Source organism: Dromiciops gliroides, chromosome 3 (assembly GCF_019393635.1).
Source record: "Dromiciops gliroides isolate mDroGli1 chromosome 3, mDroGli1.pri, whole genome shotgun sequence".
In the NCBI taxonomy this organism is placed as follows: domain Eukaryota; kingdom Metazoa; phylum Chordata; class Mammalia; order Microbiotheria; family Microbiotheriidae; genus Dromiciops; species Dromiciops gliroides.
The window spans coordinates 605,000,829-605,072,917 of record NC_057863.1 but is presented as its reverse complement, the minus strand read 5'-3'; the positions used below and the strand labels follow the sequence as shown (position 1 = coordinate 605,072,917).

The window sequence follows — 72,089 nt, the reverse complement described above, 5'->3', positions numbered from 1 at the left end:
TGATCACATTTAGAGTATTATGTTCAACTCCAGGCACCACATTTTAGGAAGGACACACACAAACTAGAATGTGTCCTGAGGAAGGTGACCAGCAGGGGTCACCATAAAGGATTACCACATGAGAAAAGTTTAGTCTAGAGAAGATTCAGAGTAGACATCATAACTGTCTTCAAGCATTTGGAGTGTTGTATGAAAGAGGGATTAGGTCTGTTCTGCTCGTCCCCAGAGGGAGCAACTGTGAGCAATGAATGTAATTTGAGCTTAAGAAGAGTAAAATATCTTCCTAATAATAATCCAGTATAAGAGTGGAGTTCCTGCAGTACTAATGAAAGCTCTATGACCACTCAGGAGGTATGTTGGAGAGGAGATTCTTGTTCAATTATAGGTTGGACTAGAGAGCCTCTGTGGGGTCATTCTTGCTCTGACATTATGTGAATCTGTAGCCAGTGTTAGGGCTCAGATTGTGGTAGGATTGAGGGATCCATGTGTGGCCATGTGAGGATTCCACTTGCAATCTGTTCAGGAGTTATTCTGAGGTTGGGTTTAGGGATCAGTCTGAGGTTGAGGTAAGGGCTGAATTTATGGCTAGATTTAATTTTTAAATTTTTTTTATTTTAGTGAGTCAATTGGGGTTAAGTGACTTGCCCAGGGTCACACAGCTAGTAAGTGTTAAGTGTTTCAGGCCGGATTTGAACTCAGATACTCCTGACTCCAGGGCTAGTGCTTTATGCACTGCGCCACCTAGCTGCCCCTATGGCTAAATTTAGACAGACTCACCCAATTAGAAGAGACCAAAATGACCACTGAGTCTAACCTCTACCTAAATGAGAATCCCCTTCACAATATATCATCCAGTCTTTGCTTGGAGACTTCCAATGAAAGAGAATCCTCTGCCATCTAAGGCAGCCCATCTCACTTTTGGATCATGTTAATTGTTAGGAAGTTATTTCTTAAATCAAGACTAAATTTGCCTCTTTGGAACTTCTACTTGGCAAGCTTTGGAGTCAGGAAGACCTGGCATCTTGCCTCAGACATATCCTGGTGACTGATCCTTCACAAATGACTTCCCTTCTCAGTGCCCCAGGCAACTTTTTAAGACTATAAATGGCAGATGAATTGTTGATCTGCATTGGTGGAGGATGTTTACACACTGGGAGTTTCCCCAGATTCATGAAGTCATAGGTCTGGACCTCCCCCACTAAAACCAGCAACAACCAAAAACCTTCTACTTATTACCCCTTGTTCTACTCTTTAGAGTCAAGAAGAGCAAGTCTGTTTTCTATTCTATGCATGTATGTATGCATGTGCACTGTAATGTATATATAGGCATATGCACATTTGTGTATGCATTGTGTTTGTGTGTATATGTGTTGTGTGTTTATACATACATACTTTCTCTTGATAAAATGTCAGCTCCTTGAGAGTAAGGATTTTCATTTTTTTTTTTGTATGCCTGGCACTAAGTAGGTGCTAAATGAATACTTGTTGATTGATTGACCGAGGATATCCACCTGTTGAATAGTGAAGAATAGAGAGAGGTCAAGTTCAAAGGGGCATGTCTAGTCCATCCTGGATGTCTACATCCTCCTGCTGGAGGTTTTGGTGCTGTCCCTGGTTGTATCCTCTCTTTTGTCTTTTCTGGTCCCATTATTGAAGTGTGATCCACTGCCTCAGTCTAAGAAAAGGTTGCTACTTCAGATGGGGAGAGGTTGGCTACTGTGCCAATTGGGGAGTGAGTGCCATTCTCATATCTTTTTTCTTATTGCTCCTTCTTCACCTACCGTGCTTTTCTTAACCTGTGGCAGTTATGTCTCAGTCTTCCCTTAGATGGCCCAAATAAAGGCTTATTGCTTTCAGCATAGAATGGCTGGTCTCTTCTGTGAATACCTTTTTTAGGCACCAAAGGAAACAGGGAAAGCAAGGTGATATTATTACATCTCTAGCTCTGTACACAATGTCCTCTCTTTATGTAGATTGAGATTGCATTGGCTTGGAGCTGTTCCTTAGGCATGAAACATGTCACCCACATTCTGACAGTGAGGGGAGAGAATCAAGATTTGGAAGCATGGCCACCATGTGGGTTTGTTTTGCTTGACTATGTTTATTTGGTATAAGGGTGTTTTTTTAAATAGAGGGTGTGGGTGGTAAGATGGTGACTCCCCTCCCCCACACCCAAAAAAAGAAAAGAAAAAGAGGACAACCATTAAGATATTTTTTAAAGTGTACAGAATAAAGAAGAGAGTTCAAAAGGAAACACAAATAAACCATACAATTTTGTATTCAATTGGCTGAATTTATTATCTACTCTAAAAAAAAAAACCTAATAGGATGTAATAGAAATCCATTGTTTCATATACAATCCTCTTTTTGTATTTCATTTTATAAATGGAAATGCTCATGGTTTGTGGTTCTTTTTAAATTTGTTTGTTAGTTCATATATCTTTGGTAAGTTCAGAACAGGAAAAGATAACAATAGATTTTTTTGGCTACCATGCCACATTCTTGGATCATATTGAACATGCAGTCTTCTAAAATGTCTGTATCTTTTAGATGAACCTAGTTTTGCTTCACTTATCTTGTCATCATCAACCTCCCCAGGAAGCCCTTTCCACTTTTTGGATGACTGTAATTGCTAGGAAGATTTTCCTTATATCAAGCCAAAATCTGCCTCTTGGCAACCCTGGAATCAGGAAAGAGCTGTAACACTCTGCTAAGGTTCTGTGTCATCATTCCATATTGAAGAGCTGGGGCTTTTTTTTTTTTTTTTAAGTAAATATCACCATCTGCTGGAGGACAGCAATTATAGCAAGAAGGATCCATTACTCCTGACAGGGGTGGGGAACAGGAGTGGTTCAGCACCATCAGGTGTCTGTCAAAGGGTGGGACAAGAAGAAGCCAACCCCAGATTTCCCCCTGGTTGACTGGGGCCCCACTCAGGGTCATACTGTAAGTCACAGACACATCCCTGTATAGAAGTATGGTAACCCCAGAAGGGATAGGTCATTTGACTCACTCGCCATAGGTTCAGATGTGTGTCCTTTATGATCTAATTATGTTTTGAAATCTTAAGAGCCCCAGTGCTTCTAAGGGGTACTTGTGGCTACCCTTAGTAGTTCTGCTGGATACTGAAATCCTTAGGTCTTCCCTGTCTGGGAGATAATGTTACAGATTAGTTAAGAGGTCCTCAAAGGGTAGCTGGCTCCTTCTCACTTTATTACATTCAGTCAAATAGGGACAGATTCCTTTGAACAACCTAACCCGCCCCCACCCCCCCATTATATGGAAGACACTCTCTATTTCCCTGATCATGGGCGACTCTGTGGAAGAAAGACTATTTTCTCATTTCTTCTGCTCAACAAGTTTCGTAGGTGAAAGGTTACCCTCACACTCACCTACTTTATGTCTCTGGGCAGGAGGGAGCTCTCAGCTACAGCAGAGTGCATAGATGATTACTGCCCTCAGCCCTAAGTCAGGGGTAGGGGGAAGGTGTCTACTCTCTACTCCGGGGTGCTGGAGAAATGCCATTTTTTCTGGACTAGCTCATGTCTAAGTAATCCATCGTGCCAGGCTCTCTAACCTACACCCCCCCCACCCCCCGTGTTGTAAGCCAAGCATCCGTACACCAGGAGGAGTCAGGTAAGCCCCAGGTCCCTCTCAGGCTCCTTGAGAAGGTGTGAAATCCTCTGAGCTCTTTGAGGAAGTGTGGACTTGCCTTGCTTGGGCCCTCATTGCCTACACTTAGCCCCTTTATTATTGGAGCAGCTAAGAGAGGCCCCACGGCCCCCCACCAATGGGGAATTAAGTCCATACACCGGGCTGCCTTTAGGCTGGGTCTCTAAAAGGAAATCAGGAGACCTGGCTGGAGAAATGTGCAGAGAAGGCGCATCTAGGGTTAGGATTCAGAGGAGAAAGAGCTGTCTTCAGCTGGAGAAGCAGAGAGCAAGGTGGGAGAGGAGACAGATTCAGCCTCAGTTTGACTGGAAAGGGAACAAGCATTTATTAATCCCTACTATATGCCAGGCACCACGCTAATCTCTTCCACGTAGGATTTCCCTTGATCCTTACAACAACCCTGGCAGATAGGTATTATTTGTCTTCATCATAGACCCAAGGAAACTGAGGCAGACAAAGGTTAAGTGACTTGCACAGGGTCAAAAAGCTAGTAAGTGCCTGAGGTTGAATTTGAACTCGGGTCTTCCTGACTTCCTGAGCTTGGTGGCACAGTAGACAGAGCACTGGGCTTGGAATCAGGAAGACATCTTCATGAGATCAAATCCAACCTCACTTACTAGCTTCGTGACCCTAGGCAAGTCATTTCATCTTGTTTGCCTCAGTTTCCTCATCTGCCAAATGGCAAATCACTCCTGTATCTTTGCTAAGAAAACCCCAAAAGGGTCTCAATGGAAGCAACTCAGTGACAACTTTGTGACCCAGACCCAGCACTCTACACACCGTACCACCTAGCTGCCTAGACAGGCCCTTGGGCATACATCCTTTCTCCCTCCTTCCATCTTCTGGCAATTGGCTCCCTCCTGACAGTTTGCTTCCCCATCCTTTCCAGCATTGGTTCACTTTCCCTCATGCCCCCAAGTCACTAGAAGAGTTTTCCACTTGGGATTCTCTTACTTGGATTCATCAGTATTGAGGACCCACTAGAGAAAAAATGAGCACCATCTTCTGTCTTTTGTTTTAGACCATAATTGTCCGGCAGTCAGTTTTCCAATGCATTTCCTTGTCAGACCAGGTTTGGTTTAGTTTTTAAATAACATTTGTTTGCTCGAATGTTGATTTACTGATATCAGTTGTATCACTGTAGCCAGTCTGAGTATTGCAGCTAATATGAGAAGTAGAGAGTTTGCATCCATCAAATGCTAGTATCTAGAAGTTTGCCTAGAGCATGCTATGATAGCTCATAAATGTTCATATGTTTTTCTATTTATTTTGAAGCATCCTAGACTGACATGAGTCCAGACAGCCTGTCTGAGAGATCCTAATGGGCTGCAGGTCCATAGGATAAAGATTGCCTGTTGGCCTAGAAACCTGGAATAACCAATACTAAGTGTTTCATTCCTTTTGGGGAGCCCTGCACCTCTCTGAGGGTTTTCTGTTTTCTTTACGTTAACCCACCTGTCCTGGTGAGTGGTGAGTTTGAAACTCATTTAGATTGTCCTTACAGTGGTAGGGAATCCATTAGAGGAAATGTTAGGGGTCCATTGATAGAGACCCAGAGGAAATTCACCTGGACCTCCTCGGGGATCACCTATGGTCCAGGGCTTTCTGGACAAATTTGGATTTGCCTTGTGTAGCAAGGGACACCTCGAAATGTTGTCTTCAACATATATATTTATGTTCCTTCAAATACACTAATTTCTCAGTTCAGTTTACATGGCCTACTCATTCACTCCACCTCAGCTACACAGAGATGGTCATATATGCCTTAATCTTGATATCACCCATGAGTGCTCCACTTTCCTGACCATAAACTCCCAAATTCCTTGACCTACACCCACATGGATGGCCTTACATATTGAAGAAATCCTTGGAGAATTTTCACTCAGGACAATTTGGTTTCTTATGTAAAGGCGAGGGAGTCACTTTTAGTCTCTGTAGAGAGAGCCCTACATGCTCTGGAATCTTTTAAGTTTTCCTTCTGCAAGAGAAAGCATGATTTTTCCTTCCCTTTTTAACTTGGTCCAGTGATTAAACCCAGCCTATGTATGTGGGTTCAGAGTCGATGGACTCTTCAATCAAAGGAGAAGATGAGGACTCCAGCCCCCCTTTACCATGGAGTCACTGGGTCAGGGTTGATACAAAAATGCTAACCCAAACTGTCAAGGTTTTCCACCTGAAGAATTGAAGGGATAACTTCTACTCAACCCCACTTCCCTAATCTCTATGGAGAGAACCTCATCTCCTTAGTGGATTCTATTCCCTCCCATAGATGAGATTTGAGTTTCTTCTATTCCTTTTCATTGTTGTTTTGGGGTTGGGAATGACAAACCAAGGCAGGGGATAACCTATTCAAACTTTGTTTAAAATGATGTTTGTTAAATTTGTCAGCACATATTTGGAAGTAGGAAGGAATGTTAATTGTCAGAATTATTATTATTATTTTGGTGAGGCAATTGGGGTTAAGTGATGCCCAGGGCCACACAGCTAATAAGTGCCAAGCGTCTGAGGCTGGATCTGAACTCAGGTCCTCCTGAATCCAGGGCCAGTGCTTTATCCACTGTGCCACCTAGCTGCCCAAATTGCCAGATTTTATTACAATCTGGCCACACAGACTTTTCTTGAAACTCTAGGACAAGGTACTGAAGAAGGCATTTAGAATGGATAATATAGAACCTCCCCAAGTCACCAGAGAGCTATCCAAGTTTAGGGACTACAGATACAAGAGAAACACTCTGGTAGATTTGCTGGGGGGAGCTGTAAGGGGAGAGAGACTCAATTGAGCCAAACACTCCACCCTAGTCTAGATACCCTTATCAGTTGAGATCATCTCTATTGAATCAAATTGGTCAATGACATTAAGCACAGTCACACCCCGTGGGTTTTATGTAAAATGACAACTAGCTTAGAATATTGGCATTTGAGGGTCTGGCAGCTGAGGGAAGAGTAGTTCTAGCCAAGCCCCTGAGAGAAAAATTACCTGTGAACTTTGGAGGGTAAGAAAATGTGGACTTCTCATTGGCACACTAGCAGTACCCCCAAGACAACAGTGGTTCTGTGGCAGTGTCTGCACTGGGAGTCAAGGACAATCTAGGCAAACTGAGGAAAGGCAGCCTCAGGGATTCTACAAGAGCCCAGCAGAAAGCCATACAACACCTATGGGGAATATCATGAGTTCCCCAAGAGAGGGGGAACCTCTTTTTAAGAATCACCTCTCTGCCACAAGTATTCTCTCTAAGCCCGAGTCCACTTTCCCCAGATTTTGTATGACCTTGTAGGACAGTGTGTCATAGACTTTATTTTTTTAATTTTAAGTGAGGCAATTGGGGTTAAGTGACTTGCCCAGGGTCACACAACTAGTAAGTGTCAAGTATCTGAGGCCAGATTTGAACTCAGGTCCTCCTGAATCCAGGGCCAGTGCTCTATCCACTGTGCCACCTAGCTGCCCCATGTCATAGTCTTTTTTTTTAGTGAGGCAATTGGGGTTAAGTGACTTGCCCAGGGTCACACAGCTAGTAAGTGTTAAGTGTCTGAGGCCGGATTTGAACTCAGGTACTCCTGACTCCAGGGCCGGTGCTCTATCCACTGCGCCACCTAGCTGCCCCATGACTTTTGAGGGATATTTTGTACCAACTTTGCACCAGCTTTTTGGGGTTTGATTTATAAAGGTACACAAGACTAGTTGATAAGGATTGTGATTGGCTAATACTATCCACTACTCTAACACTTTAGTCAATACCCTTTTCTAAAAGCTAATTGTATGACTAACTGATCTCAACTGATAATCCAAAGGAAGGAAGGACATTAATAGAGGCTCAGTGAGTTACTGCATTAGGAAACCACATCTTCAAGTTTAACATCTAGAACCCTGAGGGGAGATCTATTAGCTGTCTCTGGGGACTCAACCTTCCAGTTCCAGACCAGAAAAGATTAATGTGGACACAGATGCCCTGTCTAGATGACCACAGGACACCCAAACTGGTATTATTTAAAGAAGGCACGAAAGCTATAGGCAACACAACTGGACCGTAAGCAGGTGGCCTGCAGCCCACATAAATCTTGTTTCATTGACCCAACCTTCTGTGCCTCAGTTTTTCATAGATGACTGACAAAAAGAGCAAACAGAACTGAATGAAGATATGAGTCAAGAAACAAGGGATGGGGGCAGCAGTGGATAGAGCACCGGCCCTGGAGTCAGGAGGACCTGAGTTCAAATCCAGCCTCAGACACTTAACACTTACTAGCTGTGTGTCCCTGGGCAAGTCACTTAACCCCAATTGCCTCACCAAAAAAAAAAAAAAGAAGAAGAAAGAAAAGAAACAAGGGATGGTGGCAAAGGACTCAAGTTCCAGTCTTTTCAAGGCACTTTACTATCGAGGCAATGGCAGACATTGGAGTTGTGCAACCGAGTAATATATTGAATGGTGAGTGATCCCATCAGGAAGCTGTTGGCCCTGCACAGGGCATGCTGTTCCTTGGGCATGAAAGTTCTGCATGACGACTAGATAATATGGATCCAAAAGAAGGCCCTAGAACTAGTAAGTGATTAATAGATTATTATTCTGGCTCAGGATATCACCATTGTGTCACCAAGTCACCAAAACTTAACCACTATGTGCAAAGAAAAGTACTACTGACTCATATTACATATTTGAAGATTAGAAGGACCAACAAACCTTTGGAATTTATTTGCTTTGACTTCTCTCTGGAAGGAGATAAGAACACACATCATGTCTTGGTAGTGATGGACCATTTTACTAGATGGGAACAAGCCCAATCAGGACCCAGAAAGCCTCCTCAGTTGTATTACGGGAAAAGTATTTTTCAGTGCATGGAATTCCTTCCAGGAGATATTGATCTTGGCTGATACCAGGAAGTGTAGAACACCACCTTTCTACCTTCCAGGGGACCAATAACCTAGAATAATAGTTAGCATTTATTTATATAGCATTCTAAGGTTTGTGAAGCACTTTAAAAATATCTCATTTAAGCCTCACAACAACCCTAGGAAGTGGGTACCATTATTATTTCACTTTATAGATGAGGAAACTGAGGCATACAGAGGTTCAACAACTTGCCCAGGGTCATTCAGCTAGTGTCTGAAGCTGGATTTGAACTCAGGTTCAAACTCCTGGGCAGCCAGGTGGTGCAGTGATAGAGCATTGGGATTAGAATCAAGAAGACATCTTCATGAGTTCAAATCCAGTCTCAGACACTGCTATGTGACCCTGGGCAAATCACTTAACCCTGTTTGCCTCAGTTCCTCATCCATAAAATGAGCTGGAGAAGGTAATGGTGAACCGCTCTAGTATTTTTGCCAAGGAAACCCCAAATAGGGTCATGGAGTCTTGACAGGACTGAAACAACTCAACAACAATAACAACTTCCCAAGTCCGGAGCTTTATCCAGCGTGCCACCTCAGCAGCAACTTAAATGTCTCAACTGCCCTTGACTGAATGTGTTAGGGACATGGAAAACAGAACAGAAATCTTGGTGGTGCCAGCATGTGACTTTTCTTGTATATATGTACAATGCTACCAGGAAAGCCATCTGCTTTGCACCCTACCTATTGATGTCTGGGCATGAACCATGCCTGCCCGTGGACTTGTATTTTGGAGATGCTGAAGGAGAGACTGCAGACACTTACAACCAGTAAGTATTGAGGTTGAGAGAAGTTGAAAGAAACTTAGCACCTAACTATGTGTTTAGGCAGGAAATATGCTGAAATAAATGGTGATAGGATATTTGTGCTTGTCAAGACCTGTGACAAAGTGAGTTCTGCTAAGGAATCTTGCTGTTTGTGGGACACACAAGTGAGCAGACCAATGCAGAGCCACCCTGATGTCTTTGTGAATAGATTGGGTAACTTGCCTGTTTATGAGATAGACAGCCTGCAAAAACAATTCAAAGCAATTAGTTATTGCCAATCAGGGACTTGGTCCCCTGATTGAGCAGGTCAAGACTGATAGACCCTGGCTATCTGACCCAAATAATGGATGACATATAGACATTTCAAAGGAAGAAGACTCTGTGTACTGTACTCCAATAACGGATTCAAAGAATAGAAGATTGCATGCCAGGGCAACTTCTGCCTAGTAATTCAACCAGAGAATCCCCTAGGGCACAAACCTATTCCCCAGACTTAGGCTATAGCATCACTGCAAATCAACCTGGGTTCCTTAGAGAAGAGGCATCAAACTTGAGCCAGTGCACCCCAAACCAGATTTAAATGTCACTGGGAAATGTTTAGCAAAATAAAGAAAAATACAATGCAATGCAGATGATGTTCATTTGTGATTTTCTAAGTCAACATGTGCTGGTGGACAGGGATCCATTTCTATAACATTGCCTTAGAGGATAAGATTGAGGTAGACAAGACCATTGCTCTGATGAGGATTAGGGTTGGCTAATGCCATCCACTAGCATAGCTCTAGAGTTGGGTCTCAGGAAGTTTAGGACCATCCAACCAATCACCAGATCAACCTATGGGGAACTGGAGCAATTGTTATACATGTAACCAGATGATGATACCTCCTTGAATGTAAGTATGTCAGTCATTCAATAAACACTCATTAGGTGCCTACTGTATGATGCCAGGCACTGTGTTAAGCACCATGGATACAAAAATAAATAAATAAATAAATGGGCAAAGGATGGTCCCTGCCCTGGAGGAGCTCATGATCTAACTTCATTGATGAACATGTTTAAGTATGCTTCTGCTCATTATGTGACTTGCCCAGGGTCACACAGCTAGTAAGTGTCAAGCGCCTGAGGCCGCATTTGAACTCAGGTCCTCCTGAATCCAGGGCCGGTTCTCTATCCACTGCACCATCTAGCTGTCCCACTATATTTTTCCTGTTGGCATTATGCACGTTGTGCGGCCTGACTTGGCTGCTGTTGGCTGCATTGGGCCTCTCCTGTTGTCCATTAGGCCTGCTGCTGCTGAGCATGCTTGTTTGCTATGGGCATGCCCTCGATGTTGTACAGTGGGCACACGATATATTCTGCACGGACCTCAGACCTGCAGTTATGGAAGGATGCTCATTTGGGATGTGCCATGTCTGCTGTATTCATTGTTGATGTTTGTGTGCTGCTCCTGGCACTGATGATTACCTGGGACTCCGGGTGCATCACCTTTGCTCTGTTATGTGCTGCTAAGTACTCGGTACTGTGTTGCATAATTGCACAATTATAGATGGCCAGGTCTATCACAACTGATTTTGTAAGGGACTAAAAATTCCAAACCCCAGGGAAGAATGTCATAAAGCCTCCTTTACTTGGGGAAGGAATGATCTGGAACCTGCAGAGACTTCTGGGATTTGGAATTTTTTGCTCATCTCCTGAAGCAAGTAAATATCACATGGCTTGGGGCCCCATGGGCAGGATTAAAAGGAGATCCTGCAAAAAGGAGAAAGCACAGGGAGAGGAGGGAGGTAGTGGCTAGCATTCGGCTGGATGACAGCAACCATGACAGGGCGGTTTTGGGAAAGCAGCCTGGCAGCTTCCCTCCTCAAACCCATGCCTGGGGGGGAGGTTGGAAGAGGTGAAATCTAAAGGGGCAAACAGCAAGGTGGCATAAGCTTGCTCTTTTTAGCCTTGGCCTCTAGCTCAGACATCATGGGGAAGGAGAAGCTGTCAGGCCTTTTCTTTTTCCCCTGCCCTACTTCTGTTGACCCTGAGTGGTCCCCATCTCTAAGAATGTTCTGTGCATGTCCTTGTGTCCCTCTGTCCAGGGGCCTGAGTGGGTGGCCAGAGCCAGGACAGACAGCCTTGTTAGTCACCCAGAAGGAAGCTGCTTTTTTCCATGGGGCAGCTGGGGGTAGTTCAGGACCAGTCACCCCTCCCAAGAAGCATAAGGTCCACTGTGTGGCAGTGACCTGGGGGAAACAGTGACATCTGGTGTCACCTGAGCAATAATGCAATATGGGCCCAGGACCATAGAGCTTCTGCCTCAGCTCAAGGAGGGGGGATGATGGGAGCTGCTTGGAACTGGATACAGAGACCCTGCAGTCCCCTCCCCAAAGGCTCAGCTCCAGCCTGGGGCCTGAGGCTGTAGCAGAGCCTGGGGAGCGTGTCTTCTCTTCACTCCCTGCTCTGGATGTGTCATGTCCCCAGGCCAGGGGACCTTAAAGCCACGGGACTCACCCACAATTCCCCCAAACTGGGGCTGAGACTCACCTCCCCCTAATAAAAAAAAAGAGACAGCTTCTCTCCATGGAAGTAAGATGAGTGCCCAGGCTCACAGCGTCTGCAAAAAGAACAGCTCACTGGAGACCGTCAGCTGATGAGAGAGGTGCTTGTCTGTCATATTCTCCTCCGGAGACCAAGACAGCCTCCCCCGCTCTCCTCCTCCTCCTCCCCACATCTACGCCCCCGTGCACACACCTGGGGACGTGTGCAGGCACGTCCTCTGCAGAGACACAAAGACACATGCCTCCATCTCTCTCTCTCTCTCTCTCACACACACACACACACACACATGAATGCTCACCTACTCTTCTGTGAGCACCAAACACACCTACACAGCGATAAGTGCAAACACACGTATGCACATGGACTCACATAGAGACAAGCCATGGTACCCCCTGGTGAGCAGGCTGGAGTTAAAATCATGCAACTTGGGGTTAAATCCCAGCTCTGCCACTTGCTCCCTGGGTGGCAAAGCGGATAGGCCTGAGATCAAATCTGGTCTCAGATACTTCCTAGCTGTGTGACTCTGGAACAAGTCACTTAACCTGTTTACCTCAGTTTCCTCAACTGTAAATAATAGCACTTAGTGTAGTGCCTGGCACTTAATAAATGCTTATTCCCTGTACAACCTTTGAGAAATCACTTCACCTCCCTAGGCCTGTTTCCCCAGGGGTAAAAGTAAGGGGGCTGGACTAGATGTTTTCTGAGGTCCCTTCAGCTCTAAATCCACACCCTGATGACCCTACATGGAGACACAGATCCACATCAGCTCTGCCATCCTGTTGGGCTCAGAGATGTGATCAATCTTTTTTTGTGTGTGTGTGTGTTAGGCAATTGGGGTTAAGTGACTTGCCCAGGGTCACACAGCTAGTAAGTGTCAAGTGTCTGAGGCCAGATTTGAACTCAGGTCCTCCTGACTCCAGGGCTGGTGCTTTATCTACTGGGTCACCTGGCTGACCCGATGTGATCATTCTGACACGAGTACACCCATGTTTACAGGCACACATCTCAGCCATTGCCCAAGACACATGGACATAAGCAATGCATGTACACACAGATGGATCTACATGCAGACACAGACAAGCAAGTCCTGTTCCACAGGACACACATGTGAGACACATGCAGAGACACATATGAGGACATTCACAGAGGCCAGCCAGGCACTCACACTCACACACTCTCCCTCTCTGCTGCTTGCTCCTTCTCTGACATAGATCAATCAGGGATTCACAGGCCAGCCTCGGGGCTGCCAGAGCCCACAAGCCCTTCGCCAGCCCAGAACAGTCTTCTACCACCCCCCTCCCCCAGTCCCATCCCCATCTTCACCCCCACCCCTACCCAGGGTCCCAGTCCCTGATTAACCCCTTTCACTAATTGGCCACCAGCCCCTTGACTTTGCTGGAGGCCTTCTCAGGAGCTGGGAGCAAGAGGCTGCAAATTGGCCAAGCAGCCTGGGCCTGGGGAATAGCATCTGCAGCACAGCAGGAGGGAGGTGGGGCATGCACGGACACAGGAAACCAGGCCTGCATCTGCATACCCATGTACACTCACACAGGCAGGGACTGCGGCATGTGTGCCTCCAGCACATTTCTGCCTGCACACACTCTCACACACATCTGTGCTTAAAGGCAAGTCTGTCTGGCCTACTCAGAACAGGCCCCCCACATGGCTGCGAGCCTGCGTTTAAGGACATATATGTGTTCACATACAGCTTCGGTGTGGGCAGGTGAGAAGGGCTGCTTTGGGGGTCAGAAGACCTGTTTCTCCCACTCACTTGCTGGGTGATGAAGCATGCCACTGTTTCCTCTCAGGGCCTCAGTTTCCTTGTGCACAGAATGAGAGGGTTGCATGAGCTGACCTTCCAACCCAAATATTCTGTGGTCTATGCACGCAACACAAACGTGTAGATGTGACCAGGCACATGCATGCTCATGTGCACACACATGTGTTGAACACAACCCCTACCGTATTACCACCTCTCCTACATGGGCCCATAGGCGTGCACCCCCGAATTCACTATAGGCATGAGGGTCATGTATGTTCATGCATGTGCAGATGTGAACGTGCGAACATGCTGACAAGAAAACGGTTACTTCTCAGGCTCTGCACATTCTCTAGGTTTCATTAATGAAGATCCTAAGAGGCTGAGACTTTGCTCACTCAGTCTTCCCAAGGGCCTCTACTCCAAAATGCCTTGGGCTGAAGCCCAAATTCTCCTGGATTCTCTCTACCAGGGCCTCTCCAGGCCTGTTAGCTCAGGCACCAAAGACCCTACCCTGCCCATCTCCACAGCAGACAACCCCTCCTCCCCCCGGGGGTGCACTGAAGCATGTTGGGAGGAGACAATATTTTATACAAGCACAGAATGGTAGCAAGGAAAGTGACCTTCAAATGATGAAGTCCAATCCCTTAATTTTACACATGGTGATGCTAGAAACAAGAAGAGTTGTTTTTTTAAAAGACTCTGCTAATTTATGCTAATTTAGCATAAATCAGAACCACGAGATGGAAGTCAAAATAGGTAACTTAATCTTAGGCTGTATTTGAATCAATGACTTGGATGAAGGGAGATGTGATACCCCCTCCAAGGCAACTTCCCCTGAAACTCCCATTCTCATTGGCTATACTGTGAGGGTATCTAGGGAGACCCCTGGGGGAATGGGGTTCTAGTACTGCTGCTCACAAGCCACCACAGATGTCATGTCTTTCCCATGAACAATCAGCCAAACAAACTATTAGCTAAGAAGATATAGAAACAGTAGTTATAAAAAATCCTCCCTCTACGGCCCCCCTTCCCACCCCACCCCCCTCCCCTGCCAAAATAAAAAGCCTAGGGCACATTCTCTTAATTCTGACTAGATATATTGTGACCTACTGGTCTTACTCTCTGGATACCCATCTGGATATATGATCTGCCACCGGTACAGTCTCTTTCCGCCAAACTGGAAGCCTCTAAATCAAACACATCCATCCCTAGACTGGCTCATGGTTGGACTAGCTGTTTTTATACATATCCCAGGCATGACATCTCACTGAGCGGGACACCCTGAACAACAACAAAAGCATTTCTAGTGTCTTTCATATGTGGGTCAAAACTCTATAATCCTCTCAAATTGATTAGGAATTTACACCTAATTTGTACTTTTGTCTTTGATAGATGGCTAGGCCTTCTGTGATTACATCAATTGTGGTGAGGGTGGGAATGAGCCCCCCCTTTTACAAAGTTACCCTCATTTAATTTTCATATCTGAAGCTGGGAGGCAGGAGGATCAACAGAGAATAAGAGGAAACACTCCTTGTCCTCAGGGAGCTTATCATTATCGCTTGAACTTTCCTGACAGTGGGCCAGGAGAGGCAATGGGGGAGTGAGCAAAGGGTCAAAGCCTCCATGGCATTCCCAAGGGAGGATTCTTTCATTTGGTTCCTGAAGGGAATCCAGGGGGTGGGGATGGGGATGACAAGAAGCGCAAATTGCAGAGAGAAGCTTGCTACTGGAACTCTCTGACCATGAGAGCAGTCTCAAAGTAGAATGGGTGGCCCTAGTGACAGGGGGAGGGCTCCTCTGCACTGAACCTCCTAGCAGAGGTTCTAGATAGGATTCCTGCTGGGGAGGGTCTGGATTAAATGCCCAAGAGAGGCCCTTGTACAAGGTCACATAGCAAGTCAGTGACTGCAGGGGGAGAGAACTCAGGCCTTCTTCCTCTTTCTACTATTCCAGTACCTTTTGGTTGATGTGGCTAGAGGGGACTGACCCTAAAGGAGGGACATGCTTGTGATGTGACCTAGGGGGAGGTAGACAGGGCTTCTCACCTTGACAAATTCATTCTTCAAGGTCTTGCAGTCCTTTAAACCTTCAGGAGCCCCCTAAGGAACCCGGGAACAGGGAACAGACAACACCTTTCCACACTGGCCCCCACGAATATTTCCTGCCTACAAAAGGTACTCTGGGGATGGACGAGAGTGCATGTGGGGGCAGAACGCAAGGGGCAAGTAGGAAGGCACCTGGGATGTTGAACTTTAGAGCTGGGAGGGGCCTTAGAACACAGGATGTCAGAACTGGGAGAGTCCTTAGAACACAGGATGTCAGAGCTGGGAGGGTCCTTAGAACACAGGATGTCAGAGCTGGGAGGAGCTATAGAACACAGAATATCAGAGCTGGGAGGGGCTATAGAACACAGAATGTGAAACCTGGAAGGGGCCTTACAACACAATGTCAGAGCTAGGAGGGACCTTAGAACACAGGATGTCAGAGCTGGGAGGGTCCTTAGAACACAGGATGTCAGAGCTGGGAGGGACCTTAGAACACAGAATGTCAGAGCTGGGAGGGTCCTTAGAACACAGCATGTCAGAGCTGGGAGGGGCCTTAGAACACAGGATGTCAGAGCTGGGAGGGGCTATAGAACACAGAATATCAGAGCTGGGAGGGGCCTTACAAGACAATGTCAGAGCTAGGAGGGACCTTAGAACACAGAATGTCAGAGCTGGGAGGGTCCTTAGAACACAGGATGTCAGAACTGGGAGGGTCCTTAGAACACAGGATGTCAGAGCTGGGAGGAGCTATAGAACACAGAATATCAGAGCTGGGAGGGGCCTTAGAACACAGGATGTCAGAGCTGGGAGGAGCTATAGAACACAGAATATCAGAGCTGGGAGGGGCTATAGAACACAGAATGTGAAACCTGGAAGGGGCCTTACAACACAATGTCAGAGCTAGGAGGGACCTTAGAACACAGGATGTCAGAGCTGGGAGGGTCCTTAGAACACAGCATGTCAGAGCTGGGAGGGGCCTTAGAACACAGAATGTCAGAGCTGGGAGGGTCCTTAGAACACAGGATGTCAGAACTGGGAGGGTCCTTAGAACACAGGATGTCAGAGCTGGGAGGGTCCTTAGAACACAGGATGTCAGAGCTGGGAGGAGCTATAGAACACAGAATATCAGAGCTGGGAGGGGCCTTAGAACACAGGATGTCAGAGCTGGGAGGAGCTATAGAACACAGAATATCAGAGCTGGGAGGGGCTATAGAACACAGAATGTGAAACCTGGAAGGGGCCTTACAACACAATGTCAGAGCTAGGAGAGACCTTAGAACACAGGATGTCAGAGCTGGGAGGGTCCTTAGAACACAGGATGTCAGAGCTGGGAGGGACCTTAGAACACAGAATGTCAGAGCTGGGAGGGTCCTTAGAACACAGCATGTCAGAGCTGGGAGGGGCCTTAGAACACAGGATGTCAGAGCTGGGAGGGGCTATAGAACACAGAGTATCAGAGCTGGGAGGGGCCTTACAAGACAATGTCAGAGCTAGGAGGGACCTTAGAACACAGAATGTCAGAGCTGGGAGGGTCCTTAGAACACAGGATGTCAGAACTGGGAGGGTCCTTAGAACACAGGATGTCAGAGCTGGGAAGGGCCTTAGAACACAGGATGTCAGAGCTGGGAGGGGCCTTACAAGACAATGTCAGAGCTAGGAGGGACCTTAGAACACAGAATGTCAGAGCTGGGAGGGTCCTTAGAACACAGGATGTCAGAGCTGGGAAGGGCCTTAGGACACAAAGTCAGAGCTGGAATAGACCTTAAATATCATCTGGGCCAATCTTCTCTAACAGAGAAGGAAACCAAAACACAGAGAAAGTTACTCTCTCAAAGTGACACAGCTAGTTAGTGGCCCACATCAGAGAAAGAGAGAGGGAGGGGGAGGGGAGGGAAGAGAGCATAGGCCACATGCACAAAGGAACCCAAGATCCTACCTGACCCCTCCACATTGGTTACAGAGCCAGGCTAGGCTACCAGAGACCAAGGGCAGAGATACTAGAGTTAACCTGAGCTGGAGCAAGGTCCAACGTCTCCACCCCCACCTCCCACCCCCTCAGAAACTGCAGTTTCTGACACCATTTTGTCCTCTTGCTCCCCTGGCGTCTCCCTCCCTGTCAGTCACTGGTGGACACAGGAAGCCAAGTGCTGACTAAACACTAGCATCTCCTTGGCAGGGGTTGGGGCTAGAAGGGGCCCAGGATGGGAGGCGGGGGAAGGGATGGGGGGGCCACTCAGCAGCCCCGGGCCGCTCCGAGCAGTCTGCAAACTCCCCAAATCCCCGCTGCTCGCTCCCTCCTCTTGGTCCCCACCTTCCCCCGATGAGCTCAGAGCGGCTGACGCAGCAGTTGCTGACAATTAGAAACTTCTGGCCCCTCTCTCCTGGGATGCTGGTGGGTGACTCTCTCCCGGCACAGCTGGGCAACAGGGCCTTGTCAGGCATGACTGGAGGAGGCCACCCACCCAGGGAGTGCCCTCCCCGGTCTGCTCCCACCCCCAGCCACCCCAGGCAGCAGCCACAAGCCTCGCATTCAGAACTGGGTGTCTGCTCATAAATTACCTCCCCCCCTTCCCTCCGCCTTCCCCTTCCCCAAGGGTCAGTTACCAGAAGCAGCAGCTGCCTGGAACAGCCATTTCTTTTCTCTTTCTTTTAACAGGTCATTCTCAGGGTCAGAATATAAGAAACTAGCCCCCCTCTCCATCTCTTCCCCCAATTATAGGAGGCTGAGGGTAGAGGGAGGAGGGCAGAGGCCAGAAGCTCTTATCAGATTCCATTGAAAAGGGTGCTTTCTATTTAAGGTAAGTTGCTGTGGCCTGAAAGAATCAGAAAAGATGCTGGCCAGATGTTGAGTGTCTGCATCAGCTTTCATCTTGCATTCCTTTACTTCTGGCCCAATGAGTCACTGTCCCATCCAGGTTTGGAGACTCCCCCCTCCTTGGTAAGCAGAAGCTGAAAGAGGGACACTCCATCGGACCCCCCTCCAACCCCTATCCTCTGAAATTTTGGGCAGACTTAGGAGCTAGAATTCCTGGGGTACAGTCTTGACCTATTTAGCTGCACGACCCCAGGAAGGGCAGTGCATCCCTCCCGGCCTTTTTCCTTTCAAACGAGAGCATCCCTGCCTCATCCACCTCTCCCTCCAGCACCGATGCTGTGACTATAGACCCGTGTGTGATGCCCACACTAACCCCATGCCACCGTTGCCCTCTGTGGGCTTCTTACAGCACCCCAGGAATGTCCACTTTCTCTGTGTTACCCACAAGCCCACCACCTCCCACTCACACAGTAAGCACTCCTGTTTGTTACTCTCTTGGAGAAAAACACCAAATACTGATGGCTGATTGGCTAGAAAGGCTTTATCAAATTCTTTAAAATGTTTACATTGAAAGTATTTATACATGTACATATTGCAATAGGGCTTCTGGGGGCAAGGGGAACATGGGGCTGCAATTAACAAGCGAATGAGACAAGACACATAGCCATGGTCTGCTCTAGAAAATCTGGTGCCCTTCTCGAGGCTTAGGAAGAACAAGGACTGTGAGGCCAACAACGTCAAGGGCTAAATCATTTGCCCCTTGATCCTGTGGATGATGGAGGTCTGACTTGCCCCTACTGATTGGGATCTATCACCAAATACTTGGAATCCAGCTCAATTGCCTGGAGTGGAGGGATTCTCACAGCAACAGTGTCGTTCCCAGCACACACGCATCCACCCACGCCTTCTTCTCCCTAAATCTCAGCATGACAGACTCACCCAAGAAGCCCGAGTTACCACTGGAATATCTGTCCTTATAAATATATTTATATCAGAGAAAATAAGGCACTCTGGGAGCATTACAGCTTGCTCTTCTAGGTCTACATCATTCTAGACAGAAAGTAAAAATTGGTTAGTTTCTCAAGTGAATTAACTGAATAAAGTTAATGCAATAACAAAATTGTTCCCTACCCTGCTTTGAGGCACTGTAAGAATATGAGGCACATGAGAGGCATGTGTCTATAACGCCTGCTCTAAGACTCCCCATGTCTTTGCCCACTCCCCACCCCCAGCCAGGCCATTTATTACTGCCATTATTTCCCCCTCTCCAGATACTAAACGCCCCTATATTCCTGAGTAAAGGTTGCTCCTGGATTTGGGGCAAACCTTAGGGTGATGATAAGGCCCTGAATGGCTGTGACAAGAGGTGCCTTGGGGGCCAGGAGGGGTGATGCAGTGGAAGGTAGGCTAGTGGCCATGGGAGAATGCTTAAAGCAGGGTCACCAAAGGTAGGGGGGACCCTAATTTGTACAAGCTGTCGCTGCAAAGACAAGGGCTCAGGGGTGTGGCGCAGAACCACATGCAATTTCCCATTAGCCCCAACAACCCAGCTTGGGATCCTCAGTGACATTGGACAGGGTCATTCCTGGGAGATAAGGCAGGCTCTAAATTAAGAAAAGAGCTTTCCCTCACCCCCAAGATCCCCCACTGGCTGGAACTTTCAAGTTGGGAAACCCACCTCGGGGACACTCCCTTGGAATGTGTTAATTTCGCAAGTGAACATGAATCACCACTACCTGATGGTGAAGATCAGATGCAATCCAGGCTAAGTGGGATGGATGCAGCTGGGCCACCCTCCCCCTATCTCCTATCCACTACTGACCTCTAAAATCATCACTAAACTTTGCATTTGATAGTTAGAGGATTCACAAAGACACATGGTTAATTGCATAGGGTCCTTTCTTAAAGGAACAGTGAGTTTTAGGAATAAAAAGCATGATTTGGTGGTGGTGGCTGTTGCTATCTTTCCTGGGGCACATTTGCATAAGCAGAGCCCAGAGGACCTTTCTGCTGCCTGGGACTGGGAGCCCCACAAGCCAGGGTGGCTTAAGCTGGGCGGCTGCTGCTACAAAGCACCGAGGTTGGTTGCATAGATTTTAATGAGAGCGTTGGGCAGAGCTGTGCAGTTGCACTCCGGGACTTGCAGATCATTACCAAGCCAGCTGTAGAAGGAGAACACAGCACAGCGAAACCCTAGGAGGTCACTGAGCTAATGATCTAATCCTACCTTCGGCAGCCAGCCCCCTCTGCCCCCTCCCCCCCAAAGCCCTTCCCACTGTGGGCTTGCACATGGATGTGATATGTGGATTCTAGAAACCCAGAGAACACTGCCCCTTCTCAAGGTCAAAACTGTTCGGGGAGGGAGGGCTTGGCTCCCCTTTCTGAAGTGGGGGGTGGGGTGGGGGTGGGGAAGAGCACAACTCAGCCAAAGCAATTGAGTGTAAACACCAGACTGGTCAGCCCCAGGTCTCACTCGGCTGAGGGAGGGGGGCTGGCTCCTTAGACCAGAGAAATGCTGCCACCACCCCCACACCCCCCATCCCAGCCTTGCCTGCTCAGGGCCCTGCTCTGCAGCAGGAATGGCCTTCTTTCCCTGGCAGCTGGGAGGCTGGCTCTGCCGCCTGGACCATTTGAGGTCTGAGACAAATGCCCATTCTTATGCTTCCAAAATGCAGGCTGGGAAAAGGGTTGGGAAGCGGCTGCAGAGCCTGACAAACAGGGCCAGGCCTGAGCTGAAGCCCCCCCCCCCCCCAATCTGGGGGGGGCTCGGCTGCAGAGATGAGCTGGATGGCCATTCCTCAGCTCTGCACCCCCCCCCCCGCCCCGCCCATCCTGGGGTTCAAAGAAAAGGAAATGCAGGAGAAGCAATGGAAGGGAAAGACAGGCACAAGCTCCCAGTGATTACACACAGCCTCATCTAGCCAGAGGGGTTTCTGTGGGCTTTGGCAATCACTGCAACTATTGACTCCACTGGATGGAGAGGCAGCCTGCTTCTCTTTGTTTCAGTGCTCTGAAAACAGGAGAGGCAGGATTCTGTGGACTAGTCAGGGCAGAAGGGGGTGAAGCTCCCATTAGGCCATTCTGCTTACTAGCCCCTCTGGGTTAATCTTGGGGAAGGCTCAGAGTGCGCCACACCACCTACTCCAAACAGGGCTTGGGGACAAGGCTAGAAGAAGTCTCTCCTCTCATGTCCCCCTGAACCCTACCATGACAGACCCCTTAAGGCAGCAGGGCTGTGGCTGGCAGACTCTTCCCTGAACTAGGGGGATACAAACAGGTAAAAGGGGAAAAGAGAGATAAAAGACTTATGAAAAATTAATCTGGGGTGGGGCAAGGCCTAGAATGCATGGAAAGCTGTCTTCTGATCAGGGTGGATGGCTCCACACTGTTTACCACTGTAGACTGGTGCATCAACCTGCTGAGAATGCTTTCTTCTATGTAGCACCAAGCCTCAGAGTGAACAAACCAGGATGAAACTCTTGCCCCTCTCCAGAGGGGGCAACCCCCCACCCCTCTGCAAGCATGTCAGGGACAACTCCCTGGGCATTCAATGAGGAAAGGTCCCTAAGGCAGAACTCTAGACCTGAGTTCTCGTCTCAGCTAGGACCTGTGGGTCCATGGACAAGTCCCTAAGGCCCCGATCTCCTTTTCTACTTTGTAAGGTCAAAGGACTATCGCAGACAAACCTGCCAGAACGCAGGGAGGGAAGGAGAGGCGAGGGGAGGGGAGGGGGCCAAGCCTGGCTCTGCTGCTCTGGAACCTGGGTCAAATCCTCTTCCCCAGCAGAAGGGTCCGACCAGACTTGTTCTCAAGTCCATTCCAGCCTTCTTGGCATCCCACGCAGAGCATCCAGACACCCAGCTCTGCTGGCCTAGCTCTGGGACTAAAGGGGGACTTTTGGAAAAGGCTCTTTCCAAGTTTTGGGTCCAGGATGTCCTTTCCTCCTTCAAGACACAGTAAGAAGGTGATGCTCCAGAGGGAGGAGCCTAGCAAAATCTAGAACAAACTCATGGCATCAGGCTGGGTGCCCACAACTGCTTTGTGAGAACAATGGAAAGGCTAGGCTACCATGGGGCTGCTCACACCCCATTCCTTCTAGGGCCAACATGACAGGCAGGGAACACCTGATTGGTTCCTGAGAGTGTCCCACGGCAGGCCAGCAGACAGTCTGGGGGACTGGGATTGGCGTTCCTTAGCTTCCTGCTCCAGAGCAGGGTCTAAGGTGAGACTGAGCCCCCAGAGGCACAAGACAGCTTTAAGTACCCCTGGGATACCCATTGAAAGGCACTTTCTTCCACTTACAAAAGAAAGCATCATGTAAAGGTGGTGCTAAGAAGCAACTTAGCAGAGAATGGAGAACAGGGTTTTGGTCTCCTTCCGGCCTGGCCGCACCAGACCAGATGAGGAAGACCAGCCTGAATGCTCTTGGTGACTTGCCAGGATTAAAAAAGAATGAGACTGGGAAAGGGCACACTAGAGGTGTGCAGGAAGCACTTTGGTGCATCTTTGGTTACTAGGGGAAGGAAGCGCCTGCTCCTTTGGGCTCTGCTGGGCAGGCTCCGACAGCTCGGGGAGGCACCGCTAATCGAACCACTCGTCCTCATCAAACTCTGAGGAGTCATCCTCAGAGTCGCTGTACTCCACTGCAATTCGTCGGGCCAGGATGGTGGCTACGTCGTTGCCTACAACATCCCGTTTCTCCTGCTCTTGTTGCTCCTCCACCTTACGAAGCTGGAAGCCTAGCCCAAGAGAAAAGAACAGAGCAGGGGAATCATTTGGGAGCTGGGACAGTTCTGGCCCAGGGCACAAAAACCTCATTAGCCCTGAAGGGCCCCAGCAGGCGTGAGCAATGCCAGGGGAGGCCCCTGCAGGCCTGGGTGGGGGGTGGAGAGGAAGAGGAAATAAAGGGAGAAAGAGAAGGACAGGGGAATGGGGGAAATGGGGGGGGGGAGGGAGAGAAGGAGAACTGGGGAAGGGAGGAAATAAAAGAGAAAAGAAGAAGAAAAGGGGAGAGTAAAGGGATGGGGGGTGGGTAGGGTGGAGAATAGGACTGATGTAGAAAAGAAACCCAAGGTAAGCATTATTATATATTTTTTTTCGGTTTGTTTTGTTTTTGCGAGGCAATGGGGGTTAAGTGACTTGCCCAGGGTCACACAGCTAGTAAGTGTCAAGTGTCTGAGGCCAGATTTGAACTCAGGTCCTCCTGAATCCAGGGTCAGTGTTTTATCCACTGCGCCACCTAGCTGCCCCCTAAGGTAAGCATTATAATGAGGGCCCGAGTCCCAGCTATAACTGTTTTAGCACCCTCCTCCCACCTGAGTGGCTCCCAGCGCCATGAGTGATCAACCTCTATCTACCCAGAATTCCTCCTTTTTTAGTTCCTTTGCTTGCCAAGACTGGCCCTCAGCTCCTTAGGGAAAGTGCCACCTTCCCACTATCCCATGGGCAGCCAAATCATGTTAAACAGAATGCCATTTGTGGCCATGTAGAAGACTGTGTCCAGGTCCAGTCAATCTCTGGATAAAGAACTGTGTAGGCCTCACTTCTGTCCTTGGCAAACCATAAGCCCCTTGACAGCAAAGACCATCACCCACCCCACAGGGCTCTCGCACTCTTTGGGGAGGTGAAATAGTGCTTACTGGTGGTAAGGTGACATGGTTAACTAGTACAAGAAGGAGGCTTTGCCATGCATCCTTCTTTAATGCTACAATGGAAAGAAATTCAAGTGGGCAAATCCAGCAATGTCGATTTCTACCCTGTGCAAATCACAGAAGCAATAGGGAACTGTAGAGCTAAAAGAGATCTCCATCTCCCCAACAAGTGGTCATCCACTGTCTGGGCCAGCCTCCAGATTCAGGGAGCTCCCTGCTTACCGAGGCAGCCCATTCTGCTTTGGGCCAGCTCTGAGTGGCACCAAGTTTTCCCTTATATGATGGTGAAATCTGCCTCCCTTTACCTCGTTTCTATCGTTCCTGGTTTTGCCCTCTGGGACCAAGTACCTTTCTACAAAGGCCCCAGCTCCTGAAGAAGGCTGGCTTGCACCTTCTAGGGGGAGGTTAGAAGTACTACAAACAGACACGGCCCAGTGGCCCCAATATGAAAGGGATTTACCTTGACGAATGGCTGAAAGTAAGTCACTCCGGGCATCATTCACAGGAGGCAAGGACGACTTGGGTTTGGATGCAGAGCTATCAGCCGGTGGCGGCGGTGGGGCCAGCTGACCATCGCTGCCACTGAAAGAGAGGGGTGGAGGTCCAGGGGGCGGAGGAGGAGGGGGCGGTGGGGGCGCCCCACCAGCTGGCTGAGCTATAGGAGGAGGTGGAAGACAAGGGTAGTCAGCTGCTGGGGGTGGAGGGGGGGGGAGGAGGGGCAGCAAAATCAGGGTGAGGGGGGAAAGATGGAGGAGAAGGAGGTGGTGGAGTTCCCGGAGATGCAAATCCAACAGGTGGTGGCGGTGGTGGGACTCCTGTCATTGGTGGTGGAGGTGGAGGAGCAGGAGGAGCAAACCCTGGTCTGGGGCCAGGTGGGGAGCCGAGAGGCGGAGCTGGTGGTGGGTGGCTTGGACTGACAAGACTGGATCTTTTAGGTCCGGCTGAACCAGAGCCTCTTTGATTGTCTGCTGGGTAGCTATGGAAGAAAGAAAACAAGGACACTCACCATGAGATGGAATTGGAGAAGACTACCATGACACTATTTCCAATTCGAGTTAATTGAAGATACATAACATAATCTCATTCCCAAGAAAAGGAAATCTTTAGAAATCTTCCTGTGTCCCACTGCTATTCCAAACCTACCAGCTCTTACTGGTTTTCAACTTTGTGGAAACCATCAGTGCCTTGGTTTATGATTAAGGAGGAAGAATGCCTACACAAAGGCTAAAGATAAACATCTATTTGTTTGTTCTTTCATTCAACAACAAAAATTAAATGCCCATCTGCAAGACACTGTTCTATACAAACACAGACATAACAAAGACCCTGTTCTCAAGGAATTTATACCTTATACAGAGAAAAGATATGTCCACAAATGGTCATCATATAAGGAAGTATATGTAGTCTAAAGAACTGGTTCAGGTAAAATGCTATGAGAAATTTGAGGGAGTTATCAATTTCACCTGGCATAGGGCAGGGGAAGGGGGCATATGACAGAAAGGAGAGGTCAAGGAAAGCATGGAGGAATGGAATCTGAGGTGGGCAGTGAAGGAAAGGTGAGATTTCAACAGAGGGAGACAGAAGGGAAATCTCTTTCAGGTATGGGGAAATAGCACAAACAAAGACAGAAGGGAAAGGAACAAGGGGGACAAGATGAAAAAGGGGGACAAGGGGTAATTTAGTTTGGCTAGAAGAGTATATATGAAAGGGGAGTTGTATAAGAAGGCTGAAAAAAAAATGGTGCCAAATTGTGGAGGTCTTTAATGCCAGGATCTGGAATTTTATCCTATAGGCAATGACTAACCACTGAAGTTTTCTGAGTGGAGTAACATTATGAGAAAGGGTTTAGAATGAAAGGAGTCAGATTAGGGAGCTCTCATAATAATCTCAGTGAGAAAAGATAAGGACCTAGACCAGAGAGACTGCGCAGGGGTTTGAGAGAAGGGACTGTTAGAAGACATACTAGAGAGTGGGAAACCTTCAGTTACCAGTCTGGGTGATTGGGAGAGTGGGGCCATCATCAAGATATATAAAAGTGAGGTGGCAGGGCAAATTTGGGGGAGAAAGTAAACTCAACTCTGGCCCTGCTGACTCTGTCATCATTCAGGTGGAAGGATGGGATTGGACCATTGAGGAGAAGCTGAGAATGGCTAAGATGAAATGTCAAGACAGAAGAGGAGATGATCAAGGACAGAACCATAGTGGTTGTTAATATTTAAAGGGCTAAAGGAATATTAAGAGAGCAAATGAGGGGGCAGCTAGGTGGCACAGTGGATAGAGTACCAGCCCTGGAGTCAGGAGGACCTGAGTTCAAATCCGGCCTCACACTTGACACTTACTAGCTGTGTGACCCTGGGCAAGTCACTTTAATCCTCACTGTCCCGCAAAAAAGAAAAAAAGGGGGGGGGGGGAGAGCAAATGAAATAGAAGCACAAGAGTAGGCTATTAAGGAGCTAGAAAGAGGGGATGGTCCACAGGCTCAACGGCCACAAGTAGTTTAAGGAAAATCAAGACAGAGCTAAGACCACGGGCTCCAGGGATAAAGAGGCTGCTGGTGATCTTATGAGCCAAAGGCAGTTTTTATGGGGATAAGGAATGACTAACTGGGAAGTAAGGAAGTGGTGGCAGCAAGAAGAAGGGGCAGGTTGGGAGGAAGGGAGAGGGGGAGGGAGAGAGAGGGAGAAAAAGGAGGGGGGGGCAGGAAAAGAGGTATCTCGGGGGAAACAGGGAAAATGGACGGAAAGGTACACATGACAGGATGAGGAGTGACAAGCAGGGCCAGGTCATCCTGCAAGGAGGGAGTGTAGGTACGAGGCCACCAAGAAAGCAAGAGGATAAATGCACCAGCAAACTGCATTAATTTCCCCAAACTAGTTATGTAAACCCTTCTCAACTTGCAACCCTTAAACAACAGTGTTCTTGGAAAATCTAGCCAGGTGAGAGTGGAAGTAAGGAGAACCTCACCATTTGCTGGTTATCTGGGGAAAGAAGGACATTCACAGTCTCCGGTTGCTATATCGCTTGAAGAGCAAAATGTTCACGCTACTCAAGGAGGTTTTGTGCTGCCCCACTGAACACCTTTCCCTGCTCAGTTAACAACATGGTGGTACATATGGAGAAACTACCAAATAATGAGAAGGAAACTACAAAATAGGACCTCCGATAAGGCCGGTTCTCCCACAAAAATGGGGCAAGAAAGAATTCTAAAGAAAATAACAAATCCTTTCCATGCCATGGACACAGTCTGTCCTTAATTAAAATCACTCACATTCACTACAACACTGATGGAGCCTAAAGGACAGACAAGCCAGGCTGGCCAGATGTGAGTGGGTTAGGAGATTCAGAACACAGTTTTGATTGGGCCTTTCCTAAACCCTGCTCTGAAGAAGAACCCAGATGTTTCATGTAGTACAAACAGGGGCTCCTTGCAAAAATGTCTATGTTGGGGATATTTCCCCCCTCTGAAATATGAAAGAGACCGTTTTATCACAATTCTTGTACAAGGAATTTTGGAAGGGACAAGAATGGGCTTAATTTGTTCTAAATTTTACCTGAGCTCCACAATGCCAGATTTCCAAGACCAATATTGATTATGTCTCAAGTCCCCAAATGTCCCATAGTCACAATCACCTGGGAAGAATTGCTTTACCACATTATGAGACAGTAAACTCCTTGAGGGCAGAGGCATAGGTACAAAGCACGCTGCTCTCTACATTATTAGCCCATAAACGTCCAATTAATACAAACCTTCAAAGCAAACACTGCAAGAACCTGAGCAGCTGACCAATAAAGAGGTGAATGTTTCAACCCAAGAGACAGACCCTGACCCAGGCTTAGAACAACAGCAGAGGTTAGGATTCTCCTGAAATGAGACTCATTCAGGGAGTGCTTCTGGCCCAGCTGCAAAGCTCTGAGCCACACTCATTTAGAGGCACTTTCCTTTCGGCCTCATTTCTGCTCAGATGCTCCTTGGTGAAGCATCCATTTAGGCTCTGTGTTGGCCACATAAATTCTCCGCCATCTTCAGGGCCTGGGCTCCATCAGGAGCTGGCACCAGAGAGGCTGTTTCCATGCAGCAAAGTGATTTGGGATTAGTGAGTCAGAGAGCAGGGGAAGCGGGGTCTGACGAGGGAACCAAAGGATTTAAAAAGCTGTGCTTCTTCCAAACACTAGAGTGGAGCCTTCGATACATGCTAATGTCCAATCAAACAAGATTCAAGGAGAAAATGGCTCTCTCACAGGATCCAGCCAAGTGATGGGCCACTAGTTCTTAGGGAAGAAGAGAGCATGTGGTACACGGGGTAAACCCACAATCTCTCCAAACCCTATGTACACCATTACTTTCAACAGCCTCCTCCACAAATCTTTGCCAGGACACACAATAAATACCCAGTGGGTAGATTTGGAATGTCATCTCCTCTCCCTCTTCCTCCCCAACTTCTGTGAGAGATACTAACAAGCCGTAAGATGGACAAGGCAATAGAAGAGAGAAGGTGAAATAGTGAGGGATCTGGGTCATACCTAAACCACATTCAACCCTTGGGTTAACTGGTTAACTGTTAGCTCAACATTTCTTTGACAGTATTTATTTTAAAGCATTTTATTTTATGTTGAGTTGAAGATAAAAAATTGAGATTGGTTAGCACAAGGCTTAACAAATTTGTTTTGAATCTGGAAGAGTAAACAGCAAATTATAGGAACCAGAGGAAAATGCTAATTTTCGAGGAAAGAAAAGAAAAAAGGCAGGGGGGAGGAGGGGGAAGAGGAGATAGAAGTATGGGGGGGGTGGGGGGGGGGCGGAGAGGGTAGAAGAAAAGCAATGTGTTGCTATAGGGCACTGATTTCTCAACATTATCCTAAGACCAAAATCCATCTTGTGAAAGGGCCCACAAAGACTCAAAGTCACAGCATGGCCTAGGGGACCAAACACAGGTCTGAGACCTTGGAAAAGTTACTTCTCTCTGAGCCTCAGTTTCCTCTGCAGAAAGAATGGGAATAACAACACTTTAACTATCCTTCACAGGGCTGGGGAAGAAAGTGCTCTATAAACCTTAAAGCATTATAAAAATGTGAAACATGATAACTAAGACTTGTATAATACTCCAGAAGGCTTCCAAACTCTTCGCATGCATTTTTTCTTTGGGCCTCATAACAACCGTGAGGTAAGTGCTCCAGCTGCCACACAGATTATCAGCTTGACTTTTCCAGATGAGGACCAAGATTCAGAGAGCCAGTGACTTTCCCTTAGTGAGCTCAGATGTTCCCAGCTCCAAGTTCAGCACTCTCTCCATTACATCCACTGAAGAGGCTCAGAGAAGCAACTAAACATGTGTGGCCAGTGTCCAGATGCCCCTGGCAAGCTGTGTCCCCTTCAAGGCCCAACGTCCTCCCTTCCCTCTCCTGGTCTGGAGCAGGTGAGAAACCCTTGAAGTTTCCCTACTAATGCCAAAGCTATGGAATATGCTACCTTAATAATCACCACCACAGGCTGCCCATCAATTGGGGAATGGCTGAACAAGTTGTGGTATGTGAACTCTAAGAATTCTATTGTGCTATAAGAAATGATGAGCAGGCAGATTTCAGAGAAACCTGGAAGGATTTGCATGAATTGATACTGAGTGAGATGAGCAGAACCAAGAGAACATTGTACACAGCATCAACAACATTGTGTGTTGATCAATAGAACAAGATAGTTCCAAAAGACTCATGATGGAAAAGACTCTCCAAATCCAGAAAAAAAAAAAAGAACTGTGGAATATGGATGCAGATTGAACTATACTATTTCTTCTGGCTTTGGTGCTGTTGTTTTTCTTTTTTGAGGTTTTTCCTTTTTGCTCTGATTCTTCTCTTATAATATGACTAATAGAGAAATATGTTTAATGTTATTGTATATATATAACCTATATCAGATTACTTGCTGTCTTGGGGAGGGGGGAGGAAGGGGAGGGAGGAAGAAAAATTTGAAACTAGAAATCTTATAAAAACAAATGTTGAAAACTATCTCTACATATAACTGGAAAATAATAAAATACTTTTATAATTAAAAAAAAATAATCACCACCACAGCAACGTGAGTAACAATGGAGCTGGCTCTTAGTAGAGCACTTTAAGATTTACAAAGCACTTTAGCTTTTAAACAAGTGGGATAGCAAAGCTTAACAGGGCATGAGGTGTACTCCATCTGGGGTCGACCAAGTCACTGAGCTCTGCTTTGCTTGTCCCTGGAGTAGGTGAGGGATAAGGTGGGGAAACAAAGTGTACCTGAACTCCACAGGTGGTGGGGGCAGGCTGTCATCAGGGAAGGAGGGCGAGGGTGGGGAGTTGGCCTCCAGTTGGGGTGGAGGTGGACATCCACTTGTGTCGACGCTCTCAACAGAGCCAATGCTTCCATTCTGATACACCAGGTTAGATGGATACCTGTGAAGAGACCCAGCACCACAGATATCACTTGCAAGCTTCAAAATGCTCTCCTTACCCCTGTCCAAAAGGAAACTTCTAGACAACCTCTAGGTGGGCAGTATCAGGAAGACATTTTTTTTTTTTTTGGTTTTTTGCAGGCAATGGGGGTTAAGTGACTTGCCCAGGGTCACACAGCTAGTAAGTGTCAAGTGTCTGAGGTCGGATTTGAACTCAGGTACTCCTGAATTCAGGGCCGGTGCTTTAACCACTGCGCCATCTAGCTGCCCCCAGGAAGACATTTTTAAACACTCAATCACTCCCCAGGAAAACTCAAGGACCAAAGCCAATGAAAATGACCTCCAAAGGACCACCTCTATTTTTTCTGTCTCCCAGTGGAATGTAGTTCCATCATGGCACAGGGGAGCCATACATAGATGTTGGGAAACTCTTCTGAGTGCCAATACTGTCTACATTGGAAGTCCAGGTAGGGAATCCTGACAGTGTTCCACTCACCTCCTTTTGGGCCCCAGATCTAGAACTGGACAGGATCACAGTGTCCATCTAACCTAACTCACCTTGATCAGGTGAGGGCCCTGAGGCACAGGGAGATTCAATGTCTTGCCCCAGGGCACACTTTGGTAGGACTTGAACCCAAGTTCCCAGTGACTCCAGAGACAGCGCTCCTTCCACTGTACCTACCCCTGCTGTCCCCCTCAAGTACATACAGAAAGTCCACCTTTATCTGTTGCCATTGGATTTGAAGGGTATTATTAAAAGTATTATCAGAGCACCAGAGGATTGATTTTCGAGCTGGGAAGAACCTTAGGGAGATATACAGCTGAAGAAATGGAAACCTAGGGAAGGCTGGGGATTTGAGCGAGGCCACACACTTAGCAAACCCATTTTTCCCACGCTGTGTCACCCTCTTCCACTTTTGCTCTTACCCCCATGGGTAAGAACTCTTAAGAGAGTGTGACCTAACAAAGAATAGCAGATGGAGAACCAAGGAACCGGTCCAAATGCCTGCTCTGGTATTTACTAGACACATGACCCTGGCCAAGTCCTTTAATATCTCCAAGCCTCAGACTTTCTCATCTGTCAGATGGGACTAATGCCATTTATACAATCTACTTCACATAGTTATTGCAGGAAAGCGCTCTGTAAACCTGAATGCAGAGCACAGATGTAAATTATTTTATCATCCTATTTTGTTAAACCCTCTCCTCAAAGCGCTAAGTGAACCAAATGCCTAAGGCCCAAGGCCTGTCTCATGGTTGAGGGCACAAACGGAGCCATGGAGGACAGTGAACATGCAAAAATATGACAGGCAAACAGCAGCATTCTGTAGTCAGCAAACCTCTGAAATGATCAAAGGCCAAAGGAGGGTTTCCACTGGGAAACAGCAAAGAATGAACCTGAGCTGCTGAGAGCCAGGCAGATCCACATGCTTCCTGCCAGATCGCAAGTTCAATAAAATGAGTTGCCAATTAAAATAAGAATCTATTTGGATTCACTATAGGAAACACTGTTCATGTCCCTTAATGCCAGGCCTCAGGTGAACTGGCTTTTGGGAAGAAAACCAACCAGCCAGAGGCCCTAAATCATCATTCATCTGCCCTGTCCCACCATCACCTCTACCTGCTCAGATGCCCTGGGATTTGCCCAAAACAGAGACTTGAAGGAGACAGAAAGAGGCCAACACCATCACAACAATTTGACTTGGGAAGTCCTGAGAGCACACCAACTCACACCTCTTAGGTGTTACTGCACAAGTATAGCTGGGGTCAGGTGGCCAGCAGTTCGGGGTAGAGAGTAAGGAAGACAAGGTCCAAACTTGACCCTGTCCTTATGTCAATAATCTATGATTTTGTGGGTGTATAGGTTCTTCTTCCACACATGCAGGTAAACATCCCTCATCCACACCTGAGCAGAGATGCATGAGTTGCTGTGGCCAAAAAACCTGCCAACTTGTGGTCAACACTTAGGTAATGAGCCTGAGTTTAACAGATTTGGTTAGGCTGGTCTTTAGACACCTTATACAATTCATCACTGGATCTCTACAATTCGGAAGGCTCTGCAGGTATTTGGAGCTCCTGTGGAATAACCTTAAATAACTAACCAGGGGTCAGGACACTTGGAGCAGCTAGGTGACATGGTGGATAGAATGCTGAGCCTGGAATCAAGAAGACTCATCTTCCTAAGTTCAAATCTGGTCTCAGACACTTACTAGCTGTGTGACCCTGAGCAAGTCACCTTACCTTGTTTGCCTCAGTTTTCTCATTTGTAAAATGAACTAGAGAAAGAAATGGCAAACCATTCCAGTATCTTTGCCAAGAAAACCCCAAATGGAGTCACCAAGAGTTGGACAAGACTGAAACAAGTGAACAGCAACTTGCTACCTTGGGGCATTATAGAAAACTGTAATAATGGCCTCAAAGCTTCTAGATTTAGAGAGGTGCAGAAGAAAACTCCTCTCTCCCTTTTCCCCGCAGGCAATAAACGACCATATCTTGGTTTTGTGTGTTTCTAGCCACTCACCTCACAGGACAGTAGTTAACTGAGCCAGATGAATCCAGAAAATAAAATGGTCAATTTTTACTGGAAGGTAGAGAAGTTAATTGTTGTTCAGTTGTGCCTGACTCTTTTATGACCTCATTTAGGGTTTTGATAGCAAAGACACTGAAGTGGTTTGTCTTTCCTTGTCCTCCTCCATTTTACAGAAAAAAAGACTGAGGCAGGGGCAGCTAGTTGGTGAAGTGGATAAAGCACCAGCCCTGGATTCAGGAGGACCTCAGTTCAAATTTGATCTCAGAAACTTGACACTTATTAGCTGTGTGACCCTGGGCAAAACACTTAACCCTCACTGCCCCACAAAAAAAAAAACAAACAAGAATGAGACTGAGGCAAAGAGGGTTAAGTAACTTGCCCAGAGTCACACAGCTAGTAAGTATCTGAGACCAGATTTGAACTTCCTGACTCCAGGCCCAGTGCACTGTGCTACCTAGCAGCCAATTTCCCCATAGAGAAATTCATTTTCTCCTCTTGCCATGCTTATCACTCTTTAAAACAAATCTCTTAATTCCAGGAAGAAAATATGTCAGAAGTGACACTTTTAAAACTCAAGGTTTTCACAGTAGATTCATCCCTAGTAGCAGGAACATCTCAAGCTTTTCCCTTCTGTCACTCTGAGCCACCTACCTGGCATCAGACCTGACAGCCAGGGTGTGACACACAGAGAGGAAAAAGTACAAGGACAGTGCTGCTGAGCAGGACACAGTACCTGGGCTTTCAAAATTCCCCTGGTCAGAAACCAGACTCTTAACTGACTGCATGTGTACACATGTGCATGCCATGTGTCTGTGCACATGTTTGTGTATATACCTGTGTCTGCGTGCACATCTCACTCACACACACACACACACACACACACACACACACACACACACACACACACACACACACACACCCCAGTCCTGAAGAATGGGTCAAACCACTATCCAACATTTTGCCACTGGGACATGCAGTGTGAATCATGGCAGAGCAACCTTCTGACCTTTCCCCCACTGTCTCAGGGGTCCCTCTCCCCAGCCGGACAGAGCCCAGTTGCTCATGTTATGTGGCGATGTTCTCCACCTGCCCTGCATGCCTGCAGCGCCCCCTACTCCTTCACCAAATACCCAGCTCTGAGGCAAGGCAGGACCAGAGTGAGTCACCCGCAGAATCATGGATCCAGCAGGAGCAAAGGACTACAGAGATCACTTTATGGGGTCTTTAGATGCTCCAACATCACTATGATCAGTGGATTTCTCAAAATTGATCCCGTTACATCACTGATGAAACTGCTTGGCTTCCTTTAGCAGATTTCAATCACCAGATGTATTCATTCTAAAGGACATGATTATGAGTGGTATCAAATTATGCTTCCTGCTAAGGCAGCCACAGCAGTAAAGGTGACACGAAAGTGCTCAGCTGGGCCCCCAAAGTTGGGGCTGAAGTCCCTCCCACTCCCCAGCAACTCCAAGCCAAACTTCACTAACACTCAAGGCTTTGGCACTCACTCACCCGGAAGGCCCCAATTTTTCCTTGGACTCCACAAATTCCTGTCCCATCTTCAGTTTCTCCCATTCCTCCTTACGGGTTTTGATTTTCCGCGGGTTGACATTTCCTCTATTCGGATTCTCCTTCTTCTCTTTCTGGATGACAAAAGCAAAGGAAAAACCCAGGACTTTAGAAGACATTCACTGAGACTCAGACCCATCTCCATCTGTATGGACAGCTAGCTACCCATCCTCCTACAGTCCCCAATACAAAACAGCATATGGACACAGATATGTAGATACAAAGTATATTAAGGTACATTGTTGGTGGAGTTGTCAACTGATCCAGCCATTGTGAAGAGCAGTTTGACTATGCCCAAAGGGCTATGGAACTGTGCATACCCTTTGACCTAGTAATACCACTACTAGGTCTATATCCCAAAGAGATCATAGAAAAGGGAAAAGGACCCACATGTACAAAAATATTTATAGCAGCTCTCTTTGTGGTGGCAGAGAATTAGAAATCAAGGGAATGCCTATCAATTGGGGATGGCTAAACAAGTTGTAGTATATGAATGTCACTGAATACTATTGTGCTGTAAGAAATGATGAGCAGGCAGATTTCAGAAAAATCTGGAAAGACTTAAGAACTGATGCTGAGTGAAGTGAGCAGAACCAGGAGAACATTGTACGAAGTTATCAGTAACACTGTGTGATGATCAACTGTGATAGAAAATACCTTCTCAGCAATACAATGATCCAAGACAATTACAAAGGATTCATGATGGAAAATGTTCTCCACATCCAGAAAAAAGAACTGTGGATTCTGAATGCAGATTGAACCATACTGTTTCTACTTTTGTTTCTGTTTTTTCTTTTTTTGAGGTTTTTTTCCCTGTTGTTCTGATTCTTCTTTCACAACATGACTAATACAGAAATATGTTTAATGTGATTGTACATATATAACCTATATCAGATTGCTTTCTGTCTTGGGGAAGGAAGGGAGGGAGGAAGAAAAATTTGGAACTAAAAATCTTATGAAAACAAATGTTGAAAACTATCTTTACATGTAACTGGAAAGTAATAAAATACTTTTATGATTAAAAAAACAACAAAGAATTAGGATATTTGCCTTAGATGATATGGTAGGAAGGCATTGGACCCAGTCAAGAAACCTGGCTATGCCAACTCTGCCATGTAACTCTGTAAAATGGGACTAATATTTGCACAATCTGCATCACAGGAGGGTTGTGAAGAAGGTCCCAAGTCCTAGAGAAATGTGAGCTGCTATAATAATAAAAATAAAAACAAGTCTCTCATGATTAATTGTGCCAGCACAGCCAATGGGAAGAGACAAGGAACAGGCCTGAAGCAAATCTCTGGAGCTATGTAGCCAGCCAATTCGGCTGCATTTGCTGGGGGGCTTGTGCCCAGGCATCCCAGCAGCCTCAGTAATGGTATCATGAGGACACAGCTCACAAACAATGGACAGTAGGGAGGTAGGGGCAAGAAGCAGCTTTGCGTCAAGGTGGCTCCTTCCTCAGAAGCAAAGGGGTTAAGCTGCTGCCACTGCAGAATAACACTAGGGGCCTTGTGCTGTTCTTGGAGAAAGGTGAATGGGCCAGCCCAGGCCTCTGTGTCCGGCAGAGTCAGGAAAAACAACACGATGAAGAGAAAAGCTCACTTTGAAAGAGTCAGCCTGAATCAACTGATTGTGAATAGTGCTGTGGGAAAACCTTGTTAGAGTGACTCGTACTTTCAAAGGGGCTATGCCTGGTAAAAGTTGCACCTGGCCCCAGTCACTTCCCCATAGGCCCCTGCCCCCAGCCCTGGCCCTCACCCTGTGTTTCCTCTTCTCTTTCATGATGTCCTTGGTGTCCTGTAGCATCTTCTCCTTCCACAGATCAAAGAAGTATGAAGGATCTGTGTAGAACTTGAGGGCTTCTTTGCCATCGTCCCTGGGATAGAAATGAAGACAAGTGACTGTGAGCGGACAGACTCCCAACACTTCCAAGTTAGAGGCAGGCCACCCAACTAAATGAATACTCCCCTTGTGTTCCTCTACCACTGGAGGACAGCCCTCTCCTGTCATTATCCTTGCAGAGCTCACAGCCTAGCATCACTACTAGTGTTTTCTCAAGAGCAACAACTTTGATTTTGACACACAAAGGACAGGGTGACATACTAGATGGCAACAAGGGCGTGTAGACAGCTCCTGTGACCTACCTGGGTGTGAGAGTGACCGAGGGTAGACAGGGGAGATAACTTCTGCCACTGGAATTCCCTAGGCCTGTCCATGTGGTTTCACCACATGTTACCCCCATTCACTTCAATTTCATATGCCAAAACCCAAGAGACAGGAAATATGATTGACAACTACAAGGGAAACTTCCCAGGAGGAGGGACCTGAAGTCATTTAGTCCAACCCATATGTGAACGGGAATCCCCTGTCTAACAATCTCAACAAGTAGTCGATGGTCTCTTCTCAAAAATGTCCAATAAAAGGGAACTCACTACCTTCTGAAGGAGGCCATTCTAGTCTTGGATGGATCTCACCTTTAGGAAGTTTTTCCTTACCCAAAGCTGAAATTGGCTTCTCTATAATTTCCACTAATTGTTCCTAGTTCTGGCCTCCGGGGCCAGGCAGAACAAGTCTGATCCAGCCTTTTCCATGAGAGCCCCTGAAATGCTTAAAAGCAGCTCTCCCATCTTCCTCTAAGAGCTCTCTCCATTATCTCTTGTTCCTTCAATCAATGCTCACTGGGCCTTGCCTCCAGTTTCACTGCCACCGTGGCTACATCCTTCTCTATAACTGACCGGCATCCTTTGAACCACCATAGGACAACAGGAGGAGTCACAACCAACCCTGAAAAGAATTAATTCCCCAGTCTAGTGGCAAGTGTGAGCATCAATCACCCAATGGCCAAGTCTCTATCATGTGTAGAAAAACTTACATCCCAGGCTGTCTTCCCTTCTGCCAGCACACATCTGGGGCCCTCTGCCCTGACAACATGCATTTAAGTAACAGAAACCCAGTCTATCATTAACTTAGATCCAAAAGAATTAGAAAGTACATTCCTAAAACTTAGAGAGGTCCAGAAAAGTGGGCTGAGCCGCCTGGGAAGGTGGTGATTTCCTTGAGGGTGGGGGTGGGGAGGAGGGATTTCAAGAGCAGACAACATGATCACTTGCTACGCTATAGCAAGGACCCCTTTCGGGTATGGGTTCAACTAGATGCCCTCTGAGGTCCCTTCTGACTCCATCATATTGCGGGGGAGGAAAAAAAGTGTGCATACAAAACAAACAGCAAAGTCCAAAAAAATTACTGTTCTATTTTTTGCCATTTGGACTGGTCTGCTCTTAGGCAACTGTAGTGTAATGGAAAAGAGCAGATGTGGCATCTGGAGACCCGAGCAGAATTCTAATCTTGGTTCTGTGACTTACGACTTACTAGCTGCCATAGTCTCTCCTTCAGTTTCCACCTCCCTAAACCATAGGTATAACAACACCTGTCTTGCCAACTTCACAAAGTCGTTGAAAGGATCAAATGAAATCATTTTGGCAAAGGTGCAAATGACAAAGCACTAAATGTAAGTGTGTAGTACTGTGTGTGTAAATAACAAAGAGCTAGCTAGAACTACAGAGAGTTGTGTACATTCAAAATAAACTTCCATTTTCAAAAGCTCTCTCTTTGCCCAAACCCTTCAACAGTTTGCATCAAAAAGCAGGTAGCCCGCCTCCTTCCCAAACCCAACAAACTGGCTAAGGGGAGCTTTGGGACTAACCAGAGAGTAGCACATGATCACCTGGAGTAATCCTTTACTGTTTGAGAAACTATAATGCCCCTAACTCCAGCCTCCCTAAATCAGGCCAGTGTCCTTGAGTTTTACAGGTACATACACACACTGCTGCTTTGCAGTACATCCGTGTCTCACAGAAGACATCTGCCTCCAGCTATCTGTAATTACTTTTTACCTGTTCAAAAGATATTTATGGATGTGGGCAAGATAAATATTCGTATTCTTCCCCCTGCTTTGGTGCCTTCCTGCAAGATACCAACACTATGAGACCAATGGAAGGAAAGGGCTTTATGCTGACTATAGAGCTGTCTTCCACTTCAAGTCCCACCCCTAAGAGCAGACATGCTTAGAGGAGAAACTCTAGACAGGATGCTCAGAAACCAATCTGGCTACACTTCTTCCCAGGTTCTAGCAGGCACCTCTCAGAAAACCCAGAAGTCAGGACCTAATGAGTAGCTAACCATTCTCACAGGGTTGTTATGATAAAAGGGAGTTTCAAACCCCAAAGTATAACCTACATGGGGGGAGGAGGACCCTCTTTGGGTGTAGCCCAAGATAGCTCTGTCTTATTTATACCCAAATCTACTTATCCTGGGGAGTATGTGAGCAAGATTTCAGCACATAAACCCAGAAAAAGGAAGGCAGGGAAAGGTGCAGAGGTAACCTGAGCTCAAATCCTGGATCTGACCTTTATTAGCTGTGTAATCATGGGCAAGTCAGCTCTACCTCTCCAAGTACCACTTCCCTCAGTCATCAGAGGGAATAAACAACCCTATCTCCCAAGGCAGTGGTGAGGAAAATACTTTCTGAACTATAAAGGGGCAGGGACAGGGCCTGTGATCTCACTGACCTGAGGAATTCCCTGGTATGGAAGCTCCTTGAAGGCTAGTAGCGAGGAGGCGGAGCCAAGATGGCGGAGGAGAGGCTGTGACACCCACAAGTTCCAGATAAACCTGTCCACTCACTCCCAAATAATGTGGTTTAAAAAAAAAAACAAACAAACCCAGAGCAGCCTAATGCACATAAGAAGGCTAGCAGCGGCTGTGGAGCTCATACCTCTAAAAACTTACCTGGGACCCTTAAAGGTTAAGTGACTTGCCCAAGGTCACAATGCCAACTTTCCACCCACTATTGCAGGATGATTCAACAAAGCATTAGCTGCTGTAAAGTGCTATATAAACCCAAGTTATTATTATGAGAATATTGTTAAGTGAAACTACAAAAACGAGTAATGCTGCTTAGATAGTCAGTTTTCATTCTAGCTTCCTCGGGCTCCTCTCCAGTGGTGAGTGAACTTTTGTTCTCTATGGCTAACCCAGCCCAGGAGACACTCTCCACAGCTACCTCAGGGAGCTATTACCTGTATGGGGACAGATTGTTGAGGGGTGGAGGAGCATTACAAGTGTTATACGTTTCCAGGACAGGCACTGGGAGCGAGTCCCTATCGAAAAGCTTCTGGTCTTGAGTGGTGGAGCTTTTGAAGGCCTTTCGGGTGTTAATCCCTTGCAGCGACACTGGGAGAAAATGGGAAGAAGGCATTAGAAAATGGTAGAGCTGCACTGAAGCAAGCACTGACTGAGTCACGCCCGTTACTGAAGACCGAGCTGTTCCATTTCTCTGCAGCAGCTGATTAGAGCCAGGTTCTTCTTCCCAGGCCCTCTTGGGAAGCCCCTCAAGGCTGTGTGCAGCCCGGCCATTTCACAACTGAACAAAACGAGACAACACAGAGGCCTGCAACATGGCAGGCTCCGGCAGGCTCTTCCTCAAGAATCACTCCAGCTGAACCTGCAAAGTCCCTTTACAGAAGTGAACCATGGGGAGAGGAGTACAGGGCCAGGGCTGAAATCTGCTGAACTAAAGAGGTCTCAGCACTCCTGCCTGGCCAGTGTCATTTCAAAGTAAAACGCCACAAATTTTTGGAACTTTCTTTTGCCTCCATCTTTCTAGAAATCAGAAAAAGAAAAAAGCTTGGCATGGCATTCCTCAGCTGGGCTTGCAAGTGCTGAGCTCAGCTTCCTTACCTTCTTCCTCCTTAGGATCCAGCTGAGTGACTTTAACTTGTAGGCGGTCGACCCTCTCAGCTAGAGAGCTCATCCGGAAGGCAAAGGTATTTGCCTGAGTAAAGAGCTCTCCAAAAATGTCTTCTGCAAATTTACCTGGAAACAGCAGAGGAATCAGGTTACAGATGAACAAGTCATTCTCCACACGTCTATCTATCACAATGCTGCCTGCTACTGCTTAGGAAGGCTAGCCAGTGTAGACCAAGACCCCTGCCCCTCCCCCACCGTGTGGGCAGCAAGCAGATGTTCTAAGAAGAATGGAGCCTTCTGGGGAATTTCTGGGCAAGTCATGAAACTCAAAGCACACTGAATAAACTCCAGGGAATTAAGGGAATGGAAAGAGTGGACACTGAAAGGCCTGAGAGCCAACTGAACGCCTGCACATTCTACTGGACTCTTACCACCTTGTTGCTGCTACCAAAAGAGAAAAGTTGGGGGGAGACAGTTATTGAAGGGTCCTCTTCTTGGTGCTTACATCCAGCATGCCAGACTGGAGGTCACTAGCTCACTAACCCTTAAAAGCATATCATACAGGGCCAAGCTGTAGTGTCTTGGAAAGAGCTTCTATATACTGACAAAATACAATCCAATGTACAATTTCCTCTAATAGGTGACATTTGGATTTTATAATTTGGCATGTTACAAAGCATTCCTGCAAATGCATCCCAAGGAATAAAAGTTGATATATGCCCTGAAAAACAGACCACTGGAAGTCAGTCTCTCTCTCTCTCTCTCTCTCTCTCACTCACACACACACACACCCCCCCCCTCTCTCTCTCTCTCACACACACACACACACACACACACCCTCTCTCTCTCTCTCTCTCTCTCTCTCTCTCTCTCTCTCTCTCTCTCTCAGTACGGAGAAGTCAAGGAGGCGAAGTGGTGAATGTCTTTTAAGTATATTACTCAAGCAACATCCAAGGGTAAGGCAGAAATAAATGACCTGATACAAATGAATAGTGATAATTACTTTAAGGACTGTCCAAAATGCAAGCTCCAACTCTTAGCTTTTTAAATGATACTCATACATATATACAAGTTCAAAGTCTAGCAGACAAATCTGTTAAAAGGAGCTAAACTGCATTGTTAGGGTGAACTGTAGCTCACTTTGCCTGCATAACCTAAAGGGTGAGAAGACTAATCAACCACAAGTTCAGAATTGCTGGGGAACTCAAAGTCAACAAGGGGTTTCTTCTAATCAAGGAAGGAACAAGTTCTTGCATACTGAATGGCTTGGGGGTCTAAACAACCATGGTAGGCTGCTGGGCTCAAAGATCTTAAATCAGGCTAAGTCTGCATTTCTGCAAAGCCAACCGCAGGGTTAAGGACTATGCCTGATCCCTGTCTATAAAATGGCTAAGTTCCATAAAACCCACATTGTATGAGCTCCTTCAGGTGATGAAAAATTGTAATTAGAAGGGCAAGGCCCAGAAATGAGCAACTGTATGGAAAATAGTTTGTGCCCATCGCTGTTATCCATACAACTGTCCAAACTCTGCCCTCGCCAAAAAATGAAAAAGTAAGACACAAGAACAAAACCCCCAAACCCCTCCAACCTTAACCCTTGGGGTCCCAAAGCCTGGGCAGCCACCAGCTGAGCTCATCACCTCCTCCTGGACTCTTGCAGGAGCCTGCTGGTGGCTCTCCCAGCTTCAAGGCTTTCCCCACTCCATCTAACTAATTCAGTAAGTTTCAGAGCTACCTTATTACCTCCAGGACCAAAAATAAAACCCTTTGGTGTTCAAAGTCCTTCAGAACCACCCCCCTTCTCCTCTGATATACAGTGTCCGCAGTCTCTTTTGCCTGACTCTGGGCATTTTCACAGGCTGTCTTCTGTGCCTGGAATTCTCGCTCTCCTCACCTTCATCTTCTGGCCTTCCTGGCTTCCTTCAAGTCCCAGCTAAAAAATATCACCTTCTATACTCTCCCAATTCCTCTTAAGGCCTGTAACTCCAATGTCTCCTGTCTATAACTTGTTGGTACATTGTTGTTTACACGTTGTCTCCCCCATTAGACTGTGAGCTCCTAGAAACGGGGCCCCCTTTTGGTCTTTACGTGTGTCCCCAGTGCTTAGCACAGTGTACATGGTAGGTGCTTAATAAATGCTTACTGACTTCTTGAGCCAATCTGGACTACCAGGAGGTTAGCTCGGATTTTCCTCCTCTCAAAAAGGAAAAAGTGGTTGGGGTTTGAGAAGATGGTAGAGGAAGAAAAGAATACTACTATATTATTATAGCATTTACATCTAAGACTGGTAAAAAAAAAAATAAAGCCTGGAAGAGAATCAGAATTAGAATCCTTAGATCACATGATATTAGCATGCCTGGGAGGAAAGCAAAATATTAAAGACCTAAAACTTGAGTTTTCAAATGTAACTCCAGCCACCAATTTAAAAAACCCTCTTATCCCTCAATGATCAACCTTCAAAAAAAAAAATGCCGATATTTGGTAAATGAAGAGCAAATCAAAAGCCACATAAATTAGCAATTCATTCATTCATTCATTCATTCATTCATCATGATAGATGGTTCAGTCAGGTCCTATACCAAACAGTGTATCTGAATCTCCTACAATTGATAGTCTCCTAGGATACTTCCTAAAAGGTATTGGGTTTTGCCACAGGTACAGTTTTATCAGAATTTGTCCTGGGTCCTAACTGGCCAACAAGCTAACACAGATATGTTAGCAAAGCAGTCACAGCTACCATAATTATTCAAAATAGTGCAACTAACTATAAAGAAAGCTGATCACACTGAATTATCGGGGCAAACAATGGGTTCTGTGGGTCAGCTAGAGAAGCCAGATTATGGAATCTGGAGTCTTGTTTTTTAACAATTAACCTAATCCAAATTTCTCTCTCAGATGCAGCAGCTCTCATTACAGTACAGTGCTTACTGAGGCTAAACTCATGGATTTGATTCTTGTGTAAGCCATTTAGCTTCACACTAAAGAAAAACACTACTCAGGGCCAAGACTATATCTTTTGCCTGGCCAAGCCTCACAAATGCATACTGTTGGTCACAAGGGGGAGGGGGCGAGCAAGTATGGATGGCTCTGGGTAACCCAGCCATCCCCACACCAATGGGAAAACAAATGCAAAGCACATGTGGTATTTGCTTTCAGTGGAGCAGCCTAGCGCAGTGAAAGGAGCAGGGGGCTAGTATTTGTGGGCCACTTCTGCCTCTTATATACTAGATGACTTGGGACAAGTCACAACCTCTTGGGGGCTCTACGTCCTCCTCTGCAAATGAGGAGACTGGGCCCAATGGTCTCAAAGGTTCCTTCAAGGTATAATAGTCTATTATTCCAAGTGAGAGTCCCACATCCCATTGCTTCCTAAGACAGCCTGCATGGAGCAAGGTCTTCGGCAGAGAGCAGGGCACAAGAACAGAGCCAGGGTGTGGCTGGGACCAAGGCCAGGCTTCTCAATTCCCAGCGTACAGTATTTGTTCAGAAGTCTCAGGGCTATCAAGGCAGACCAGATGCCTTTAAGGCCAGGCAAAGCTCTCTGCTGCTTAGGATCGGGCATCCTTAACAAGCATCTTGTACCTCCTGGCAATGTTCCTTTGTGTAAAGCAAGAAGAGAAGGTTTTGTATCTTTGCTAGGCCCCACCCATGGTTTCCCAAGCCCTCCATCAACTGAAATCACCCCTGGGCTAGATGACAGCTTAGGAATCTCAGAGCCCATAGATCACCTGACCACAGAGCAGGGTCTCTGCAGCCTGCTAGTCTAAAGGCAGGACCTATTACTATCTGGGGGAACATAGGCTTTAGTGATATTCCAGTCCCTTCACCCAAGGCCCTGATGCAGTAGGAGGGGCATCCGCAATGATTCACGAAGATGTGTTTGCTAAGGGAGATCACCAAAATGGCATTTCAGCTGAGGGATTCATGGGAGCAGCAGAGCCACAGACAACTGCAAAGCCTATCAAAACGTGTGCCACTCCCAGATCATGGCATGGAGAATGAAATCTGAACCACATGTATGCACACATGCACCCCACCCAGGGCGAGATGCATTCTATCAATTAAGAAATGAAATAAAAGTGACTATCAAGGTAGTTTTCTCCTAGCCTCAGACCATACAGGGTCAGACCGAGGACTAGCTGTAGTTACAATTTGCATTACCACATCTAGCTTGCAAAACTCTTAACACTCCCCAGAGACTGTAGAAGTAATTTGTACCCTGAACATTCAGACCTTAGGGCCTGTGACACAGGGTGGCTCACGGGCTAAGACAGGCCAAATCTGTGTATGTAAAGGGGGGGGAGGGGGGAGGAGGCAAAGGGGGGGGGGTGAGAGAGACACAGATTGAGAGACAGAGAAGGGAGAGAGGGAGAGGGAGAGAGAGAGAGAGAGAGAGAGAGAATGAGAGACACAGATTGAGAGACAGAAAAAGACAGAAAGAGAGAGCGAGAGCGAGCGAGCACACTCGCACAAGCCAGTGAACAAGCTGACTTTCTACCTCTGTGAAAGGGAGGGGAAGGGAAACAAAGAGATGAGGATGAGGGAACATTTGAGGCTTCACTAGAGCCAGGCTCCATCAAACAGCTCTTGCAATCCCAGGCACACTCTCCGACCCAAGATGCCACTCTGTGAACCTCCCACTTTCTACACAGAATCTGCTCTGTCATTCCATCTGCAATCCTGCTGCAGCCCTTCCTGCCACCCTTCCCACGGATGTCTTCTGAAGCAGGTGGGGTGATGAGGGGTGGGGGGTGGGGGGCGAGGCAGGAAAGAGAAGGAAGGAAGGGGGTGGCAAAGAGGAGAGGACTGAAAGGAAGAAATCTGTACTCAGAAGGAACTCTTTGGGGGGGGGGGCGGGAAATAAATAAATATATTTTCGCATTACCTAGGGAAGGCAGATGGGGGAGAAATCGGAACATGGGAGGAAAAGGGAACTAAATAAAGAGCACCAACGACCCCTGAGGGCAGAGCGCAGGCTCTCTGCGGTACTCACTCAGGCTGCCCAGCTGTCGAATGACATTTGCCAGGGTGATGTTGGTCTTGCATTCCAGCTCGCTTCTAACGCTAGGCAACGTCTGACGGCACAGGTGCCTTGGCTCGATGTTCCTCGTTACTAACGGCATGGTGGACCTGCTTCAGGCAATGTTCTGAATGATGAAAAACAACCTAAAAAAGAAATAACAGGAAAGTATTACTCAACCACAAATTCCAGGCACACTAGGGCTGTGTGATCTTTTTTTTCCTTTGCTCTGATCTGAAACGGCTTATAGAATCCTCCCTTCCCTGACCCATCTTTTAAAAAGCAGAGTCCTTTTCTATATTTAAGGGGGGAGGACGGAGAGAAGAGTAAGATTTAGCTGTAATAAAGCTTGTTGGTATATATAGGCAGCACTGGAAACCTACCCACCTTAGAGAAGCAAGAATCTCCCTGGCCAAATATTGTCTCATCAGCAAGGGGGGTAGGATTAGAGAAAAGCCCATTCAGCAGGCACTGGACATTACAGACACCATCCTTGCAGGGATGGTAACTAGGACAGATCAGATTCCAGGCCACCAAGTGTACAGGATCAAAAAAGGGCTTCTGTCATCCGTATCTCCATGATGAAATCAAGCTGCCAATAGTGATTTTTCCCCTTCCACTGATACACGTCAGGACATAACCTTTCCAGTTCTTCCTTGATGGGTGACTGGTAAATGTGCAACTAAGAACTTGCTGCCAGAATCTACTAACACCACTAAAGTTTAGTCTGTAAATTGACAGAATGAAAGAACGTCAAAGAAAATTCGCCTGTTCAATATGCCAAACACAACGTTGTGCAAAATGTGCTGTGAGATTCCCAGCCCTGCCCCCCCTTCTACCCCAATATCTCTCTTCCTCACTCCAGCGTAGGCACAATACACCTGGGCCCAAAGGCTCTTGAGACAGCAGGAAGCATCTCCTGCCAACACGGAAACCTTCCAGGGACTGTTTCTTATCCTGTTGGATGAGCACCTTTCCCTAGGAAATCCCCTCCTCTCGGCACCCCCTCCTCCTGGAGCCATTGTTTAGACTTCATTTACCAAGTTCTGAACTTGACATGGGTAGGAGGGTGCAAAAAGATCTGACTTCTAGTCAAATTACAACGGCCAGGTCCTGTTTTCACCTTCTATAAGACTGAAGAAATCTAACACTGTCTAATGGCCTTTGTTCCAGAGAAACGGTGCCAAGTCAGGGCACACAGAAGCTTATCCAAGTCCCCACTGCTAGGATGCCTCTAAAAGGCAAAGGCAGAGGCTTACTTACACAAAAAGCCCTAAACCAGAGACGGAACATGAATTCAATCACCAAAAGATTGGCCCCTGCTACAAAACACTTCAACCAAGTTGATCAGCATAGATCTGAAAAGCTAACCAAGATACCAACTCAGACAAAGTCAAACGAAGCCCTTCAGGCTCAAAGGGGGAGCAGCACCCTCTGGAACAGACTGCTCCTTGTTATGGACATTCGGATCTGCTCTGAGTAAAAATAAAACAGGAAGCCAACAGCTTGGGGAACAAGATTTCCTGTCACCAACAGCAACAGCTCAAGAACCAAGAGAATCAGCTGCTTGCTCATAACTTTGAACCTCCCTTTAATAGTCATTTCATGGCAGCTGTGCCTATCTTTGGGGTGCAGAGGTGTTTCCTGAATGCTGTTCTACTATGTAAGTAAATAATTTCCATTCTGCTCTTTGGCTAAGTTCCTCTCCAAACTAGGGCCCTTTCTTATTAGAATCCCAGGCTTCTCCCTTAAGCCAATCTCTTCCATCCCTTCACTTTCTTGAACCACTGTGACCCAGGGAATGTGAAACACGAGCTCTAAGTGAGGGTCACCAGCTTTCTGGGTTTCCATAACTAAATAGTTAGGTGAGAACCGAAAATGGGAGCAGAGCCGAGAGAATCAAGTGAGAACATATATAAATCATAAAGCGCTACCATTACTGGTAGAAGAGAAGGGGAGTACAAAGATGCACCTTCTTGGGTCCCAGATACTGCTACCTGGGGACTTTTCTATGCCTTCAAACTTCTGGTTTTTCTAGTAAAACCAAAAATGCAAGGGTAGGCCAGGGATAACTCAGTCACCACTGCAAGTCACATCAGTGTGTCACTTGAGACACTGTCCTGGCCTCTCCCAATGGCCCAGACAGCCTGGAAATTCTGGGAATGTGGTAAAAATGAGCATTGCCGCTGGTACCACATTCATTCCAGACTTTCCCTCTGGATACCTGATTAGGAACTGTGGATTCCAGACTGTCTGGGCAAATGTCTGATGGGCAGCAACTTCCAAGCAGTAGGCAGTGTGGCACAAACACATTACTTTGGTCTGTTATGCTACCTCCCCAAGGTACTAAATCTCAAATATGGTAAGTTTGCCTGCATGAGCATTCATTCATTTGGGAAGACCTGGGCTTCTAGGTGTGGAATTATAAACTAGACTGCTGGTCTGACCATGACCAATTTTTCACCCACTCCCCCCATTCCAAAATCAGCCTTCCTGACAATCAGTTGGAATGCGGCATGTGCTTGGGGACCTAAAACATCTTAATTTTCACTTAAGCAAAACAATTACTTCTCTAAGGAAAATTCCCTGCTACAGAATTAAAAATCATGCTATGCATTCCCAAAGCCAAACAGTAATGACTACTGTTTTATCTGCTGTTTGCTATTATCCACATGGTAACCCCCCTCCTGAATCAGAACAAGTGGCCCATATATGCAATGAATAGCAACTATAACAACAAAAGTCCAGGCCATGTATTCTAAAGTTCATATGAAGTTTATAAGATCTCGACTATGCCACAGGTAAACATAATGAAACTAGGTGTGGAGCAGCTCTGGGATCTTTGCTGTCTGACAGAACAGCAAGAATACTGTACTGGGAACCAGGAAGCCCAGGTAAAGTCATAAAATGTTGAGAGCTGAAAAGGATGTACTACTTCATCCTTGCTCTGTAAAAACAAGATATGAGAGCTTAGCCAAGTTCCATACCTCTCCTAGACCTTATTCATCTTAACTAATTCACCAACAATCAATCAATAAGCATTAGTTCATCACCTCCTCTGTATGGGCCAAGCACTATCCAAAGTGCGGGGCTCCAAGGACAAAACCAAAGCAGGCTTTGCCCTCAAAGACTCTCTAGGAAGATGCTCTAGGAAGAAATACACACGATTTACAAAGACAATGAGGGAACTGGAGGAGGCCCTAACAACTTGGTCCATCAGGAAAGGCAGGTGAGGCTGTTGGAGTGTTGGAGTGGTCTCCACTCCAAGGTCTTTCTGAGATGTGACACGGGCTCCCTGCCTCATCTGACTCCCCTCTTCACACTACTTCTGAACCTAGGACTCTGATCCTCTCACTACCCTGCTGTGCCTCCCCATGAGATACTGGGATACAAAACTGGGTTCAAGAGAAACTCGGAGGGCAGCTAGGTGGATGGAGTATCGGCCCTGGAGTCAGGAGGACCTGAGTTCAAATCCGGCCTCAGACACTTGATGCTTACTAGCTGTATGACCCTGGGCAAGTCACTTAACCCTAATTACCTCACTCCCCCCCCAAAAAAAGTGCAATAGAAAAAAAAAAAGAGGGGCAGCTAGGTGGGGCAGTGGATAAAGCACTGGCCCTGGATTCAGGAGGACCTGAGTTGAAGTTCGGCCTTAGGTATTTGACATTTACTAGCTGTGTGACCCTGGGCAAGTCACTTAACCCTCACCCCACCAAAAAAAATAATAAACTCTGGCATTCAAGGCCCTCCATGTTCATCTCCAACCTCTCTTTCTAACCTTCTTCTACCATATTTCTTTGCAGATGTCGGACTACACTCCCCCTCCATCTTTGCCTCTGGACAGCCTTCTCTGGCATCCAGGAGCAGTCAGGAGCTACCTCTTCCTGAACTCGGAAGCTAGAATCCATATCTCCTGTCCTTGGCACTTCATTGTCTTCTATTTTGGATTACAGTTCTTGGGAGGCATGTCTCATTCTGCCATTTAACTGCAAGCTTTCTGAGGGCAGTAACTCTCTCATCTTGTATCCCCAAGGCCTTATATATAGCAAGAATTTAATAAATGCTGGATGAATTCAAACTGAAGGACTTTTATTTTCTTCTATGAAACCAAGCTATCCCCTCCTGATGTGGCCTACCTCCACTTTAAAACCAAGCTGAAGGTGGCAAAGTTCTTTCCTTAGGCCTCAGTTTATCTGATGCCAAGACCAGGAGAGGGTCCGAAAAGGTACAAGGGGCATTCTAGGAAAGGCCCAGGGTCACACAGCTAGTAAGTGTTAAGTGTCTGAGGCTGGATTTGAACTCAGGTCCTCCTGAATCCAGGGCCAGTGCTCTATCTATCCACAGTGCCACCTAGCTGCCCCTTTGCTATTGCTTTTTAACCCCCCATTACAGACACAAATACTCTCCCAACCTTTACCATTCCTTGGCTATTTTCTGCCTAAGTACACAGCAGAAAAATGCTGGAAACTAAAGACAACCCAGCCTTTCCAGTCTTCATTTGAAGTAGCTCCAGAGCCCTCTGGGTCATGACAGAGCACCTGAGCCTGCCCAGTGTTTGTAGGCATACAAAGAAGCCTAATATATCCCTGAAGTCTTACAATGTTCAGGCTTGACACTGTGCCTAAACCCTAAGTCTCCTCATGGAACACATTCCCAGAATTCAGGGTCCCTGGCTTTGTCCAGGTGAGGCATCAAGGCAGCTTTGGTTGTTTGATTCTGCAGGCAAGCCCTGCCCTGTCCCAAGACCCTAAAAACAATCAGGCGATGAGAGATGAGGATGGTATCTTCAGCCCAAACTCTGAATTCTTGTTATTGTCAGGGAAAAGGATAGGTACCTGATCATTCTTGCAACAGTGCCTTTCTCTAAGCCATTTACCAAAGAAAAGAAAGCTTCCTTGAACCAAGGTCGGGTCATCCCCGATGATACCTGCAGATTTCAAGAGTGACATTGCCTAAACAGCAAGGAACTTACAGCTACAGCAACAATCACCACTGGAGCTAAGCCTCCTGTAGCATTTCCCCTTTGAAATGCAGTCCAAAAACGCTGATTAGCAGTGGCAGGGGATGGGTGCGTGTAGGGGGTTTTGTATGTGTGGCAGTTAGGGCTTCTGCATTCTCACTATTCTACAGGCATTTTGGGCAGGGGTAGGTGAGAAAGGGTTGTTGTTGTTTTTTTATGAACCTGGTTTTTCTTTTTTTTTTTTTTGGTAGATTTTGGTAGATATTTCATTTTATCAAGGGGGGAAGGAGGGGGATCATAAATGGCTATAGGATTTAAACTAAAATATTCCTCCCTCCCAGTTTAAGTCAAAGAGGGTGGGCACTCAAGCTTACAATAATTCAGTCTGGCTATTGAAATGTTTAAAGAAAAATGAATTTACTGTTGCATGCAGAGTCTTCACAACCAGGCAGCAACCACAGGCAGGAATGCCTCATTATAGGCTTAAGCACCCACCCACTTCCTGTTGAGATGCAGGGTGGAGCTGAATATACAAATATAACCAGTCTCCTTCTCCAAAAACACATAACAAAGAGTTACTGACAAATCAGTTTAGGTCACAACACAAGTGTCCCTGAAGAGCATGCAAGACTGAAGTAGAATTCCTGAGATGGATTTTAGGAACAAAGAAGATCTCAAACTGGGAGCAACTAGGGGAAAAGCTTATTTGAGATTTAAAACCAATCCTTCTCCTATGCTCCACTGAGCTATGGAGATCCAGGGTATGCCAGTAGAATGGGAACTTTTGGAAGCTACACCACAATGGAGAGGGCGTAGGACTGACTAGTGGCCAGGTACCTGCCATCTGAAAACCCACCTGGCTAAATTCAACAGGATTGTCACCTAATGTTAGCCATTAGGTGAAATTTTTGTGCTACAACTTATGCAGAACATTTGCTAAGGCACTGAGGAGAGCATACCTGCATCAATGAATTCACATATCCTTTAAGTACTGAAAAAGTATCTGTAAGATTGTGTGACCTAAATTCCTATTAAACCGTAAGCTTCATGAGAGCAAGGATTCCAGCATTTCTCATCTGAAGTTTGGGTTTATCTCCGTGCTTGATATACTGCCGTACACACACAGCAGATTGCTTAAATGTCTGTCAAACTTTCCACTTTCGGAAAAAGAATGCCAGCAAATATGGGACTACACTGAGTAAGTTTCTCCCTCAATTGCCTTCTCTTTGGGACAGTAGCATAGTAGAAAAGCCTTCTTAATCTAGTTACACTATCCTACTGCTTCAATCCACTATTTAGTAGGAGTTGCTCATACCTGTAGTCTATAACTTGCTCTTATCCCTTTAGGCAATTATTTCCATTCTAGCACTCACCAGTCTCTAATATTAACTATATTCAAAGCTAAAAATCTTAGACTCATTCCTGTGTTCAAAATTAGCTTCTTCTAATACTGACTTCTTCATAAGGTTTGCCTCAAACACGGCCAGAATTAGTCCTTCCTTTTTTACCAGAACCTAGCTTTCTTTTAAAGAAGAGAAGAGACCAGAACTTTGAGGCCCACTTTGACAGCAGACAGCTCCTAGAAGCTGAAGGAAGGCAGGGTAAAAGAAACCAGTTTCTTTCCAGAATCACAAGAATTGGGAGTTACCTACAAGGTGATCTAGTCGAATTCTTATCTAAACAAGAATCTCCTCACCATGGTGTCTGGAGTGCTCTTTCAGGGACTGGGGTGAGAAACTAGAAAATGTAGGGGAAGGGAAAGAAGGGAAGGGTGCCTGCTCTGACCCAGGCACTGTTCCAAGCACTTTACCAACATTATCTGATTTGATCCTCCCAATAACCCTGCAAGGAAGAGAAGTGCTCTTATGATTCTCATTTTATAGGTGAGGGAACTGAGGCAAACAGAGGTTGTGACTTGTAAGGGTTTGACTCCAGATTTGAATTCGGGTTTTCCTGACTCCAGGCTCAGCACTCCATCCACTGTGTCAGTTAACAGCAGCAACCATTTATTTAGTGTCTTTTTTATGATAGATAACGTTTGAAGCACTTGACAAATATCACCTGACCTCACACAACTTACAGTCTACTAGGAGAAACAGGATACAAACACTGATGAACTGCAATGTGCATTAGTACCTAGTAAGTCCAGCAGAAGATCACAATGCAAAGGGATATGCTTCATCCCTGGCAAGTGGTCAACTAGCCTGAGCTTAAAGACTTTTAGTAACAGGGAGCTCACTATTTCCAAAAGACCCATTCCCCCTTTGGATCTGCTCTGGCTCTTCTACCTAACCACTCAACCTATTTTTTGGAGCAGAAGGTGCACCAGGCAGGAGCCCAGGCCCAGACCCAGCTCTGCAGAGGGGAAAAGAGTAGAAATGATGCCAAGACTCCCTTGCCTCCCTATTCCTCTCCTCTCTTTGCCTCTCCCTGCTTTCCTGAGGTTGATCCCCTTGCATGAAACTGTCTTAATTCATGATATTTGAAGCAGGTGTCCTTCTCATCTCTGTGAAGATCTCTCTCAGATCTACTTATCCAGTGCTAACTTCTTTGTTGACCTCCAATCTTGTATCTACAGATGCTTATTAAACAACTCAAGGGGGGCAGCTAGGTGGCGCAGTGGATAGAGCACCGGCCCTGGAGTCAGGAGGACCTGAGTTCAAATTCGACCTCAGACACTTGACACTTACTAGCTGTGTGACCATGGGCAAGTCACTTAACCCCCAACGCCCTTAAAACAAAACAAAACAAAACACCACCTCAAACATGTCCAAAACAAAACTCATTATCTTTCCCCTTAAACCCTCCTCAGTTCTGAACTTCCATATTACTGTCAAGGGCATGACCATTTTTCTTAACACCCAAGTGTAACCTTGCAATCTAGGAGTCATCCTCAACTTCTCATTCTCTCTCAATTCCCACATCCCAGCTGTTGCCAAGGCCTGTCAATTTCACCTTTGCAACATCTCCCAATATACCCGGTTCTCTCCTCTAACATCACCACAACCCTGGTGCAGACCCTCAACACATCGCACATGAACCACTTCAACAGCCACTGGTGGATCCCCCTGCTTCAAATTTCAACCCACTCCAGTACGTCCTCCATTCAGCTGTCAAAGCAATGGTCCTCAAGTGCAGATTTGACCATGGTACCCCTATTCAATAAACTCCAGGATCCAATGTAAATACTGTTTGGTATTCAAAGTCCTTCCAAATCTGCTTTACCTTTCCACTCCCATCACCACCTCTGCTCCACTCCAGCCTCAGGGATCCAGGGGCATGCCCCCCTTGCCCTTTCTCATACAAGCTGACTCTGGATGTCTTCACTGGCTGTCCCCCCCGCCCACCACACCTGGAGCACTCTTCCCTCCTCAACCCCACAACCCCCTTCTTCAACTCCCAGCTAAATTCTATTTTCTATGAGAAATTTTCTCAATCTTTCACGCTAGTGCTTGCCTCCAATTCATCCTGGGTTTATATGTCTTTTTTGTATACAACTGTTTGCATGCTGTCTCCCCCATCAGACTGTGAGCTCCTTGAAAGCAAGGACTGGTTTCTGCCTGTCTCTGAACCTGCAGTGCCTGGAACATAAGTGGGCGCTTAATACATGCTTACTGACATTATCCATCCTGTTTCTCATTAATACAAGAATAATTGGCTATGGCACCCAGAAATATTGTGTGAAACCAAGTTCATTTATGAAAGCATTGAGCCTTTAAGAAAAATTTCTTCATATAAAATTTTATATTCCCATCTTTACTAAAATACCCAATAGGAATCTGTACATTATTATTATTACTATTATTATTGATAATAGTAATAACTGTCATGTTTAAACTAGATTTATACAATTAAATGACTAATCACAATAATTCAAAAGAGCTATATTTTTAGTAGATCGTTTCATGAGTTGCTATGTCCCCAAAACTGATTAGACCTGGCCTAGGCAGCCTTTCCAAGCTGGGGGTTAAGGGCAGCCAGAGCATTTGTCCCCACCAGCATATCCTTGAAAAATCTACAGTAAAATGAAGTAGGTACTAGAGGAACAAGAACGAGAACCACACATTTCTATAGCTCCTTAAAGTTTACAAAGCAACTTTTCCACAACAACCATGTGAAACAGACAACTCAAATATTAAGTTGAAACTGGTAACATCATTGATACAATTAGGGCTTGTACTATTCCATTCCAGCCTTAAAGATTTGTATTCTACTTTTACCCAGAGAGCCAACAGCATTTTACCTACCCAAACTATCAATAAATTTCTTGCAAATTCCAGATAAAACTACTTGGTTCTGGTAACTTCAAACTACCTCAACCTCTCTGCTTTTCTCTCTAAATGATCAAATACAAACTTAGAAGTCCAGTTCTACTCATAAATGCAAAAACCTTACCCCAAACTCAAATAGTATTCATGAACTCTTACTGTCTTTCCTTTGGACAGCTAGGTGGTGCAATAGATAGAATGCTAGGCCTAGAGTCAGGAAGAGTCAAATCTGGCCTCAGACCCTGGGCAAGTCACTTAGCCATGTTTGCCTCAGTTTCCAAATCTATAAAACTGAGAAAGAAATGGCAAACCATTCCAAGAAAACCCCAAATGCAGCCATAACTGGACACAACTAAAATGACTGAACAACTAGTTGCCGTATCCTTTCAGCCAACCATCAACTTAAGAGTACTGAATTACCAGGTCTGGAGTGATTAAGACTACATGGGGAGTCTAATGTAGAAAAACTTGTCCAGCCTACCTAACAGTTTCTCTCAGGGTCACTGAAAGCCTTTTAATAATATACTCAAGCACCAATAAGCCTCTGCTCAGTCCACATCTCTAGCTAGTGCCAAAAGAGACTGGTCACCAGGTTGTTGTTGGCCTGCATAAAGGGATTAATGCAGGCTAGGTGTTCTCAGATGAACAAGGAGTCATTAAGCCAGCACTATATGGACATACCCAGGCTGGGGGTTCCTGAAACGGTTGCTGATTCTACTTGACTCTGTTAACTGGGAATGGAGCTCAGGTACAAGGCGCTCATGTGTGTGCATTCTCTCTCGTACATGCTTGCGCGTGCGCTCGCTCACGCACACGCTCTCTCTCTCTCTCTCTCTCTCTCTCTCCATACTCTCATAGGAAGGTGCCTATCAGACACCAGTCAAGAGCTAAGCTTTCCATGGACGAGCCAAAAAGAGTACCGCTGGTGGCTTAGACACAGTGGCAGTTTTAGAAATAAGGAAGGAAAGAGATCATCAGAACCAAAATTCCCATCAGGCCACTGAGTAAGTCTCATTTCATCCTGCCAACAGTCTAACTGCTCTTTTTCATCTCTATGATGCCTTCACATTTCAAGCTTCTCTCTGCAGTATCTGCTCCCTCCCTGGGTGAGAAAGGCCAAAAAAGAAACTGACTTTACGCAACTGCAAAAGGCCAGGGAACAAAAAGGTTGCAGAGCAACAACAACAAAAAAGGAAATTCAGCAGAATGTTTTGCTGACAGCTCAGGGCAATATACTAACACACCGTGTGGTCATGGAGCAGTCAGAAGCTGCAATCTGAGATGTGACTGTTCATATACCAACCAAAGTAAGGAGAGAGACGCTGGAATCACAATGACATCGGAGCAACAGAGAGTGATATTCCAGAGCAAACTGCCTTGCAATTCCACATCCTCTATTCTATTCTGCCAGCCATAGTAAGGATTCATCCCTGAAAGTGTGTCCCCTACTCAATGGTCACTGGTGGCAGAGACCACCAGCAACTGAGAAAGAGTCTGCAGCAATGGGCAGCTGTGCAGATGCTTCCTTCTACAAGAGTCCATTCTCCACTCATATCTCTGGAGATGTGAGGATCAATACTCAAACAGAAGGGAGAATAAGCTGCCCTCTCTCCCTGCCCACCCCCTTTTACTAGAGCGTTTAAAGTCAGTCAACCTGGACTACAGGCACTTACCACTCATTCCCCAGTAATGGCCAAACCACCAATCTTCTCTAAATGTCTACCGGGATCAACACAATGTGACAATAACAGACACCATTTCTACCCTTAAGGAGCTTACAATCAGGTGCTAAGACAGAAACAGGGATAAATGTAATACAAGTCAGAATGTGCTAAGTATATAAAAGGAGTACACTAAGAGACTGGAGAGATGAGAGACATGACCACTCCATAACAGGAATTTCAAGGTAGGACCCTATCAATCAACTATGTCCTTCAAGGGGTTTAAAATCTAGTTTAGGAAACATGACAAATCAATAAAGAGATTCAATACAACAAAATAGGTATTGCCAAAGGTCAGTATACAATAAACTGACAAATGTAGGTGCTGTGAGAGTTCCAAAGCGGGAGAGAATTTTATGAACTCCTTGGGAAAGACTTTTGAGCATGGCAGAATTTGGTACACAGTGAGAAAGGGAAAGGGCATTACAGATAAGGGTACGGTAATGATCAAGCAATTCAAATGTGTAAGGAGGTACCCAAATTTCACCAATCCATCAAATAAAGGAGATGAGTTCTTTCTCTACTTGCCTAGCATAAATAGGTAAAGGTTATTTCAAGGCTGAGATACATAACTTTTTTTTCCTTTTAAAAAAAGTTTTATTATTTTTCAATTGACATGCATTTATTTTTGTTCCTTCTCACCTCTGTCCCCAACTGAAAACAAAATAAAAACATGATATAAAATAATTAAAATAATATACAAATTTTAAAAAAGAAAAGAAAAATAAAAAAGAAACCCAAGATACATACTGTTACTGAGCAACTAAGTTGCCCAGCTGCATGTCACTACTCCTTCAGAGCTGTTGTGCAATTCTTAAAGTGATATTAATTTTGTTTTGCCTTAAAAAATTAGGAAATGCCATATAATACATGTGAGGGGGAGAAAAGGTGTCACAAAATCAAATAAGGAGGGGGTATTCTAACTCTAAAGAAGTCGGAAAGGATTGTAATAAGTAAACAAACGCATCTGAATGGCCTCTTTAATCAACTGGTAAATTTTTGAAATTGAGAACGATCACAGTAAATTACTCAATACTAAATCAAAAGAAAAAAAATCGCTAGACTCAATGAACCCAGAATAAAATAGCGTTAACATTCAATCAATGAGTTCAAATGAATCCTAAGTTTGTTCTGACTCTGCTGTTGGTGAACCTAGGTGACAACAATCCAAATTAAACAAACATAAGCATCATCAAAAAACAACCTCACAGTTGGGCTTGTCTATTGGCTCAACAGAGGACAGGAAGTAGAAACAAAATGCTGCTCACCTTTCAGGGTGGACTCTGTGGGCAAATGTAAATAAACATTGTGAAGGATAATTGGCTTAACATGGACACTGTTTAATATGACTGGTAAAGGGAATTTCTTTACTGTGAGTTTCCTGTGCTAATGAAATAACAGGTCAGAGCCAAGAGACATAAAAGAAATGTCCTGAAAGGAGACTCCTAAAAGAAAACCAAGCTGGGTCCTAATTTCCTTGCTTGCCACCAAGTCATCAATTTAGTTTCAAGATGAGGTCAAATTGCCCATAGTTGAGCAAAAATCCAGCCTTATTCATTAAATCAAGGGTTCTTAACCTTTTGTGTGTAATGGACCCCTTAGTGGGAAGCCCATGGAGCTCTTCTCAGAATATTTTTAAATGCATAAAATAAAATACGTACGATTGGGGGGGAGAGAGGGAGAGACCATGAACACAACTTGAATATATCCATCTATCCTAAGCATTAAGACTAATGAGAATGGATGCTAATATGTTGGGAATGTTATAGATGGGATTCATACCCTCCACTGAGGGGGGAGGTTGGACTATAGAGTGGTGTACAACTCAAAAAAATGGGGCCATTAAATTGTACATCTAGGTGGGTACTACCTACTGACTGAAAAAAATCTTGTATTAATATTATGTTTTACTGTAATCTTATTTATTTTCTACACTTTAATCTCTCAGGTAGAGTTGGAATGCCAAGTTTGACACCTCTGAACTAGAAGATGTCTGGGACCTTAAATTCTATAATTCCTGTCAATCCTTCAAGGTCCTACTCAAATGTTATTTCATCCTCAAAGCCTTCCTTCATTACCCCAGCAGGAAGTAATCTCTCCATCAGCAGCCCTCACAGCAGAATATCATATTCTGATTTGAATATTCAGATCTTATTGCCTCTATAAGAGTAAGATCCTTGAGAGGAAGGATTATTTAGTATTGATGGGTTATTTATTGTTGAAAGGAGGAATTATAAGTAACATTCATTTATTCATTCAAACTTTTAAGTACTCATTACACACAGTGCACTATGGCACCAGGAAAATCACAAATAAAATTAAACACAGTCCCTACCCTTCAAGTGCTTACAATCTACTAGATAATGTACAAACATAAGAAAAATCGATGCAAGAAAAGTCAGAGGAGAGGAGAACATTTGTAGTTTGAAGAATCCAAGAAGGCTTCACAGAGAAGACAGCATTTGAGCTTAGGCCTTAAAGGATGTCAACTGGCAAAGCTGGGGGTAGAGAGTAGGAAGGAAGAGGGAAATACTCCATATAGATACAATATGAGCAAAAGCAGAGATTGAAAAGCAAAGGATAGCTCCATTTTCTTATTTGTAAAATCAAGGAGTTGGATTAGATGATCTCTAAGGTCCCCTCAAGGGCAAAATCTATGATTCCATGATAGTCTAGTTTGACTGGAGTATAGAGTATATCATATGATGGTTGTAGTTTGAAAGAGTGTTAGTTCTTTAAATCACCACCTATCAGAGAAATGCAAATTAAAACAACTCTGAGGCACCATCTCACACCTATGAGACTGGCTAACATGACAGAAGAGGAAAATGACAAATGCTAGGGGGGATGTGGAAAAACTGGGACACCAATGCACTATTGGTAAAGTTGTGAACTAGTCCAACCATTGTGAAGAACAATTTGGAACTACGCCCAAAGGGCTCTAAAATCAAGTATACCTCTTGACCCAGCAATAACACTACTAGGTCTGTAGCCCAAAGAGATTAAACAAAAGGGAAAAGGACCTATTTACACAAAAATATTTAGAGCAGTTCTTTTTTGTGGTGGCAAAGAATTGGAAATCAAGGGGATGTCTATCAATTCAGGAATGGTTGAACATGCTGTATATGATTGTGATGGAATACTATTGTTCTATAAGAAATGATGAGCAGGATGGCTTCAGAAAAACCTGGGAAGGTTTAAATGAACTCATGCAAAGTGAAATGAGCAGAACAGAAAAACACTGTACACAGTAACAGCAATATTTTAAGGATGACTAATTCCTCTGATCAAGACAACAATCCAAGAAAATTCCAAAGGACCTATGACGAAAAATGCTATCTAACTCCAGAGAGCAAACTGATGAACTCACTGCAGATTAAAACATACTTTTAGGGACAGCTAGGTGGTGCAGTGGATAAAAGCACTGGCCCTGGATTCAGGAGTACCTGAGTTCAAATCCAACCTCAGACACTTGACACTTACTAGCTGTGTGACCCTGGGCAAGTCACTTAACCCCCACTGCCCCGCAAAAAAAAGCAAAAAACAACCCATACTTTTGATTTTTTTTTCATTTTTATTGTTTTATTTTGTGTTTTCTTTTGCAACATGGCTTATATGGAAATGTATTTTGCATGACCTCACCTGTAAAATCAAAATAAAATTACTTACCTTCTCAAAGAGGGGAGGGGCAGGAGAGAAGAAGAGAGTTTGAAACTCAAATTTTTAAAAAAGGATTGTGGGGGGCAGCTAGGTGGTACAGTGGATAGAGCACCAGCCCTGGAGTCAGGAGGACCTGAGTTCAAATGTGACCTCAGACACCTGACACACACTAGCTATGTGACCCTGGGAAAGTCACTTAACCCCAATTGCCTCACCAAAAAAAAAAAATTTTTTTTTACATCTAACAGGAAAACATCAAAATAAATAAAAATTTTTTAAATAAAAAAGAGGGTTAGTTAATGTCAGACTGAGGAAGATTTTCACTTCATCCTATAAAGGCACCAAAACACAGGGCAGTGGAAGTGACAAGCATCATAAGATTAACCTGGCAGTAGGTCTGTAGGACGTATGGGTAGCAGGAGAGACTGGTGGCCAGAAATTTTCAGGAGTTCAGGCAAAGGGTAATAAGGAAGAAGTCATCAAAGATGACAACAAGGTTAGGAGCAGAGATTAGAATGACGATAATATGACAGTCAGAACAACAGGTGGGGTAGAGGGAATGTTTTATCAAGGAAGCATTCATTGTATGGGAGGTTAGATTATCTAAACAAGTCCTTTGCAACTCTGATACTCACGCTCTTTCTATTTGGCACAGTTAAACAATTCAGTATTTTCACTCTGTGTTTTGAGGGCAAAATATTCTTAAAAGAACAATTTAAACTGTGGCTATCTTAAAAACAACTCATCACCACCACTGCTGCTGCCATCCCACAATGAAGGTCATTTACAAGTATACCCATACTTCCCATCTTTAGATAAGGGGTGCCACCTTTTGCAAGCTAATTTTCCCAAATAGGCTATGCATGCTAACACAAGAAAGTATTCCTGACATATTTATACCAGAACTGAAAGAGTGTTAATGAGGATAACACACTGCTTCTCCCTCTCTGCACCCAACTTTAGCCAGCTGCTCAGGGGCCTCCAATGTTTCACTTTCAACAACATAAACACTCATCATTTTAAAGCATCAACCTCAGAAAACATGCTTGGCTCCTATTGCTTTTCAAAATAAACCACTGTTTTCATAGAGGTGGGCATGTAAGCTTCTAGCACTTCTGATGGGCTACTTTTATCTACAGTGTCCTGGAGTAATGCTTTAAGCTTAATTCCTTGGGTGCTATTCAACCCATCAAATCTTTTCACTAGAGACTCTTTTTTTTAAAGCTACCTAGTCTTTTACCTCTGAAAGGCGATGTGGTTTAGGGAAAAGAACACAATTTGGCATGGGAGTGGGGGGTCCCCCTAGGTTTGAGTTCTAGCTTCAGGATCTGTCTGAATGACCCTGGGGATGAATCACATACTTCTCTGTGCCTTACTCTCTTCATCTGTAAAACAAGGAACATAAAACTTACACGACCTACATCTCACAAGGTTGCAAGGATAACACTTTACCAACTATAAAACTATGTAGAAATGTGATCTATTGCTATCTCCTATTAAAATGAACTAAATCACATTTATTGGGTCATTTCCAGCGTGTTACAGTGTTCACATCTTTAAAAAATATTTTGATAAATGTATTTCAATATAATTGGCTCCCTTTGTAATTCTATATATTGTATGAATTTTAAAAATGATTCTGAGGAGGGGTCTGTAGGCTTTGACAGCCTCATCAAGGGGTCTGTGACACACAAAAGGTTAAAGAACCCGTGATCAAATGCAACCCTTCTAATTAAAAAGAAAAAAGGGAAACCGAGGCCCAGAGGAATGAAGTGACTTTCCCAAGAATACACAGCTTACTTAGGGACCAGTTATGATTATAAATCATAACTCTTGACTCTTATGCTCATGTTATCTACTGCTCTGTTCATGAAATACAAGCATTTAAAAATATTGTTCTGACCCTTTTTTCTTAAAAGCAGAGTGGCTTTTTCAAGTTTAGTTTGAGCTGAGATAATTATATCAGAGAGTGCGTTTCCCCCATCTCTTTCTGCACATGGGGAATACTGAAAAGATAAGTCTTTTTTAATTATTAACTGTAAATAGCTCATTAAATATAATCCAATTACTTTAATTGTAAAAAGGAAGTAATTACAATATGTACATGTATTCTTGCCTAGTAGATTTAATATCTTAAATTAATCTTTTCAGCATTAATATTTTAAATTAACCTTTGACATTAGAAAAATGTGAGGAAGTGATGTCTTTTTTCTGTTAAACAGTATTTCATAGATCTTTGTTGTGATTTCATCCACAAACAGTTTTGGTGCCACCAACCCACCCACTCGCAAACGGTTTTATTGAGCACCACCTGCCAAAATAATAATCACAGCAGCTCACATTTCCATGGTGCTTTGAGGTCTGGAAGGAAGCTCCAAGTGCATCTGCTCCCAGGCCTCACAGATGAAGAACCTGAGGCCCCATTACTTGCCCAAGGTCACAAAGCTAATTGATAGGAGGGTCCAACTTTTAAATCCAGCATTCTCTCTACTACCAGTAACACCTAATTTGTGTCCAAATTTTGTCTTCAGAGTCTTTTTAATGCTGGGGTCTCCATAGGGACAAGGAACTACAAAAATTCCTCCCACAGAATCTCACTCATCGGGAAACTACCTCATCTTAAATCTTCCAGATATGTTAGCCCACCCTGGCATCTTACACTCTGTTGTGTCTTCATTTCCATCTGTCTACTACCAGTGCACATCTTAGAGACACCCCAAAGAATGCTTCTTTTCCTCTCTGGTCTTTGGGCCCTCAAGGTCCAGCTGTTATCACAGCTTCCCTAAGTAGCCATTTAACTATTTGGTTTTGAGACTTTCTTGGTGAGCAGGGATAAATAAACTGCATGGCCAAAGCTCCATGAGCTGCTTTGAAAATGTGTTCTGCCACGGTTTGTGAACTAAAGAACTCCTATTAAAGGGGAGGGAAAAAGGCTTACACACAAGAACTAAAAAGAGCTAACCTTGTTTTTATAACCCCACACACAAGCTGAAAGTTTGGAGTTATTTTAAGATCCAAATCTGCATTTGGCATAATTAGAATTCTACTTATGTTCATACTGCAAATTCCAGATCACCCCAAGCTCCATAGCAGTGACTATGGCAAGTAAAAGTGTTAGACGGGTGAGCAAAAGGGCCAAAAATATCATAAACTTAGAATCATAGAATGTTAGTATTAGAATGGACTTTATGGATAAAGTCTCATTTGACAGAAGAAGAAACTGAGAACTGAGACTAAGAGAGGCGAAATGACTTTCCCAAAGTTGACACAATTAGTCAGTAACAGACAAGACTGAACTCAGGTTTTCCAATTCCCAGAGTCCAGAGTTTATAAAACATTTTAATTCCTAAGATTCCAAGTGCTAATTCAAATGTGATCTCAATTCTCAAAAAACTGACTTATAATCTGTTTGGCTGACATACTAATGAGCCAAAGAAACAACACTGACTTGCTATGATCATTTCTCTTTTCTTTTCTTTCTTTTTTTTTTTTGGCAGGGCAATGAGGGTTAAGTGACTTGCCCAGGTCACACAGCTAGTAAGTGTCAAGTGTCTGAGGTCAGATTTGAACTCAGGTCCTCCTGACTCCAGGGCCGGTGCTCTATCCACTGCGCCACCTAGCTGCCCCCCTTGAGTTGTTTAATAAGCACCTGAATCCAAGACCAGTGCTTTATTCATTGCGCCACCTAGCTGCCTCCTGCTATGATTATTTGTCAAAATGAATGAATAAACCTGGTGTAGTTTACTGAGACAAAATTCTTTTACACCATAGACTCCAACGGCATTGAATCAACTCAAAACTGCATCAAGACAACTTCCCATGCCACCTAAACCAGTCTCTTGAGAGAAAAGATGCAGACCCAGGTTACCACAGGTGTTCTTAATCCAAGAACTGTTATGGTTTCCTAAAAGCCACCGCAGACTACCAGGAGAACTAGATCCGGAATAATGTTCAACATATTTAGTCAGGATTATAATCCTGGGAAGAGATGGCGATACCCAAAGCCAAAATACTGAAATTTTAAATGAAAGTCATATCATGCTAACACTGGTCTTTTCATACAAAACAGGACTTAATAGTCAGCACTTGAAAGTTATAAAGGGAAGTCTCTAAATACCTGTGCACCTACAATTGCCATGTCTCGCTCTTTCAAAGGATTGACTTTTCTAGCAAAGGACAACATAATGCCAAAAAAGCTACAGAATGGAAACTAGAGTCTCTGTGTTGCACCTGTAGAACCAAAAGTAGAAGTGTCACACACCACCCAGATGGAGGATGGTATTTATGTGGGTTCTTGCTACCCTTAGGCAGCAAACGCAAGAAAATCTTTTTTTTTTTAAAAGGCTAAGGGGTGGGTTCAGAACTTTCAACCAGCCATTCAAGCAGGGTTACAGTTCCCCTCCCCAGCAATTAAGTTCCTTTTTCCACTCTCCATGCATGCATGAATCCCAATAACAATGAGAGGGAGGGGGTGGTGGCTGACATTAACCTTCAGAGGTCATGTAAATCTTCCTTTCTAGGATGACTTAAAAGCAAAAAATACATCATCCAAGATGGACTGCATAGCCAGTTTGCCAGAAGTATGAAAAGTATGGGACAGCTAGATGGTGCAATGGATCGAGCATGGACCCTGGAGTCAGGAAAACCTGAGTTCAAATTTGGCCTCAGACATTTACTAGCAGTGTGAACCTGGGCAAAGTCACTTAACCCCAATTGCCTCACTACAACCACCACTCCCTAAAAAAAGAAAAAGAAAGAAAAGAAAGAAGGTCCCCAATTCTGGGGAGTATAAAGAAATCAAAGAAATAAAACAAGGAAAAAAATTCTCAAGAAAGGTGGCATGCGGGGGCAGCTAGGTGGTGCAGTGGATAAAGCACTGGCCTTGAATTCAGGAAGACCTGAGTTCAAATACAGCCTCAGACAGTTGACACTAGCTGTGTGACCCTGGGCAAGTCACTTAACCCTCATTGCCCCGCAAAAGAAAGACAGAAAGAAAGACAGACAGAAAGGAAGGAAGGAAGGAAGGAAGGAAGGAAGGAAGGAAGGAAGGAAGGAAGGAAGGAAGGAAGGAAGGTGGCAAGCTATAGCAGAAGGAAGATTTGACCAGAATCAGTTCTAAATTTTGGTCTTGACCGGCATTTCCTTACCCAGTGGCCTCAGACAAGTCATTTCTCCTTACTGAGCCTTCATTTCTTCCTCTATAAAATGAGAGAGCTACACTAGATGACCTCTGAGGTCCCTTCCACTTTAAAAAAAAATCAATGACTTATCTAAGATGGTGGCACTTCCCTAAATAAAGTCCTACTCCAATGCCTCATGGTATCACAGTAGCCCTAGGTTCAATAGAGAACAAACTCTGACAGTTCCTACCAAACTGGAAAGCCTTCGAAGACAAGTACAGCAATGAGCTGTGTCTACTGTCAAAGGACCAGTCTATGTTCAAAGAAGCTCATCACTAGAAGGGCTAAGTGATGAATGTTCTGGGTCACAAGAAATCATGAAAACTAAGGTTTCAACGGGTTTGCGACATACACCACAGTACTGAAGTCACAGACCTTTCAAAGTACTAAAGATTACAGAAATTAAAAACCATAGAGTACTAGATGCAGCCAGTATGCCACTTAAGTTTATGGATTGTTTTCTCTTGGGTGATCAGACCCCAGAAAACCAAATGTAGCTTTGTATCCACTATCTTAGTCACCCTCACTCCCTATTCTGAGGAGCCCAGATCTGTAAGCATATAGTGCTACTTCTTGGGAAACAGGAGCAGTAAACTGCTGGAGTTATCTGAAAGTATAACAGGGGACCAACCTATCAATTCCAGGTGGGGCCTCCCAAACAAAAGCAGGCCACATCAAAAATCAATGCCCCCTTCTACATTACTAGGTCCAATAACAGAAACCAGATGTCCAGCCTGGGATAGTCATTCAAACCTAGTATGTACAATGCTCTGTGCTGGGTTCTGGAGAAGACATAAAGATAAATATAATATAGTCCCTGCCTTAATAGAAGTTAAGTTCTAGTAGGGGAGAGAAACACAATCTAGAATCAAAAGTGTGTAGGAATACAAAGGAGATCAAGTGATAAATATTCAATGTATACAGTAGGAAGTCAGAATTTAAGATTATGCTAATGTATTAAGTTTTGTCACCTTAGTTTCCTTCTCCAGCTCAAAGTTCATACTGCAGCTAGCAAGGGTGGGAGGAGAAACAGGGCAGAGAAGAAAAGAGGGGATGGGTTTTCGGGGGCCCTGGACAAAGCAGGAAAGTGTCTATTGCGCCAATTAGGACACATCTGCAATCTAAAACAGAAACAAGCTGACTGTAAATCACCAAGTACCTGGCAACCCGCAGCTCCCTTTTCTAACCTAAATCAGATCCTACTTTGTTCTGGTTTTTTCCTATGCCTTTTTCCTTCCTCTACAATGGAGCAATCCTGCCCAGAATCCCTGTCTAAACTATAGTTCCTTTTTGCATCAAGTCCCTCTGGGAGTTGTGTTGGTGTCTTCTCTTAGCCTGGTGGCAGCTTCCTAAAGAATAGTACATACCAAGGGCACAGGCTGGTGAAGAGGAGGCCAAGAGGTGACCAGCTCAGCTTAACTGTAGAGATTACAAAGAGTATCCATAAGCCCAGCAAATGATATGGTTACTCCTAATGGTTTGACAGAAAACACTGGATCCAATTCTAGAGCTGGTTCCTCCACTGTGTGACTTTAGGCAAATTACCGGACCTTTCTGGATCTCAGTTTCTTCATCAGTAAAATGAAACTAAAACATGAAGACAGGAGAGGAGCTACTTTTTATTCCCCCAAAGCCAAGAGATCAGGAATGGTACAGTCAGTGTGCTGGATAATCAAGTCCTTGAGCAGAGCCCTTACTTCCCCTTTGCACTGAAATACCCCACAAGCTGTAAGAGTGACAGCATATGCCATCCCATAACCAGCTAGTCAGAGACATCTCTGACACTGTAGAAAAACCCCTGAACTCAAGGGTTCAGCTCAATTCAAATGTCATAAAATGGCTCTGCTGATCATTCTAGATGTTCTTGGGGAAGTTATTTCAAGTCTCCCCCTCTCTCCCCCCTCCATTTCCTTTGGTTCTCAAAGGCTATTCCAGCAAGGTGTGACATCTGGCAGGTTCTACCATGCTAGAAAAGCTTTGGGAACAGTGTCAGAAACAGACTCTGTGTTCCAAAAAGCAGCACAGCTGAATACAGAGGCTCATCATGAGAAAGCTGGCCAATTGGTGATGAAGTCTTTGGCCATGGTAACACACAAAACAAAGGAAAAACAAAGTGGGCCTCGGTGGTCCGCTTCCACTTTTCCAGTGAGGGTAAGGGTGGCAAAAGGGAGCTGGCAATCAAACCTAACCTGGATGATTAGTAGTTTACAAGTGAAATTTATGGTTCAATCACAGTAAATGAATATACTAAGAATCACAGCATCTAAGCACCCAAAAGGACTTCAGCAGACATCTAGTACAAGTCATAACTAAAAGGAATCCCCACCATAACACATGCAACAAGTCAAAGGACTCTACCATTTTTTGTGTCACAACTCCTTCAGCAATCTGGTGATGCCTACGGATCATATCTCAAAATAATGTCTTTAAATGATGGACGAAATGTTAAATAAAGATGCCACTTTCCCGCCCCCTCCCCCATCCAAGTTCACAATCCCTCTGGCATCTATCCACAATCCCCTAAGCAAGGAACCCCAAGTGAGTAATCTCACCTCTACTTGAAAACTTCCATGGAGAGAGAACCCCCAACATGTCAAGGCAGCCCATTCTACTTCCGGACAGAGCTGAGTCTTTCCTGACTGCAGGGCTATTTTGTGACTCCTATCCACTGCCCCAGTCCTGCTTTCTGGGCCCAAACAAGTATAATTCCTGATACCCATGACAGCCCCTCAAATAGTTAAGCTCAACTACCGAGTCCTGTTTCTACCCTCCTGCCCCAGTCTTCTCTTCTGCAGGCTAAAAGTCCCCAGTGCCTTCAACCAGTCCTTGTAGGACATGATTGTAAGGCCTTTCACCATCCTGGATGCTGTCCTGTGCCATCCTGTCTAGCTTGTCAATGTCTTTCAAAAACAGTTTGTTTTCAATGAACCAAAATCTATTTTTTTCTCTATGCCACACCCTCCTACATCTAAAAAAAAAAAAAAACACAAAAAAACCCACCAAAACCCAAAAAAATCCAGTAACAAATATGCACAGTCAAGAAAAACAAATAAATTCTCTCATTGTCCATGCCCAAACGATACAAAATATTTCACTCTGCACTCTGAGTCGATCACCTTCCTGCCTGAAAATAGGTAACATGATTCATTACTGATCCTCTGGAATCATGGTGTTGACCAGAGTTCTTAAGTCTTTCAAAGTTCTCTTTAGGGGCAGCTAGATGGCGCAGTGGATAAAGCACTGGCCTTGGATTCTAGAGGACCTGAGTTCAAATCCAGCCTCAGCCACTTGACACTTAACTAGCTGTGTGACCCTGGGCAAGTCACTTAACCCTCACTGCCCTGCAAAAAAAAAAAAAGTTCTCTTTACCATGTTGTCGTTGTGTAAATTCTCCTCATTCTGTTCACTTCTTCAGTTCATACAAGTCTTCCCAGTTTTCTCCAAAACTATCCTTCATCAATTCTTAAAGTACAATAGTATTTGACATAATTTGTTCAGTCATTCTCCAAATGATGAGCACTTAGCACTTAGTTTTTTGCCTCAACAGAGCTGCTATAAGCATTTTTATACATATGGGTCCTTTTCCTCTTTTTTTGCTGTCTTTGAGGTAGAGGCCTACTAGTGGGGCAGTGAAATAGGCACCATATTGTCTTCAATAAATGTCTCCACTTCCTTATCTCTCCCTTTCTTCTTAATTCTCTATAGTCTGGCTTCTCACACTCTCCAGAGTTACTATCTCTCACTTGCTAAATCCAATAATCTTTTCTAAATCTTTATTCTTCCCAACCTCTGTGAAGTTTTAGGCAATCACCTTCCTAGATACTCTCTTCTCTCTAGGTCTTCTTTGCTAGGTCTTCATCCAAGCCAAGCTCTCAGGGTGTGCTCCACAGGGCTGCACTTCTCTCTATATATATATTATTTCATTTGGGGATCTCACAGCAGCTCCCATGGATACGATCATCATCTCTATGCTGATGAGACTCAAAAAGCTACTAATCCAGCCCTAACCTCTCTACTGATCTCCAGTTTGGCATCTCCAGTTGCCTATTGGACATCTTCAACTCGATGTTCTGTAGTTATCTCAAATTCAACATGTCCCAAGCTGAACTCTCCAAACGTTCTTATTCCTGTCAAGGGCACCACTATTGTCCAAGTCACCCACCTAACTGTCATCTTCAACTCCTCACAATCTCTTCCCCCGCTCCCCCATATCCAATCTGTTTTACCTTCATAGCACTTCTTGAATATGCTTCCTTCTCTCATTTTATTCTATTACTATCCTGGTGTAGCTCCTCACCTCATGCTTAGACTATTACAACAGCCTCCTTCAAATTTCAACTCATTCCAGTCCATCAGCCGTCAAAGGAACAGATCTGACCATGTCATCCCTTTCAAGAAATGTCAGGGGCTCCCTCTCACCTCCTGCCTGACATTTAAAGCCCTTCATACTCTAGCCCCCCCCCTTTACTTTTACACTCTTCTCACACCTTACCGCTTATACCTTGCTACTACATACTCCATGATCCAACAACAGACGCTGGCCTCTTTTCTCTCCCTTACACAAGACATCCCACCTCCTGACTGCTCCCCCATTCCTGGAATGCTCTCCCTCCTTATTTCCACCCTCCAACCCCTCCCCTACTTCCCTGGCTTTAATTCCCAGCTAAAATCCCACCTTCTACAGGAAGTCTTTCCCAATCCCTACTAAATTTAATGCCTTCTCTCTGCTGACTATCTCCAATTTTTTTCAGTATCTATCCTCTTTGTATACAGTGGCTTGAATGTTGTCTCCCCTATTAGGCTATGAGTCCCTCAAGAGCAGGTGATGTCCCCAGTGCTTAACACAGTGCCTGGCACACAATACCCGCTTAAAAAATGCTTAATGACAGGGGCAGCTAGGTGGTGCAGTGGATAAAGCACCAGCTCTGGATTCAGGAGGACCTGAGTTCAAATCCAGCCTCAGACACTTGACACTTACTAGCTGTGTGACCCTGGGCAACTCACTTGCCCCTCATTGCTCCACCCAAAAAAAAAAGTGCTAGGGTAAAAAAAATGCTTAATGACTGACTGAAATCTGGGGGGCATAGTACCAAATAATTTTCCAAAATGGCTGGACTCACTAATAGTACATTCATATGCTTACTTTCCCACAACTTTTCTAACATTTGTCTTTTTCCCTGTCAACTTCACTAATCTGATGAGTATCAATGTTAGTCTTAAACCAGTGTACACAGAACTGAATTTCCAGATGAGATCTGACAAAGGGAGATTACAATGGTACCATCACTTCCCTAATCCTGGAAGCTATTATTTGCCTCTCAATGCAGCCCAAGATCATCTAGGGAAAAAGTATGGTATAGTGGATAAAATAATGAACTTGGGGATCAGGAATATGTGAGTTTAAATCCTACCTCTGACACTTACAAGCTGTGTGACCCTGGAAGTCATTTAAACTCTATGCTTCAATTTCCTCATATCTATAATGAAGAACTGGACTCAGTAGTCTTTAAAGTCTCTTTTAGCTCCAAATCTGTGATCCTCTGCTTTAGCTTTTTTGGCTGTCCTATCACATGGCTGACTCATATTGACCTTCAAGTCCAATAAAAACCCCAGATTTTTTTTTCTCCCAAAACTGCTGTCTAAAAACAAAGAAAAAACCTGCTGTCTAACCATCTCTCTCCCATCTTGTACTCGTGATGTTGATATTTTTTGGTACCCAAGTTTAATTTTGGGGGGAGGGCAGGGCAATGGGGGTTAAGTGACTTGCCCAGGGTCACTAGTAAGCGTCAAGTGTCTGAGGCCATATTTGAAATCAAGTCCTCCTGAATCAAGGGCCAGTGTTTTATCTACTGAGTCACTTAGCTGCCCTCCCACCCAAGTTTAAAATTTTGCCAATTCTATCACTGTTGAATTTCCTTTTATTAGATGCAGCCCAATGCTGTAGCCTGTCAGAATACTTTTAGATCCTGTAGCCCGTTGCTGGCCATTCCTCCCAACTTAGTGGCCCCTGACAATCTGATGAGCCTCATCTATGCCTTCTTCCAAGTCACTGATAAAAATGACAAACTGTCTAGGAAGCAGAACAGATCCCTGGAGCACTCCACTCAAGACTTTCTGTTACCCTGACATAATGACTCCAAGTACAGCCATCCAACCAGTTCTGAATCCATTTAATCATACTCTTATCTAATCTGTATATTCTCTGCAACAAGAGTATGAGATTCTTTATCCAAAACTTTACTAAAATCTAGGTAAACTAAATCCTCCACAATATTGCCTTCATCTACTACAGTAATTAAATGGAGAGTTAGTCTGGCATGATCCATTCTTGATAAAGCTACAGCTCTCTGTAGTCACGGTTTCCCCTTCTAAATGTTCACCAACCATCTCTTTAATAATCTATTCTATGAAAAAAAGTTATTTTTAAAAAATCTATTCCAGGATTTTTCCAGGAAATACACTGGACTATTGTTTGCAGACTCCATTTTCTATTTTTGGTAAATCAAGGTATGCACCCTTTTCCAATCCTGTGTGACTTCTCCCTTTTGCCCATGGTCTTTCAAATATCATTGACAATCACTCAGCAGTCCCATCTGCCAGCTCTTTAGTATCTGAGGATGTTGTACATCTGGGCCAGGTGACTTGCATTCATCAAGGGAGCCAAATGTTTTCTTATTGCCTACTTCATTACTTATCTTCAGTACCAACTCCCTGTTACCCATTCTCCTTGACAAAGAACACAGAAGCAAAATAAGAAAGAGCCACGCAGCCTCTGCTTGGGTGTCAGTTTTTGACTCCTTTTCCTCCCAAGCTGGCTTTAATAAAGGATCCTCTTTTCACAGTCCCTTGCCTTCCCTGCCAGCCACCACTAACTCTGTG

The 72,089-nt window shown here is 45.1% G+C and overlaps 1 protein-coding gene and 1 long non-coding RNA gene across 2 annotated transcripts; one reads left to right on the top strand and one right to left on the bottom strand.

Annotated features, from left to right (window-relative positions):
• Window positions 1-19,007: 19,007 nt before the first annotated feature.
• On the bottom strand, window positions 19,008-46,638 carry WASF2 (WASP family member 2). The gene is given in 10 exon segments (XM_043994422.1): window positions 19,008-23,223; window positions 24,596-24,845; window positions 24,847-25,111; window positions 30,397-30,552; window positions 34,597-34,727; window positions 36,412-36,529; window positions 39,732-39,885; window positions 40,393-40,527; window positions 45,395-45,567; window positions 45,809-46,638. Coding segments are annotated over 9 exon segments (1,497 nt in total). The 5' UTR covers window positions 45,525-45,567; window positions 45,809-46,638; the 3' UTR covers window positions 19,008-23,065.
• Window positions 46,639-46,675: 37 nt separating this feature from the next.
• Window positions 46,676-49,499, top strand: LOC122748651. The gene is made up of 2 exons (XR_006355629.1): window positions 46,676-47,084; window positions 49,225-49,499. It is a non-coding gene; the product is annotated as an uncharacterized LOC122748651 (long non-coding RNA).
• The last annotated feature ends 22,590 nt before the right edge of the window (window positions 49,500-72,089 follow it).